At 40.7% G+C, this 58,205-nt stretch overlaps 2 protein-coding genes across 7 annotated transcripts in view; both read right to left on the bottom strand.

Moving 5' to 3' along the window:
- The window catches only part of C12H5orf34 (chromosome 12 C5orf34 homolog), a 33,874-nt gene extending 21,919 nt beyond the window's left edge, over positions 1–11,955 (bottom strand). For both annotated transcript variants that reach the window (XM_059416503.1, XM_059416502.1), the window contains exons 1-5: positions 11,598–11,955; positions 6,478–6,711; positions 6,227–6,316; positions 2,795–3,447; positions 1,014–1,112 (exon numbers count right to left, since the gene is read on the bottom strand). In XM_059416503.1, coding sequence (XP_059272486.1) covers positions 1,014–1,112; positions 2,795–3,447; positions 6,227–6,316; positions 6,478–6,672 — 1,037 coding nt within the window. In that variant the 5' untranslated portion in view covers positions 6,673–6,711; positions 11,598–11,955. The remainder of the gene's footprint in view (positions 1–1,013; positions 1,113–2,794; positions 3,448–6,226; positions 6,317–6,477; positions 6,712–11,597) is intronic.
- Positions 11,956–16,819: 4,864 nt separating this feature from the next.
- Positions 16,820–48,763, bottom strand: PAIP1 (poly(A) binding protein interacting protein 1). Of its 5 annotated transcripts, none has more exons than XM_059417089.1 (11): positions 48,739–48,763; positions 46,903–47,072; positions 38,185–38,370; positions 34,645–34,757; positions 30,326–30,437; positions 28,746–28,871; positions 27,385–27,491; positions 26,411–26,528; positions 25,567–25,621; positions 21,038–21,131; positions 16,820–17,997 (listed from the first exon to the last, which is right to left on the bottom strand). In XM_059417089.1, the coding sequence occupies exons 2-11, from the start codon at positions 46,999–47,001 to the stop codon at positions 17,904–17,906; spliced, it is 1,104 nt and encodes a 367-aa protein (XP_059273072.1). In that variant the 5' UTR covers positions 47,002–47,072; positions 48,739–48,763; the 3' UTR covers positions 16,820–17,903. The 5 variants fall into 5 exon arrangements, with proteins under 5 accessions (XP_059273072.1, XP_059273070.1, XP_059273069.1 ...); XM_059417087.1 differs by lacking the exon at positions 48,739–48,763 and adding an exon at positions 48,418–48,650; XM_059417086.1 differs by lacking the exon at positions 48,739–48,763 and adding an exon at positions 47,906–48,028.
- Positions 48,764–58,205: the final 9,442 nt, after the last annotated feature.

Consider the following 58,205-nt stretch of genomic DNA (forward strand, 5'->3'; position numbering starts at 1 on the left):
TGGTATATATACACAATGGAATACTATGCAGCCATCAAAAGAAATGAAACCTTGCCATTTGCGATGATGTGGATGGAACTAGAGGGTATCATGCTTAGCAAAATAAGTCAATCGGAGAAAGACAACTATCATATGATCTCCCTGATATGAGGAAGTGGAGATGCAACATGGGGGGGTAAGTGGGTAGGAGAAGAATGAATGAAACAAGATGGGACTGGGAGGGAGACAAACCATAAAGTGACTCTTAATCTCACGAAACAAACTGAGGGTTGCTGGGAGGAGGGGGTTTGGGAGACGGGGGTGGGGTTATGACATTGGGGAGGGTATATGCTATGGTGAGTGCTGCGAAGTGTGTAAACCTGGCGATTCACGGACCTGTACCCCTGGGGATGAAAATACATTATATGTTTATAAAAAATTTTTTTAAAAAATTTAAAAAAATCTATTAAAAAAGACAAAAGAATATGTTGTCAGGAGGGAGTGGGCTTTCATCTAAAAAAGAAGAGCCCAAAGAACAAAATTGTGCAGGGCTCTTCTAGCATTATTTATGGTAGTAAAATCCTGAATCTAGCCAATATTAGCATTCTAGTCACCAGAGAGGTATACTTTGTGGTGCGGTAGGAATAATTCAGTGGAATAAAAGCAGACACAGAGGAGCCTCTAATCTTCTCTAATTCCACGCTTAATAGGCAATATTTTGATGTGACTAATTCAGACAACTAGATCCCCTAATGCTGGGAAGTGGTATCCTAACTGACGTGAGTATTTCATTCACCAGCAAAACTAATCCTCTCTGGCTCTGAAGTTGTCACAAAAATCCTGTGAATATGGTTAATGTGAATCAGTCACAGGACCCCTATGTGCACTCATAAAACGACGTTTTGAGACCTATAAAATTTAGGACCAAACAGAAGAATGATGGCCCTGGCCCAAGTGTCCTTTTGTGGGAATCTGTCTGCCTCCCTCCCCTCTGACATCGCTAAAGAGCTCCCACTCCAACACAGGTGCCTTACCGGTAAGTTACACCTTTGCACCAAACCACTTTCACCAGCTCGGGATAGGAATATTCTTCATCCAACTGTCTTTGTGAAAGTGAGTCACAAAAATTCCACCTGTGAAGGACAAAATACAAGCTTGCAATTCTGGTCACTCAACATAATTACCTTTAGAAGTCAACAAAATAGTGCTACTGTAACAAGATGTATTTATTGTTTAACTTGTTAGGTCAAAGAAAAGTAAAAATTAATAATATAAAAGCGTAGGAAGGAAATTGAAAACTTTTCTTACTTTTCCATGTATTGTCTTGAGAATTTTTAACAATCTCCCTATTCAATCTCAGTACAATTTTATAAATTAACAGTTTCACTAACCTCTAAAATTTAGGATTCGAACAACATATATTTACTGCATTATCTATGTCATTCACACTAGGGATATAATACCCAAAAAAGGAGACACAGTCACTGCCCTCAGTGAAGATGCCTATCAAGTAGGGATGTTAAACAGTAGACACAGAACACAAAGAAAGGAGAGTTACTGGATGCGATGGGATTGCAGAAGAACCTAATCCTGTCTGGGGACTTTAAGACAACCACCCGAAGGATAAAAGGCTTCCGCTGAGACCTGCAAATGTGCACAAGTCAGCGAGCTGAGAAAGAGAAAGCAGTGTTCTTGGCTGAAAAAAGAGCAGGTGCAGCGGTGAAACAAAGCTTGGACAGGCATTCTAGAAATTCTAAAAAGTCCAGTTGAGCAAGAGTAGAAAGAGCAAGGGAAGTGATGAGGATTACAGATGTAGGGAGGGATCAGAAAATGGAAGGCCTGTTTATAGACGGGTTTAAAGAAAATGGATTTTAATCTGAGGTTAGTGGCAAGTTATTGAAAACTGTTCATTCAGAAGCCTAAATCTCTTTCAGTGTGTACTTAAAATACTAGATTCCAGTTTTAACTAGATAATCATGATAAGCCTGAAGAATCACTCCCGTTTTGCTTTAAATAACAAATATATCCTAAGAGACAATCTGGATCAAAGCCCAATTCTGCACACGCTAGCTATGTGACTCTGCTAGGGTGACTTAACCTTCCTGTGTCTCAAGTTCCTCTATAAATTGGGGTGATAACAGTACTTACCTCATGCAATTCCTATGCTAGCCCAACAGGTGCAGTGCCAGGGTGCCTGGCACGTAGGCACCTCGTGTCAGCTATTACCATCCCTACTGCACTCCTTAGAGAGGATATTGACCTCTTAGTTGATGGAACATTCACTGCTTTTTTCAAAAATGTTCAATGAATTGATTTATAGTTAGCTCACCAAAGACAGGCGTGGGCTCTGAGACTAGGCATGAAAGAATGAACCCAGGATCACAAACCGTCAGCTCCGGGCTCCAGCCCCCCATGTGATGGGCTCCACAGAGCAGCAGCTGATGTTCCTCTGTGCTCACCACCAGAGCCCTGTGCCATCACCACACTTTCATCATCTTTTCAGTGACGGTGACCTTCACAGAGTCTAAGCTCCCAGAGAAGCAGGGACTGTGTCTTGGTCATCTCCAGTCTGTGTGTCACAGAGGATGCAGTGTACAGTCAGCCTTGCACAAACTCAACGCATGGGCAGACAGTAAGGGACTTACAAAACACATAGGCTAGGGAAATGATTTACTATCGATTATGAGCAAAGTTTTGGACCCCTGAATGAACTTCCCTTATGAATGGCAGCAGATGACTGAGGAAGAAAAATTATCTTTAGTTAAGGACAGGCTCTGACAAGAGCTTGATGACAAAAGAGCCATTCTCCCATTACCTGTGCAGGTGGGGGACAGGACAGCTGAGAAGCAGGGCCCTGGGAAGAACAGAAACCTCTTTTCCTCTTTCCTCTGAAATCTCAGAAGTGAATGTTCTACTCTGGGTGGTGTCTGCCTCACTTCTCGACATACTGCTGATTTTATTATGAAAATGAAGTGCTAAAGACAAAGGATATTTCCATTCCTCTGGACAGGAGGCCACAGGCCAGCGCTGCTTCACCCACGTGTACACACACGTGTGTCGGGTACCAGGCGGAGGTGGCTCCTCCTTCCTGCCTTCAGCTCCGTCTGCACAGCTCTCCTTCTCTAAAGTTTCCTTGGATTTCGTGAGCGGACAATAAAGTTCATTCTCTTTATTCTTCAGTTTCTGTCTTGGTACAGACCTTCCATAGGTACAGATTTTGCCTGCTTTTTCAACTAGCTTGTCCTTTCTGGCTTGATTCTTCTTTTCTGACAATACTATAGACGAATCTGGCTTCTGGCTTACTTTACACAAAAAATGTACTGTAAATTCATGCTGCAATCTGGGCAGGCAAAGGTATGCATGTCCATCCAACGATGCTATCTTCACGCTGCCGCTCTGTGTAAGTATCATGCCATCATCGGTGTCAGGCCTGGGCCACCTCACTTCTGAGAAGTCAACGAAGATAAGCTGAGTGGAGGAGAGAAAGAGAGATGGGGAGTATTTTGTCAACAGTCCAATGTTTCCATGCATTTGATGCTTACATATTGGGCAAGAAATCTCTTGAAGTTGGGTTTGTGTTTTACTACCTAGAGAGAATGAAAAATGGAGAGCCACGTGTCGGTCTATATGCATTTTTCCACAGAATATTTGATATTGTTAAGATTATCTCGCTTAGAGAGATGTAAAATAAACACACACATACATATAAAAAATGAAAGAGAGGAAAAAGAAGAAAATGATCCTGACTATATTTAGTGTTAGACATATTTTTGTTTGAAATGTATGATGATCAATAAACCTTGCTTTGCTGCTCACCAAAAAAATAAAAATAAAAAAAAGATCAGAGATAGATTTTCAGCCCTTCCCAAAAGTCTACCCTGAAAAAGAATGTTAATGAGGGAAGACCAGCACTACAATGTACAAACAACACAATGTACTACATTAAAAGCAATCACAACTTAAATGGTGTAGAACTAGTATAAAAATCATTGACAGAGCAACTCAGATAATAAGGAAACAGAATCAAGCATATATTAAGATGTTACATGTGACAACATAAACTTTTCAAAACAAGGGGGGAAGGGGAGAATGACTTAATGAATTGTACTGGAATTACTGAATAGCATGTGGGAAAAGTTATCTCAAAGGGCTATCAAATAGACTAAGATAACGTGTATAAAGTACCTATCCTAAGTAGCACCTGTCATACCATACCTTAAAATAAATTCTGGGTAGTTTAAAGAGCAATGTTTTTTTAAAAATTGACTTACTAGGGGCGCCTGGGTGGCTCAGTCAGTTGAGCATTGGGTTCTTGGGTTTGGCTCAGGTCACCATCTCATGTGTCATGAGATCGAGCCCTGTGTGGGGCTGTGCACTTAGTACGGAGTCTGCTTGGGGGTTCTCACCTTCTCCCCCTCCCCCATTTGCATGCACCCTCTCTCCCTCTCAAATAAATAAATAAATCTAAAAACAAAAATACCCTGAATTACTCAAAGGTAAACTGATCCTGACCAATAGCAAACAGACTTGTAATTGGTGCCAGTGCCTACAGCATCTCTTCATATAAGATAAAAACAGTAGGTGTCATGTAACAGTCTTTTAATCAATTAATCTTGGCAACAGTTAAACATATCAGCTTCCATTTATATAAAATCTTAAATTCACAAAAACTAGTATCAAGAAAGCCTCTTAAACTTATATGCTATTTATGTGTACAGATGTTCGTACAGTGTTCACTGATGGCAAAGCTGGGTTGTAAGGATGGTCAGTTCAGAAAGTTCACCCTTCAGGGGGCCTGGGTAGCTCAGTGGGTTGAGCCTCTGCCCGGGTCATGGTCTCAGGGTTCTAGGATCGAGCCCCGCAGTGGGCTCTCTGCTCAGCAGGGAGCCTGCTTCCCCCTCTCCCTCTGCCTGCCTCTCTGCCTAATTGTCATCTCTCTCTGTCAAATAAATAAACAATAAAAAATAAATCTTTAAAAAAATAAATAAATGAAAGTTCTCTCTTCGGGGAGCCTGGGTGGCTCAGCTGATTAAGTGTCTGCATTCAGCTTAGGTGATAGTCCAAGGGTCCTGGGATGGAGCCCCACATTGAGCCCCACATCAGGCTTCCTGCTCGGCAGGGAGTCAGTCAGTTTCTCCCTTTCCCTCTGCCTCTCCCCTCACTCATGCTCTGTCTCTCTCTCTCATATAAATGAATGAATCTTAAAAAAAAATTCTCTAGGGGTGCCTGGGTGGCTCAGTGGGTTAAGCCTCTGCCTTTGGCTCAGGTCATGATCCCAGGGTCCTGAGATCCAGCCCCGCATCGGGCTCTCTGCTCAGCAGGGAGCCTGCTTCCGCCTCTCTCTCTGCCTGCATCTCTGCCTACTTATGATCTCTGTCTGTCAAATAAATAAATAAAATCATTTAAAAAAAATTCTCTCTTCTAGAATTAGGTTATCTAATAATCCTACTACAGCAAACTATACAGTTTCAATGAAAAAAGTTACTCAAAAGTTAGTAGTACTAACTTATAGGCTAAGTTACATCTTACAGTTTTTCTCGACTCTTCTGCCATCACGACAACAGTGGAAAGTGATTAAAAGACAGTCTTCAGAGTCAGATACACTGGATTCAAATCCTGACTGCCTTTTAGAAAATGTCCATGAACAAGATTAGGTGAACTCTCTGAGATTTAATTCTCTCACCTGTAAAAAGGGGCTGAATATACCTGTTCTGACTGGCTGGACATCCATTTCGATGATTAGGAACCCATGCCATACTGACTGGTCTTATTAAATATTTTAAATATCATTCCTAGTTCTTGGAACATAGTAAATCCTCAATAAATGATAGCTATAGTATTATTCATAAAAGTTCAAAATAGAATACAAGCAAAAAAAATAAAATGTGTATACCTATAAATTATACATCTCTACTGCACATGAACTGCACATAAACTATTACAAATGGCCACATAATTTCTTACTTTTGAATACCTCTGAGAATCAAAAAGTCATCAATAAAAAAAGTTCTGAGTAGAATCTTTGGCTACAAAGAAAAAGTCAGGAAGATGAACTATGTACCTTCAGAGTCTCAATCAGTATTTAACATACCAGAACATCCTATTCTAGTGAAAAATATAAGCCTACACATTTTATAGCAAGGTGTGTATTCCCAAGTCTCATGAAGAAAAAGATTAAATATGAAACTACCTGTTTCTATTTGCTTGCCCTCAAATATTACTTATTAAAAAAGCTTTAAAAAATTACCTTTTTTCTTTCAGAAGGTATGATGCTTTCAGATAAAAAAGGGCAAACAGCAAAAGAATTTCGAAAATCTAGGGCTCGCTGTAGTTGCTCCTACAAAAAGAAATACAAAACGTAATCTTCAAAAATGTAAAATAACTTGAACATCAATTTAGAGTGACTGTAATCTGGAATACTAACTACTTTCCATATTCCGACCACCTCAACAATATTCTGATATCAGAAAGAGCCGTTTTTGTATCATCTTTACTCACTCTGTAAGTGCTAATAACAAAGTGTGTCCTTTGCCGAATTCTTTCTGGTTGTTCTAAAGGATGTGCTGAAATAGGAGGTGGCTTTTCAAATAAAAATTCGGAGCCACACGGAGAAAGCTGCAGTCTGGAACCATCAACATATTGCACTTGCACTGAATCATCTTCATAAAGTACCATCCGCACTTCAGCTGCCATTACTAGGACTCGGGATAAAACGTCCTTACAAGGTGAAGACTGAAAGAAATAGGAAATAGGGTAGCACAAATAGTTCTTTTAAGGTACAAAAGTTCTATCATAAAAAAATTGGATGCATTTTCCAAAAACATAAGCAAAATGCATTTCCCTTGCGTTTATTTTTGTTGGGGGAAAGGTGATTATTGGGGCACCCAGGTGGCTCAGTTGGTTAGGCATCTGACTCTTGGTTTTGGCTTGGGTCCTGTGTGACATCGAGCCCCACATTGGGCTCTGCACTCAGCCCAGGGTCAGCTTGAAATTCTTGCCCCCCTCCATTTCCTTTCCCTCTGCTCCTACCCCCCAACTCCCTTTTTCTCTAAAATAAAATTTAAGAAGTGATTATTTTACTACATACTTCTAAATGATCTGAAATTAACAACCTGAACAGAAGGCCTTGATTAACCCCTAGGGCTTTACTCCAATGTGGGAAGATAAACTAGAGGGAGAAAAAAGCCCACCAAGTTATAACTACCTTTATAATTTTAATAGCTTTAGTTCTCCTGAGGTTTAACTTTTGTAAATTTTATGCTCAGTAAGTCATTTCATATAGCAAGCAAATTCCCTCTTTGCAATAAGAATATAGCAAATCCTTTGTAATATATGCAAAAGGCAGGCCAAAAGTAACTATTAAGCCTAAGAAAAAAGAACACTGAAAAAGTGTTCCTGGATTTTTGTTCCTAGTCTGAAATTAAAGTAGTAGTTCCATGTCACTACTGAGCAAGCTAATTAACCTTCTAGTGTCTTAGACTTACTTATATTTCAGTGAATTCAATTTTCTCTTCCCTGTCTCTAAAATGACTGTCATCACCTGTGTTTTCCATATAGGTTTGACCGAAAGGGAATTAGAGGTTGGATTCCATTCACACTCCCCCATTTACTAGCTAAAGCTTCAGGCTGTTTGTTTGTTTCCTTATTGTAAAATGGGGCACAGAAACAAGATTATTGCAAGGATCAAACCAGACAACACATATCTCAGTACCAGAATTCCAATGTTTCTTTATAGGAGCCCAATCTTTTTTTAAAAAGATTTTATTCATTTGTCTGTTTGTCAGAGAGAGAGAGAGAGAGAGAGCACAAGCAGGGGGAGTGGCAGGCAAGGGAGAAGCAGGCTCCCCTGCCAAACAAGGAGCCCAATGAGGACCCTACCCCAGCATGCAGGGATCATGACCTGAGTCAATGGCAGATTCTTTTTTTTTAAAAAGATTTTATTTATTTATTTATTTGACAGAGAGAAATCACAAGTAGACGGAGAGGCAGGCAGAGAGAGAGAGAGAGAGAAGCAGGCTCCCTGCTGAGCAGAGAGCCCGATGCGGGACTCGATCCCAGGACCCTGAGATCATGACCTGAGCCGAAGGCAGCGGCTTAACCCACTGAGCCACCCAGGCGCAACTCAATGGCAGATTCTTAACTGACTGAACCACCCAGGCATCCCATGAGCCACCCAGGCATCCTGCAGCTCAGTAAATCTTATGATTCCTTTGTAACACCATCGCCACCTTCTCTGACATTTATCCATCTCCCTTTAGAACACCATCCTTTTTTGTTTTAAAATATATTCATTTATCAGAGAGAGAAAGAGAGAGAGAGAGGAAAAGAGGGAGGGTGGGGAGAGCAGAGGGAGAAAATATTTAAGCAGACTCCCCACTGCTCGTGGAGCCCAACGCCGGGCTCCATCTCAGGACCCTGAGATCATGACCTGACCTGAAACCAAGAGTTGGAAGCTCTACCACCTGAGCCACCCAGGTGCCCTTAGAACATCATCCTTTTAAAGACTTTCCTTTCTAAACACTAACCTATCTTCTTCTAGGACATTATCTCCTATTACTCAGGTGATCAACTTTCACCTGACAGAAAAAAGTAACTTCCCCCAGTATGCTCTTTTTGCCTACCAAAAAACTTGGATATGATATCCACTCATTGTCTACTTTCTCTCCCATTTGTCTTCAGTCCATTGTAATCCAGCTTTCCTCCACCTTTCTACTGAAATTTTTCATTATGGTCACCAAAATCTTCCTACATCCAGTAACTTCAGTTTTCATCCTACTAAATTGATGACTCTGTGACAATGTTTTCTACCTTCCCCTGCACCAAATTCTCTTTTCCTTTGCCTTTTAATTGTCTTAAAAAAGGAGGGAGTGCCATGGTTTCTCCCACTACATCTACCTCTGTCTTTAGTTTAATTTTTTTTTAATTTTAAGTAGACTCCACCCAACCTGGGGCTTGAACTCATGATCCTGAGATTAGGAGTCACAGTCTACCAACTAAGCCAGCCAGGGACCCCTACCTCTGTTTTTAGTGTAATCATTTCCTTTCACCATTCTCTTAAATCAAGGATTTAGGACCTTAGTCTCATTTTGTCTCTTCTTACTATAACCACTCATGTTGCTTTTATGCCCACTCTTGCTTTTTTAAAAAAATCTTACCCCCTTTCAATGTATGTAATCAGGTGCATATGATTATAATCTTTTGTAAAATATGTTGGAATAGAAGTACACATTAAAGCATATGGTTTCTCCGGAGGACATTCACACAATTTTATTAATTTCCCCTCTCTAGAAAACTTCCAAATCCACCTGACTTCTCCTGAACTTCAAGCTGCCTGCTAGACCTCTCTTCATGTCCTTGTGCCAGAGATAAACCAAACTTAATCAATATGACTAAAATGGAACATCATCACTCCCACCAAAGCAGACTTCTAAAGCGTTTCCTAATTTCACTTTCACTATTTTTTTTAAAGATTTTATTTATTTATTTGACAGAAATCACAAGTAGACAGAGAGGCAGGCAGAGAGAGGAGAGGGAAGCAGGTTCCCTGCTGAGCAGAGAGCCCGATGCAGGACTCGATCCCAGGACCCTGAGATCATTACCTGAGCCAAAGGCAGCGGCTTAACCCACTGAGCCACCCAGGCGCCCCTCACTTTCACTATTAAGTCCCTCAAGTCCAGTCTACATACAGTAGCCAGAGGGATCTTTCAAAATTAAAATGAGATCTAGCACATCCTGGCTCACAATCTACCACTTTGCACTTAAAAAAAATTATAACAGCCACACAATCTGGCTTCATCTTCCTCTCCAAATGTCATCTCCAACTGTTATAAAACTGAACTTTTTGATGTTTTCAAAACAAGCTGTTTCCTATCTCAGAACCTTTGCACTGTTCTTACTGCCTAATTCGCCCTTTCCCTGGCTTATCACATGGCTGGATCTTTGTCTTTTAAGCTTAAATATCACTTCCTCAAAGGCCTGACTTGTTCATCTCAATTAAAGTTGTTTCCAACCATCTCCCAATCACTTTTTTTCTTTTAAAGATTTTATTTATTTGTCAGAGAGAAAGAGAAGGAGAGACTGCACAAGCAGTGGGAACAGCAGGCAGAGGGAAAAGCAGGTTGCCCGCGGATCAGGGAGTGGGATGCAGGACTCAAAAACCCTGGGATCATGACCAGAGCCAAAGGCAGAAGCTTAATAGACTGAGCCACCCAGGCATCCCTCCCAGTCCCATTTTAATTCATTTCATCTGTTTTATTCATACCATCTATCACTATCAAAACTGATTCTAGGGACGCCTGGGTGGCTCAGGTGGTTAAGCAGCTGCCTTCGGCTCAGGTCATGATCCCAGCGCCCTGGGATGGAGTCCCATATCGGGCTCCTTGCTCGGCAGGGAGCCTGCTTCTCCCTCTGCCTCTGCCTGCCTCTCTGTCTGCCTGTGCTCACTCGCTCTCTCTCCCTCTATCTCTGACAAATAAATAAATAAAATCTTAAAAAGAAAAAACTGATTCTATTAGTTTCTCCGCTTTTTGTCTTTTTCCACTAGGCTACAAACTCAAATCAGACCAGAGACCTCATCTGTCTTATTCACAGTACTATCACTGGCATTTAAAACAACAGTTAGCTGAGGCGCCTGGGTGGCTCAGTGGGTTGGGCTGCTGCCTTCAGCTCAGGTCATGATCCCAGCATCCTGGGATGGAGCCCCGCATCAGGCTCTCTGCTCAGCAGGGAGCCTGCTTCCCTCTCTCTCACTCTCTGCCTACTTGTGACCTCTCTCTGTCAAATAAATAAAGTAAAAAAAAAATTAAAAAACAGTTAGCAAATAATAAGGGTGCAATAAATATTTATTTAATGATGAAAGATTAAGTAAGTGAATTTCAAAATTCCTGCTCCTCCTGAATTTGCAATTTGAGTTAATGGCATCTCAATGTTAGCAATATTTAACTTTTCACTGTTTTTCTCCACACCCCTATAACATATCTTGCTGATTTGGCAGGTTTCTTTTATGAAACTGGCTCCTTTTCCATTTCAGTCCGTCAACCCTCCCTTCCATTTCTGCAGCTATCTTGCACCTTCTTCAGTTTTTTCCCTCTCCATTTCCAGTACTGCTGTTACAGATAACTTTCCACAATGCAGACCATACCAAGTTCACATCACTTGTTCAGGTGCTTGTTCTTTTCACAAACAATAAATATTCATAGCAATAAATGTATTTATACATAGTAATAAAAGCATACACACACATATACATATAAACTCAGATATCCACTTGCTATTTCAGGAAAAAAAAAAACAGGCTGGAAAACTTGTGTTTTCTGATTGCCAACTGGGAAAAGGTCTCTACCTTTGGCCAAGTTTTTAATTAAAAAAAAAAAAAAAAGGCTACTGAGATAGAATTGTTATTTTGAATAACAAGCAGACACAAGAAACAGCGGAAAATCTAAAGTTCCCGGCATATTATAAGAAAACATAATCCAGCTCCAACTCACAGCCTCATCTCTACCATCTTATCCCTGTTTGTTTTTCACCACCCGGTACATTACGTCTAAGTGTTTAACGATCAAAAAAAAAGCCACAAGTCTGCACTTGCTGTCAACGGCAAGTTAGTGAAAAGGCCTCACCAAAACAACCAACGTCTTGGACTCACACGGCGGTTCTGAGATGAAAAGTCGTGGAAAGGAGGCCAGAGGCCCTTTTGCTTTGCCAAAATGCTTGAAGCCTGCCCACGACTGTTTCTCCAGGGTTGTTTCTTGAATTTGACAAATTATCAACAAGTGATGTTTCTCGATGAGAGAAAACAATCACGGCCGCAAGGGAATAAGGCCACAGAGAGAGTGTGTTGGTCGAGACGTCCGTCCTGTTTGGGTAGCGGGGGAGATGCGGCAGCGGCAACTATGAACCCGTAAAAAACAAAAAACAAAAAACAAAACAAAACACAGGAAAGCAACAGCAGTTCAAATCTTCCCGCAACCCGGGGAAGCGTCCTCCCCCTCCGGAAAAAGACAGGAAGTCCCGCCCCGTCCGCGCCCTCCGCTCCGGCGGCCGGTCCCCGGCGCGCTCCTAGCGAAAGGCGGGACCGGAAGTAGGGAGGCGGGCTTTCCCAGTCCTGAACGTGGTTGCCTCCCGCTTGGTTTTTACTTTCCGTATCGAGTTGGGACCGGTCCCACCAGGTTGTGATTCGTCCTGTAGCGCCGTTCGGCCAAATGCTAACTACATGAGTGGATTTTAGTGGAGTAATGCTTATAAAATAACCCAAACAAGCTGTTAAAAAAAAAACAGACAAACAGAAACTTGGCCAAAGATAGAGTCCTCTTCCTAATTTGGTACGAAGTCTGTACCTGCACTTCTTTTCTAAAATAGCAAGCAGCGTGTCTGCTAAATTGATTATCATCCGATGTTTATGGGGAACCTACTATGTGCTGGGCACCGAGGGTATAAAGCAGGAAATGCGATCTAGGGTCGAGGGGTGGGGGTTGGAGATTATATGGAATGAAAGGAGTAGACACTAATTTGATCACAGAAGTGGCTAACTGCTCCTAAACTAAAATACAGAGGTCTGTGAGACTGTGTAGTGCACAGACCTGAGGCTGAGGAAGTATTTACACTGAAACCCAAAGGGCAAGTAGGTGTTAGCCAAGTACAATGTGGGGAAAGTGTTTCAAGCAGTGGAAGCAGTCTGTGTTAAGACCCTGAGGCCCAAAGGAAAGATCTTGCCCCCTCAAAAGGCTAGTTTGATTTAAGAATGGTTAAAGAGGGCGCCTGGGTGGCTCAGTGGGTTAAGCCTCTGCCTTCAGCTCAGGTCATGATCCCGGGGTCCTGGGATCGAGCCCTGCATCGGGCTCTCTGCTCATCAGAGAGCCTGCTTCCTCCTCTCTCTCTGCCTGCCTCTCTGACTACTTGTGATTTCTCTGTGTGTCAAATAAATAAATAAAATCTTTAAAAACTAAAAAAATTAAAAGAATGGTTAAAGAGGGGGTTTAGGAAAGAGAAGCCTGAATGGGGACTCAGAGATAGGCAAGGGCCAGATTATGGACTTCTGAATTATGGGCTTTGTCTTAAAAAGTGATGGCAGTCTATTACAAGGGCTTCTTAGAATTTTTTACTTAGTTATCATACAGTGCAATATTGGTTCTCGAGTGGAATTAAGTGATTCACCACTTATATACAACACCCAACACTCACCACAGTTGCCCTCTTTAGTACCCATCACCCATCCAGCCCATCCCCCACCCACCTCCCTCCATCAACCCTCAATTTGTTCTCTATCCTTAAAACTATCTTGGGGCTTGTTTCCCTCTCTCCTTTTTTTTCTATTCCCACTTCCCATATGTTCATCTGCTTTCTGTCTTAAATTCACGAGTGAGAGCATGTGGTAATTTCTTTCCCTGACTGCCTTATTTCACTTAGCATAATATACTCTAGCTCCATCCACACTGTTGCAAATGGCAAGATTTTTTTTTTTTTTTTTTTTTGATGGCTGAGTAGCATTGCATTGTCTATACATACTACATCATCTTTATCCATTCATCAGTCAATGGACATTTGGGCTCTCTCCGTAATTTGGGCTTTTTAAGCAAAGGCAGCAGCACCAAGGAATAAGAAGAAATCTAACTCCTTAAATTCATCTGTTTTTGAAAGTCTGATAAGCAAATTGGCCTCAATCTTATGTAAAAGTAAATAAAGCCACCCGTAGATGCCCTGTTTTCATTGATCAGTAACATCAATTTGTATTACATGCATTGACTTAGGTCCTGTCCTGTTCCCCTTTTTCTTCTCTAATGACTAAGAATCTTCTATTTGTTAACTGTCTACTACTAAGGGGTTTTGTGACGCTATCTGTACTTTAGAAGATCCCTGGAATGTCTGAGTGAAGAACGGATTGTATGATGCAAAGAGATGTGGGGAGCCCAGTAATCTTTTGAAAACACAATGGGAGAGATGGCATTTCAGACTCAAGATTAGACAGTGAGGATGGAGAGCACAGCTCCAAGAAATATTTAGATCAAATTCAACAGTCTTGGAGATAACTGAACAGTGTTAAAAACAGGTCCATGAGTCCTGGTTGGAGCGAGGGGACAGAGGGCAGTGCCATCAATAAGACAGACACAAGAAAATTTAGGGAATAGCAGGACTTTAGTTTATTTGAAGATTTTATTTGGTGGAGAGAGACACCAAGAGAGAGGGAACACAAGCAGAGTAAAGGGAAGAGGGAGAAGCAGGCTTCCTGCCAAGCAGGGAGCCTGATGCAGGGATCAATCCCAGGACCCTGGGATCATGACCTGAGTCAAAAGCAAGCACTCCGCCGACTGAGCCACTCAGACGCCCCAGCAGGGCTTCAATTTTAGAAGTCTTCTTAGTTCAAATATATTAACAAAGGTCTAGAAACAGATTAGAAACAAATCTGGAAGTCAACACTGATAGCTGCTAACTGAAGCTTTAGGAGAGGATTAAATAGTCCAAGGATATAGTGACGTAAGAAAATGTTGACTGAGCTTTGAGGAACACCAATACTTACACATTAGTTAAGAGAATCCCACAAAAACTGAGGAACAGCCAGAGAAAAGGCTATTCTATTCCAGATGCCTAGAGGTTTTCAATTTTGGTGCCCCTTGATAGTGTCAAGATACTGCCTAAATTGGGCGCCTGGGTGGCTCAGTGGTGTAAGCCGCTGCCTTCGGCTCAGGTCATGATCTCAGGTCCTGGGATCGAGTCCCGTATCGGGCTCTCTGCTCAGCAGAGAGCCTGCTTCCCCCTCTCTCTCTCTCTGCCTGCCTCTCCATCTACTCGTGATTTCTCTCTGTCAAATAAATAAATAAAATCTTTAAAAAAAAAAAAAAAAGATACTGCCTAAAGAACAAGCTAGAGTCAGGTATCTACTGGATTTAGTGGCATAAATGTCCTTGGCAGCTCTACCATGGGCTGTTGTATATAGGGGCAGCAGAAGCTATAGGTCTGAAGAGCAAAATAGGAAGGAAATGGAAAACGAGTATGGGACATTTAAACAATCTGGCTAGGAAGCAGAACTGCAGAGAAATGTGAGGGCCAGATTTCCCCTGATGAGAGGAATGACATGTTCAACAGCTCATGCAAAAGGCCAATAGAGGGATTTGAAAAAGTACAGACCAAGTTAACAGCAGAGTTCATGAGAGCGTGAGAGGGCATGGGATTCGAGAACAAGTGGAGTAGCTGGCCCTGAACAGGAGGGATACTTCCTGTACAAGAGGTGGGAAAGAATGAATGCAGAAGCATTTGTGTACATTTGCCCGATTTCTTCTGTGAATCATGAGGAACAGAGTGGAGGGTTTGAAATAAGCAAGGTAATAAACACAGTAGCATTATTGGCAGTGCTGGCAGCTTAGGTGGCAATTGTGAATTTACACTAGTACAAACCTACCAGAAACATGATCTCTAGCTGCCTGGTTGAAGCAACAGAGTTGGGTCCACGCACGGTTAGACTAGGTCAGCCTGGACACATGAGCCTCCAGTTTCTTAGACCCTCTCCCAAATTCTCTAACCAAAGCCCAAGTCCTATTACAAGCCCAGCGTTCCCCATGTGCCTATTCTGCTTTAGTGCAAAAGTACTAAAGCCCACCCTGCTCAGGTACATGTATGTTCCTGGTAGTCTTTGGCTGGAAGGGCACAGACAACATAAAGACAAAAGGTTGAGTTAATGACACAAGTGCAAGATTTTGTACAAACAAATATTTGTACTTTACCAGAACATAAGCCTATGACCTGCACTAACACCTGTGTGCCCTTGTTCACTGGAGACTGTACTAGTAATCTTTACAAGAGATTGAGGACACATGTTTCTGTCGAAGATATGGCCAACAAACGCACACAGGTCTAGCTCTTCCTTTCAGGATATACCGTTACAGTTTTAAAACATATCCACATTTCTTGGTGGCCTCTTATCTGATATGGCTTCAGTGACTCAGAACTAAGACTATAATGGAAGTTAATGCTGTAAGCAGCTTCCAAATGCAGCTTCTTCCTGAGTCTTCTACAATGCCCCCTCTTAAAATCCAGCTGCCATGTTTGTGAAAAGTCCAGGTCACATGGGCAGGCCACGTGTCGGTGGGTCTGGCCAAGTGACAACTTCCAGTCCTCTCCGCCCAGCCAGCTGTGCGAGTGAAGAAGCCCCCAGATGATTACAGCTCCCGGCCATTTGACCACCTCCAGTTTCCCCAGCTGAGGCATCAAACATTGCACAATAGAAAAAGCCGTGCCCTGTCCAAAACCCTGAACCACAGAACCCAGGAGCGTTTCAAACGAAACGCTTACTGTTTGAAAACACTAAATCTGGGCGGTTATTTAAACAGCACTAGTAACCGGAACACATGATGATCCTGCTGGTAGCTGCTGAGTACAGCAGTGACCGGTGACAAGGAGCTAGCAGACTAAGCTGGATGGTTATTCACAAAGCAACTGTGAGAAGTTTAAAGCACATTCAGTTATCATGTACTTGGCCCCTGGTCTATTGTACTGCCCCTTCCCTACACCTCTTCCCTCTCACCCCCAAGATTTACAATGAGCACAGTCTTTGGAGAACTTCAGATTAAGGTAATTATCCACCATATTACAGGAGCCATTTTGAAAAAAAAAAATCCTATTACAAGTTCCAAAACTTCCAATTATATATATCATATTCCCTTTTACAATAAGGAATCTGAAGGTTGTTTTATATTTGTTAATTTTTCCAAGTAGACTAATAACTGAATTCTTAACACACACTGAATAGGACATCATCTATCCTAGCAGAGTTTGATTTCAAAACACTTAATTTTCTCACATCAAAGTTCAACAGAAATTCTTTAAAATACCAGGATACCACTCCAAAAACTTAGAGGAAAACAAAACTATTTAAATTTTATTTTCAAAGTCTAATTTTAATCCAGACTGAACAAACAAGAAGAAAAGTGAGAAAACTAACTGTATTAGCAGACACAGATGTACCAAATGTAAAACAGTGGGTTATTAACAGAACTATTTACATGCATATTTACAAGCAATCCTTTTGTACATAAGTTTTACTTTTAGTTAGTTGGAAAAAGGCTTTGACATTAGGTACAAATAATTTTTAAATAGGGTGAATGTGGTACTACTTAAGTATTAGAAAAGTGATCCTCAGGGTGTATCAATTATAAAGCAGGTGAAAACTTGAGTGACAAAGATCTAGTAAAATTCTCTAGTAAAAAAGTCAACGCAACTCATGCTACAAAATAAAAATGAAAGCCATAAATAAAGCAGAATAATGTTCCACGCTTTAGGGTAATGAAGTTGAGGGGTGGGGGCAGGGAGGGAGAGAACAACTCCAATAAATCCGAAGTGAAGAATCCTGGTTGTTTAGTTGGGAGTTTTAAGTCTTTTTTTTTTAAATGATATTTTAAAAGCCCTTGGTATCGAATAACATCTGGATATGTGAATCAGTTGTTAATGGTACAATCTAAGACTTCAGTGCTAAAGATTTCATGACGGTGATTCAGATTTGAAACCCAATTCATTGGGCCAACGTAAAACTAAATGAAAGCTATATACTCATCTAAAAAAGGATGCTACATTTTGCAATAATATGTATTTCCAGGCTAAGACTTTTTCCCCTCAAGAAAAGTAGAATTTAAAGGGTAAGCTTCTAACCAACTACCAAAATTTACTTTCAACATTTTATTTATTTCAAAATCGATTTTATTGCAGCCAAAACAGTGGAATTAACTGTACATAATAAACTATTATATATATATACACATTTTAAGTTATAGGGAATAAAGTTTATTTTGGCAGATAGTGTTAAACAAAATTAAAGTTGCATACATTAGTAACATAACTCAACATCCTTAATTTGGTATAAGTGTGACACATTTTCCTGCGTTCTGCTAAATCACCATAACCTAAACTGCTTTATAAAACTGATGTGTTGAAATTTATCTTTACTGCTTTCGCTTACGCTCTGATTCCAAACAAAACTTTTCATAAGCTTCTTCTATCTCTGGGTCCATCTCATCATCAATATCATCCAAGTATCTATGAAAGAAGTAAAGATGACTCATAAGTTTCATGTTTTTCAATTCAGAAATATCAAAGATGCTAAGCCACACAAAAAAGTATGGTGACATAACTTTCTTAGACTGTTATAGAATGCAAGCACTTTTCAGAATTATATACATGTCAGTCCTCCAACCAAACGCTTAATCTGAGGAGTTACATTTTACACTGGATTCTCAGTGTCTTGTGTTTGAAATTAAGCTTCTGTTATCCTTTTAGACATACGTTAAAAAAAAATATTTAGGTTTATCTCTACACCCCATGTGGGGCTCAAACCCACAGCCCCAATATTTAAGAGTCCCACACTCTTCTGACTGAGCAGTCAGGCATCCAACATACAGGTTAAATTCTTCCCCCACCCATATGTTAAATTCTTAACCTAATCTAAAAGTGATTTCAAAGTCTCAATATATAAATTTGGGGACTCAAGACTGATGGTATGTTAATAATTTCAACTTAATCACACTAGAATTAGAACATAATTTTGGATATGCCATTCGCCTCCAATAATGCAAAGTTTTGTTTTTTTTAAGACTTTACTTGACAGAGAAAACATAAGCAGGGAGAGCAACAGGCAGAGAAAGGGAAGCAGGCTCCCTGCTGAGCAAGGACCCCCCCCCCCCCAACAATGCAGGGCTCTATCTCAGGACCCCGGGATCATGACCTCAGCCTAAGGCAGAGGCTTAACGGACTGAGCCACCCAGGCTCCCCTATTTTCTATCTACTTAATATCAAAAAATGATAGGCGTGCCTGGGTGGCTCAGTCGGTTAATTTTCTGCCTTCGGCTCAGGTAATGATTGGGCCCCATGTCAGGCTGTCTGCTCAGTGGAGAATCTGTTTGTCCTGTCCCTCTACCTGTCACTCCCCCTGCTTGTGCTGTCAAATCAGGAAGGAAGGAATGAAGGAAGGAAGGAAGGAAGATGTATTCCTGAAATGACAATTTAGTCACATTCCATCTATTTGGAATCACTTTCTTAACAAGAAGCTAACTTCAAAATCATCTATCTCAGAATTTTCCCAAATATTAGGAAGTCTAAAATGATGAAAAGCAAAGCTTTCCACAGTTAAATATGGGTAGAAATTTTAAAGAACCCATTAAGGATTAAACATACGTATTCTTACTGAATACCCATAGCCATCTTAAAAGACAGGTATTACTATCATCCCCATTCTTTTTTAAGTAATCTCTACACCCAACATGGGGCTCGAACTTACAACCCTGAGATCAAGAGTCACATGCTCTACTGACTGCACTAGCCAGGTGCCCCTACCATCCCCATTTTAGAGATAAAAGAAAAAAGACTCTGGAAGGAGGTTAACTAAATACTGTTTTTAAGATTTGGGTTAAATATGTGGCACAGCCACAATCTGACTCCAAATCCTACCCCCACCTTTTATTTTTTAAAAGATTTTGTTTATTTGACAGAGAAAGACCCAGTGAGAGAGGAAACACAAGCAGGGGGAGAGGGAGAGGGAGAAGCAGGCTTTCCGTGGAGCAGGGAGCCCAACGGGAGGCTCAATCCCAGGACCCTGGCATCATGACCCGAGCTAAGGGCAGGTGCCTAATGACTGTGCCACCCAGAGGCCCGTCGTTTCCCTTTTTTACACTTTTCCTCTCCAATAACAAAATGTCTATAGAGTCTCCCCCACCCCACAATAATCCCTTCCATCTACATGTATGACAAAACTATCTTGACAATCCTATCAACTGCCGATGGATCTTTTTCTCCTTGTTCCTCCATTTCCAGTACATGTGTTAAAACAGCCACAAGTGTATCAGGGGCAACAGCATGTAATGTTGACCAAGCAGTACCAAGCAGAACTTCAGAGGACAACCTGAAATTCAATGCCAAGAACAGCTTGAACTTCCAGTGGTATACCGGACAGGGCTGAACCTTTTTCTTAATTGGATTTGAGTCCTTACATCCCCATATATTTTTTAAATTAAACTAACATATAAAAACATGATAACATTACAGGATGCCTGGGTGGCTCAGTCGGTTAAGCCTCTGCCTTTGGCTCAGGTCACGATCCCAGGGTCCTGAGATTGAGTCTTGCATCTGTCTCCTTGCTCAGCAGGGAGCCTGCTTCTCTCTGCCTCTGCCTGCCACACTGCCTGCTTGTGCATGCACTCTCTCTCGCTCTGACAATAAATAAATAAAATCTTTAAATTATAATTTAAAAAAATATGTGGTAACATTAGATCTCAAACAGACCTATAAACGTACCTAGATGGGAGAGAGACTAAAAGTGGTTCAACCTACAACACACATGACAGATGAGATGTAAGAAAAATTAAGTCAGATTTAATTTATTCCCTCCTCCACTTAGAAGAAAGAGAACCTAAGTAACTGGTCCAAATTCATATAAAGTGCTAAGAGAGCTGGAGGGCTAAACCTCAAAAGTTCTTGGTTCTTCTATAACTCGGTGTAATGCAATCTGATGGTAAGGGAGTAGTGGAAGTTTCCTTTATTACAAAGAATAGCAGGTAGAGATTGAAAGATGTGAATGGGACTGTAGCTCACACCTTTCCAGCAATCCAAACACTGCTATGTGGTGACCCATGTTCTCTTTAATCTTAATTCATCCTTAAACAGCCAAGAGCTGAGTCTTTTACTATCTGCCAGGATGTGGTTCTAAGTATATATGTATTTTCACTTAGTTCTGAAAAGGACTCAAAAAGGGGTCAACTATTTCTACAGATGGAAGAACAGGCATAGTTTGCCTAAGATCTGACAATACTAGAGCTAAACAGAATCTTTTTTACAAAACTATGCTTGAGTATACCACTATTTTCGTTTTCCCCCTCCAGATATGTATACATTTTCAGAATCATAGTCTGTGTTTTCTAATACAATTTCCTGAAAATTTTTGGCAAGCAAGTACACATACAAACTACTGTAACAGCATCAAATCAAAATGCACATTCTTTGTCTGCCTTTTTCTAATCTAAACTCCATCAACACACTATGGTCATAGAATGACCACAAAGAAAGTTAATAGCTAAAAAGAACTTACGGATCACCAGCCCCTGATAAATCTGTCCCATTTTCTTCATAATCTGGAAAAAAGTCTTCTCTTTCAAGTAACTCTTGGTATTTCTCTTGGTAATCTACAAAAAAAAATTTTTTTAATTGAATGCTGACAAAAGTCATAAAATAGCCAGTTATCCTAAAAATGCTTTTTAATATTAGTTTTAAGTAGATCCAACATTTAAATAGCAGGAAGCTTCCAGCTGCATATTTAATAGCTTTTACAAAACTTATATTTTAATAGGCTTGCTTTTGCCACCTGTGTGCTCTTAAATCTTAATTGTACTATTCTCCTAATTAAATGTTGCAATTCAAGGCCACTGTAGATATACCAGAGCACATGTCACAGCCAACGTGTATGCCGCTGATACTCTCTGCTGCTTTTTTCCATAAAACTAAATTTATATTTATACATATGTGTGTGTATATATATATACACACACATACACCTATCTACCTATTTATGTATCTATCTTGTTGGGAAAGAACATGTTTTTCCATATTCCTATTCTTCCTTCCACAAGGCAGGATTTTAATCAAATAGACTGGCCTCTGGTTCCCCTTACTCTTTCCCACGGAAATAAAGTGAGCTAGGTAGCTACCAGCTAACAGCCACTAGCCCCTGTTTCTCAATCAGATTAGCTAACCTAGCAAAGGTTCTGAGCACAGGGGATTTTCTTTTCTTCCCTCAGAGACAGCTGGAAGGTAGCTACCTGATAAATGTTTCAGCTATATAAACTTTCCCTTGGTTGGATTCTTCCAAGGCAATACGGGTAATTTTATAGCTCTCCATCTGCCAACTGTCTTAGGCAGAGTTACTGAGTATCTTTAAGATTAGCATGTCCGTATGGAGTACTTATCTCTGAATAATAAAACCAATCAGTATGTATTAAAGCTAGTTACCTTAAAATTGGGTTTGCTGTGAACAGCTACCTCAAATTTCAACAATTACACTAGACCATATTTCCCCCAAGATTACCAGTCTCTATAAAGCTAATTCCAGCTTAAAGGATTGATGATATTCTGACATCCAATTTTGGCAATCTGGAGACAATTTTAACTGTAGAACCTTCCTGCAACAAATACTTGAGGTAACAGATTAAGACAAACACTCTTTAAAATGCACAGATGAGTTCAGAAAAAAAGAAAACCCAAGTCCCTTGATGACCAACAAAAAGGGAACTGAAAATCATACATAACTACTCCAGTCAGGAGGCTGTCAGACCACATGCTCTCAGTAATAAAGAGGCTTGGATTGAAAAACCCACAGAAGGTCAGAAAGCAACGTCTTGGGTCCATGGGAAACGGAGATGGAATTCACGTCCATGCGCCCACCTCTCTCTACATGAATCGCGGCCCTTCAAAGGGTAGGTATCTCAAGCAAGAGGTGGACCAGGAAGAAAACAAAATGGAAAACACTCTGGTGGCAAAGAGAGATAGCAAAGAAGTTTGCTTGTCTTTTCTTGGGTTTGAAGTAGGAACAATAGTACTCTGAAGAAACAGGTTCCTCAGAGAATTTGTAATAATGGGCCTACACCTTAAATTTCTACTACCCACATATGACAAATAAAAACTTGTTCCAAGTAGGTTTTACCCCAGTGGCTCCTTGGCAGGGATAGATGTTACCATAACCCAAGCCATAGGAGTTTTTGTGAAGGGAAAAAAAAAAGAAAAAAAAGAAAAGCAGTTAAAACATGAGATTAATCACAAAGGGCCACAATATACATAACTTCAAATGGCTTAGAAAAGTGTAGACACAAAAAGCGATAAAGCAAAGAGAACAGAAGTTAACAAAAGGTATATCTGAGTAATGGGTGGACAGGTATTCTTTGTATAATTTTTTACTTTTGTAACTTCTCTGTAAGTTTGAGATCCCTTCCAAAAAACTTTAAGACCATTAAATATCAGATTGCAATGAAAAAAGATCAAAATAAATTTTATGTGATAATAAAAATAGCAGGGTTAGAATTAAAAGACAGAACAAAAACATGAGACAAAAATAAGCATGTTTAGAAACTTCTATAAACAAGAGTTACAAAAAAGCCTACAAAAAACACAAATAGGTTAAACAAAAGAGACAGACAAAGAACAAAGAACCAAAATGATTCAAGGTAACTTTGAAGAATAAGAAAATTTGTCTCACCAGACACAGAAAGATATAAAGGAAAGTAGTAATTAAGACTGTAGTATTGGTATTAAGACAGACAAAAAGTCCACATGCACAGACACAGGAGTAAGATCAAAGTTTAGAAAGGAGGGACACGGTACACATCAGAGGGACATTACACTGAGAAGAGAGGGTGGATAACTCAATACCAATTGCTGCAATAAGAGAACATGGAATATTTAATTCCCACTATATCACATAAAAATAGCCAGTTGGATTAAAGACCTAAATACAAAAAGCATCAAAGACTTCCAGAAGAAAATAGAATTATGGGGCGCCTGGGTGGCTCAAGTGGGTTAAACCCTTTGCCTTTGGCTCAGGTCATGATCCCAGGGTCCTGGGATTGAGTCCCAAGTTGTGCTCTCTGCTCAGCAGGGAGCCTGCTTCCTCCTCTCTCTCTGCCTGCTTCTCTGCCTTCTTGTGATCTCTGTCAAATAAATAAACAATCTTTAAAAAATAAAAATAAAAAATGATAAGAAGAAAATGGAATTTGATGGTAATACGGAAACATTCTCGGCCAAAGAGAGCAGGAACAAGACAAATACATTTACACGAAAACTTGATGTTTCTACAAGACTAGACAAACATAATGGAAAGACAGCATATACTGGGAGAAGCCCAGAGTCATTTCTGGTCTATGTAAGGAATCACAAACCAGTTAAGAGATGAAATGTGATCCAAGAGAAGTATGGGCAAAGACTACAACTAAGCCAATTCTTAAAAGAAAGAAAACAACTGTCGAGAGAAACATGAAAAGAAATTATCAGTAGGAAAGAAATGAAAATCTACAATTTCGTACAATCTAACTGACAACAATTAGGTCTGGTAATAACCGTTGCCAAGGATGAGAAATAGGAACCCTCCCATTCTGCTGGGGACAGATCATGTGGTATAGTCAGACTGGAAAGCATGTTAGCAACATTTAGTGAAGCAGAAGATGCACATAACTTACAATGTAGCAATTGTACTTCTTCACCCTGAAGAACTTCCCCCACGAGCTCAAGGACTACTTAAAGAGGTCTGTACAGTACTGTCTCTAGTAACGAGTATGAACCATCCAACTACCCTTAAATAGGGACCTATAACCGGTGCTTTCATCTGAGTGCAGTATTATTTGGCATTTAAAATGAACCAAAGCTGTATATACTTCAATGTGAATAAACAGCAAAAACACTGAATAAGAAATAAGTTGCAAAAAATGTGCACAGTAAGATACCATTTAGGTTCCTGCTACTGTGTGATATTACACTGCTTATAGACTCATAGGAAGTAAAAAGACATCACAATGACCACAACATCAGGATGGTAATTACGTCTGAGAGGGAAGCAATGGAAGGACTGGCGGTGGGGGGTCAGGGCTGGGTCATAAGACAAAGTGGTTTACCAGTTATCCGTAAGATTTTATTTCTTTAAAAACACCCAAAGGGTGCATTAATCTGGCAAAATGACATTGGTTTATCCTTTACAGTGAATCAAAGTCAGTTTTTTGTAGTTTATATAACAATTATATACATAAATATATATATATTTTAAGATATTTTTTAAAAATCTCCCCACAGGGAGCCCAACAGGGCTTGATCCCACAACCACGAGATCATGACCCAAACAGAAACCAAGTTGTCATATGCCCAAAAGACTAAGCCACCCAAATGTCCCATGTGATTTTTATATTTTGAGTGTTTCAGAATTTAAAGTTGAAAGTTAAGCAGTACTTCTTTCCACCTTCTTTTAGGAACCGGATAGTCAGTGCCTTCTATCCAGAAGAAGCTAATGGGAAAATTCCAAATGGTTCTAATTTTCATGAAATGAGAAAATTTTCCCTTGCTCATACTATAGTTGCATTTATCACAATTAAAGCAATCTTTATATAAATGGCCCTTTTCTGGAAGGGGAAGTGTGCGGAGATTTAGATTTTAATTAACTTTGACCTACTATTAATGAAACCCTTAATTTTAGTATCTGCAAGTATTAACCCACAGTAATGACTGTTGTACTCTATGTAGTGAGCTAGAACCATCTTCCCCTTCTATCTTAACTACCTGAAAGCTAATTTCATAAAAATGAAATTATCAGAGAAAATATAAAACAAAAATGGTTGTGTTTGAGGGATTCTTCCAACCCACTGACCCACTGTGTGTTTTAAGACACTGTACAGTCAGACTTTCCATTTGCATGGTTCAAAGTGGTTGTCCCTGTAAAGAATATTTTATAGGAGAAAAACATTTACCCTCATCTTAGAACAATGTGCCCACTACAAAAAGCTACAACTCCGCACTGGTGAGGGTATGGTTTTCTGGAATTCACGAGATTACCAAGAAATTGGGGGCAAAGCCTGTGAAACGGCCTACCTGGATCAGCCGCGGTGAAAGGAACACCATCAGAGGTATAAAATGTTGGTTCATTCTAGGATGGATCAAAGTGATACAAATATGTAAGCATTTCAAAACTGATTTTTTAAAGCATATTAATTAATGAGGCCTGGCTAAGGTCACTCATCTGCACTCAATAACGCAGGCACGCACGAGAAACTAGCTTCCTGATAGCCATTTTCATCTCATTGGGAAAGTCTATGATTTTCAGATTTCTATTCTATTTTCTCAAGTTCCTATGGCTATAACCCTGCTGTCTAGTTGGTCCCACTCATGATGAACGGTTTTGCTGTGTGCTGTGATTTAGCATTGTGTCAACTTATTTTTACTTGTGATTCTCCCCTCCCCACCATTTTTTAAGGAATTTCCAATGCTGGGGTCTTAGGAGCATTTCTCCATTGTTGTGTTAGGTTTGGTCATGTCAGGAGCTTCAGGACATTACTGGTATGGGGATCACTTTTATTTTCTTAATTTACTATAAAGTGCAAAGTCAAAGTGTGACATGCAGCTCTTTGGTTATAAATTCCCTGGAAAAACTTCTTTCCACAATCCCACACAACTCTGTTCAAGTCACCGATTTCCCTTTCCAGTCGATGGATCTTTCTCTAATCCACCCTTTCCTTAGAGATTCCATGTTTCTTCCTCTATTTACCTGGCCTCCTGGTTGCCATGTGACCCTAAGCTAATGAAAAGAATTACTGCATTAAATTCTGAGTTTTTGTGTTTTTTTTTTTTTTTTAGAATACCTTTATGTCCTTATCCAGAAGTTTCTGAAATTGGATCCAAGCAATAAATAAAACTTAAAATGCAAATGCTGGCATACCATAAAATAGTTAGGATCATTTTCAGGTGTTGCTTCTCTGTATGTTGAGGTTGCATGAACTCTACCCCAGTTACTTGACCGGAGTTCTACAAGCTTCAAGAGCATTTGTTTCACTTCTCTGCAGAAAGAAGTTGAAAAGGAATTAAGGGTATCCACCAAAGTGTTGTCAGACTCTAGATTACCACAGATTCTTAAAACTATGTTTCATAAATTTAACATGTGCATCTAAGTGCTTTGATTTTTTAGACACTTGCTATACTGACATAACCTTTTTTAAGCAGCCTTGAAAGTTGTTTCATCTAACTCTGACTACATGGTTCTTAAAGGCAGTGGCTATCCTGCATTTTTATGCTTCCAACTGGACTTAAAACAGCACTTTAGGGTGCCTGGGTGGCTCAGTGGGTTAAGCCGCTGCCTTCGGCTCAGGTCATGATCTCGGGGTCCCGGGATCGAGTCCCGCATCGGGCTCTCTGCTCAGCGGGGAGCCTGCTTCCTCCTCTCTCTCTCTCTCTGCCTGCCTTTCGGCCTACTTGTGATCTCTGTCTGTCAAATAAATAAATAAAATATTTTAAAAATAAAATAAAAAAAAACAAAAAAAAAAACAAAAAAAAAAAACAGCACTTTATCCAAGTATTTACTGAACAATTTAAAGTCTGAATCATTTTACTTTCCAATGGACTCCTATCTCACCACAGGAAAATCTTAACCTTTTCAATTTATAAATACAACTGAACAAAAAAGGTCAGGTGAACACAAGCCACAGCTAAAATATTATACCTCTGAAGAAAATATTCTTCTGTAGATATGTAAGATTTCAACTCTTTTATAAGATTATAAGATTTTATAAGATTTGTAAGATTTGTAAGATTTTCAACTCTTTTATAGCATATATAAACTCTTTTTATAGCATATATAACAGACGAAAAACAATCTCGACAGAAAAAGAAACTGAGATCGGCTGGCTAGCTACCCACCTGCTGCAATTAGCATCTAGGACAACATTTTCAATTCTCTGAATGATTTCTTCCATATCAGTCTTTCCTTTCTCCTTCCAGGCATCTTCCAAAACCGACCCTGTCAACTAAAAAAGCAGATAATCAGTAAAATAAGGAATTCAGTAAAGTACGTAAGTTCTATTAGAAAATTATTAGTAGCAATTCAAGCATTCTTTGAATAAAATGAATTTGGTAAGTTAAATATCCCAAATTATTCTCCACCACCTAATAGTCAGGAATCTCTAAAACCCTGTTTTTTCTGATTGAGAGAAACTAAAGCAGAACCTGAATCACAGGTTTTATGTGTCAATGACTATAGGATATATTCTCTATGGAAGTTAGGCTATAATATTTTAATCAACCTTTTACTTTTTGAAATACACAAAAAGTATGGAAGCTCTGAATTTTAAAAAAAATACAAACTTCAGGGGAAAAAGATTTACAGATATAAAACAGTAATTCATAGAAACAACAAAAAAAGGCTAACAAATGTGAAGAAATGCTTAAGTTCACAAATGATCAGGAAACCACAAACCGAGATTTTTGTTTTTACTCATCCGTCACCTATGACAACACAAACCCGGGTTGATCATATCCATCACCGATAAGAATATGGGAAAAGCAGTATACTTACTCACTGTCAGTAGGACAACAACCAAACACATATTGGTTTGGCATTTAGAAGGGAAACTTGACATGACTTCTCTAAATAAACTATACGATGTTCACTGACCCACCAAATGTGTAGGAATTGAACCTACATAAACAACTGCACATACAGAAGTGAAGTTACTGAAGAAAGATAAATCTTTTGGGCTATGCAAAAATCTAAGATCGTTGTTAGATAATAAAAAAGCCACAAAGAGGGTGATTTTATGAGGGCACAAATACATACATGGGAAAGGAAAGAAAAGAAATTTACAGACGAAGGGTGAAGGACTTCCATATTTTTGCTTCTAAATTTACATTTTCATATTTAAAAAATCAGTACAGGGGAGAACGGGTGGCTCAGTTGGTTAAATGTCAAGTCTTGATTTCGGCTTGGGTCATGATCTTAGGGTCATGAGACTGAGGCCCATGTCAGGTTCTGTGCTCAACATGGGGTCTGCGTATCCCTCTCCCTCTGCTGCCCCCCCATCCCACTCGTGCACGCTCTCTCAAAAAAATAAAACCTAAAAATCAGTACATACTGGCTTTCCAATGTTTAAATTCAAGGGCAAAGCAAAGTGTCAATATTTAAAGTAAAAATTTAATCTTGAATTCACTGCATACTATACTTTCCTTTAAATCATAAATGAGGTAGAAAGATTAATTTTAAGAAAAACATACATAAAACCTACCTTCAGTAATTTTACTGCACAAATTAAGTTGTCATCCATAGGATTAGAAAAGAGGGCATTCAGCAACTCCCGAAGACCAACCTGAAGAATATCCGCTCTTGTCACCTGTCCATTTGTTCCCTTGATCTTTTGGGACAGAAGAAAATGAGAAGCAACGATGCCAAAATATTATAACAGATAAATAAATGGTCTGATGTGTTAGCAAAATAAGTGTTTTAAGTTAAATACAAAAATCAGAAATGCTCTGGTATCTTCACGAAATTAGACTTATTTTACATGTATATAAGATCTCTAATACAACCAGTAAACTATAGGTAAAATTTCCCATTTATCACACATAACATATGGTCAGGATAACGTAAGTCACCTTTATAAATTATTGCATCATAAAGCATTCTCAGGCTGATTAAGCTACCACCCTTTTTGGAACATGCAGCATTTTCTTATTTTTTTATACTATTTAAAAATACTGTTCTGCATCAGAATCATCTAAGTAAGGTAACTCTCCAGCCAGAAGAGCCATAGGCTTGGGAGCCATACCTCAACTTTACACTCCCCACAGACATGGCATCATTACATCCACAGAGGAAACACCTGCATTCTTAAAAAGACTCTCCATTTACAGCACATTTTAGATGTTATTTTGGCTTATATAAAAACTGAAAGAGTAATGGATGAAATTTTTTAAAAATTAAGTCCATCCACGGGTACCCGGCTGGCTCAGTTGGCAAAGCATGCGACTCTTGATCTCAGGGTTGGGAGTTTGAGCTCCATGCTGGGAATGGTCCCTACTTTAAAAAAAAAAAAAAAAAAAAAAAAAAAAAAAAAAGGTCCATCTATGGTAAAATGGGATAGTAAATTAGGCACCAGATTGGACAGGGACTTTTTAGATGCACTGACTGAGATGCACATTTGGTGGTGGGTTTCCAGGGTCTTTTGATTAAGTTTTCAAATCAAAGTTAAAGAAGGTATAACCTATCTCTGGGATTAACTAGTCAAAGAAAAAAAATCAAGCAAATTCATTACAAAGTAATATTTAGCACTTACTTGCCTACTAACATATACCCAAATATACCACCAATTTACAAACTTGTTTACTACAGACTTTGAACAAAAGCATTTAATGTAGAAGATTAATTTATAAAACAGGACCAAGAAGAACAATCCTGGGTGAACTAGGGTGGAAAGAACCCTAGATACTCTAGTGCCCGCCCTGCCCTTTCAACTCAAAGCTGTGTTCTGCAGAGTGTGTTGCTTTTGAGCCACCACCTGAAAGTCAACACACGAAATGTGTGAATTCAAACAGGTATAATTATCTGTACTTCAAGAGCTTACACTTGTAAGGAAACCATGGCTTTCCAAAAATACACAGACTTTTAAAAATTCCCAATAACTACTTCCCAGCAGCCTCCCGGCAAACAGGAGAAACAAACATGACGGGACATTCCATTAGAACGCAGGCGCTGCCCTGAGTGGCCAGTGAGGCACCATCTCTTCCTCTCCCTTCACCCGGCCTTATTCCGCCCCACATCAGTTTGTGTTCCCACGCTTCGTCAGGACTTAGAACCATCTCTCCTCACCTCCAGGTTGAGATAGAGCTCTCCCAGGAAAAGGACGAACGCATGGAATCGTTTCCGAGTCACTTCGTCGCCTTTTGCAGCTTGATCTTTAACTTCATATTCGGTCCGACATCTAAGGAAGACACACCTTTTAGAGCCACACACTGCTTTGTTTTCTGAACAAATAGGATGACCAGCTGGCGGGTTCGCTGTCCACAAGCAATACAGAGACAAGCACCATGCACCAATAATGCCCTGACTTTCTGGAGTAAAAAGTGTTCCTGTCTATTGTAGAGACCAGAACATGCATCATCTTTTCATATGAAAATTCCTAGTTTTAAGAAACTAATGGGTTTGTTTTCACCTATTCGTATGGGATCAAGTTTGTAATCTCTTTAAGCAACACAGGTTTTATGAGGTTCACTGCCTACTGGCACTGGAAAGAAAGAAAATGCCTCATCTTTGTTTTATCAGCTTTTTGTCAAGAAAGCACTTTTTTATATATTTCTTTTAAAAGCACTGTTTTTACTCAAATTGTCTCTGTAAATGTTCTACTCTAAGTACATGAACTTTGAAACACATCTTTATATAAATATATAGATAGATGGTCTCCAACTAAGCTGAAAATAAAATGAAGTCGTATTAAGCCTATTATCCTTAATAATTTCCGTTATACAAATCAGAAAAATGGAGGGAAAAGACCCCAACTGAAATTCACATAGAAACAGACGCAATTAGTTTGGTCTTAATATCCCAGAGACCAAAGGAGTCAAATAACTTCGTTTCCCTAGCTTTATTTCCCCCTGACTTGGCCCATCTGCCACCCTATAAAGTATCTAAAACAATCACGGTTAACCTGTCATTGCCTATGTCAGTGAATTACAGAGTCAGCTGTTATTAAAAAGGATTTTTTAAATGTACATTAAATGTTTACCAATTTGGCGTTAAATATTTCTTTTTTGATCAGGTGGCAGAAAAAATTCTAGGAGAGCTATGTGTTTTGTAAAGCCGATTGTTGACAGTTCTGTTAAAGACAAAAAGAGGGGTTTATGAAGACTGAATGGCTTCCATGTATAAGGAATCAGTTGAGGTTGGTTTTGGAAAAAAAACAATACATTTTTTAAGGGAAAAAGAAGTCACTGCTTATCAAGAATTTACCTTGGGTCAATCTGTGAATCAACCATAGACCCAAGATAATTTATCGTGTCTACATGGCCTATAGCTTATAAGCTATATTAAACGATCAACATCTCGTTTGAGTCTTGACTCAAACATCACATGTTTGGTATCACATACCAAATGTGATATGGTAAGACATTTGTTGTTGCCTAAACATTAATTATTCATCAGAAAAAAAAGCTGGGATACACCTATAAATGAAACATTCTGGCTAATAATAGAAAGGACAACTTAATTAATGCCAGTTTAGTTATCCAAGAACCTTACTGGCTACTCTCCTTTTACTTTATTGGTAGCTTTGATGAAATGACCTTTTTGTTTTATAAATGCAATGACTATTAGATTATACATTAAGATATATTCATCCAAAGCAAAAGTAAATCCCTACCCTTGTAGCTCATTGATTATCTAGAGGAGAGGGACCTACACCTCTAAACAAACTGTTTTTAAGTTAACGATTTTTCAATTAGAAAAGCAATACATGCCTATCTCAGAAAGGTTAAAAACAGAAACAAATAAAAAACAAAGTCGTAAAACCCAGAGATAACTGCTATAAAGGTAACTTTTCAAAATACACAAATATTTTTAAAGTTAATAGAATTATACCTTGCTTTTTACTTGCTAAAGGCCTAGCACTTCCATTAGTATCTTTGCCAGTATTACAATATTATGGAAGCACAGATGGGGTAGTCAGAAGAGACCTGGAAGAGTGGAGTTCAATCACTTGATAAACTTTAAAAAAATCCAAGGCTCCACCTCAGTCCATCTACATCAGAATTCCAAAGAATGAGGACCGGGTCTTAGAGCCCTATTTTAAGTCCCTGGGGTGACTTTAAGGCATAGCCAGGGGTGAGTAATCCAAGGGAAAAGCAGCTAGCCTTTCTGCCATGCTACCTCCCAGAAGTGCTCATTTCATGCCTTTCCAGAAGCTATTCATCAAGATAAGGCTAAATAGCTTTTTAGAACTTTGTCATTTATATTTTCCCCAAGTTTTACCTACTTAAAGCCATTCCAAATATTTCTGCTAAAATACTGATCTTGGGATGCCTGGGTGGCTCAGTAGGTTAAGCATCTACCTTCAGCTCAGGTCATGATACTAGGATCCTGGGACTGAGTTCCCCAGTGGGCTCTCTGCTCAGCAGGGAGCCTCCTTCTCCCTCTGCCTACTGCTCCCCCTGCTTGTGAGCTCTCTCTCATGCCCTCACTCTCTCTAGCAAATAAATAAAATCTTAAAACAAAAACAAAAACTGGTGCCTGGGTGGCTTAATCAGTTAAGTGTCTGCCTTCTGCTCAGGTCATGGTCTCAGGGTCCTGGGACTGAGCCCCATATCTGGCTCCCTGCTCAGCATGGGAGTCTGATTCATCCTCTCCCTCCCTCTGCTCATGTGCTCTCTCTCTCTCTTGCTCTCTAATAAATTTTTTAAAAATATTTAAAAAAAAAATTAAAAAATTAAAAACTGATTTTTTTAAGGATGCTTGGGTAGCTCAGTTGGTTAAGCATCTGTCTTTGGCTCAGGTCACAATCCCCGAGTCCTTGGATTGGGCTCTGGGCTGGGCTCCCTGCTCAGAGGGGAGCCTGCTTTTCTGTCCCTCCTTCTGCTTGTGCTTTCTCTCTCCCTCTCCCTTCCTCTCTCCCACGAATAAAATCTTGAAACAAAAACAAAATTAAATGGTCTTTTCCTTACTCATTTCTAAAAGGTCCCTCTGTTCATATTAGCATTCACTGCCATGTGTTATACATTTATAAATTTTATAAATTTATAAATTTCCCTATTTTTTACTTCATATAAATTTATGACCCTTCCCAATATTATAATCCATACGTAATTAGGTTTAATCTCTTGTTTCGGACTTGTGGATATCATGTCTTGCTTAAAAGGGCTTTACCAACTTATGATTTAATTGTCAATACTGTCAATTTTTTAGTATTTAGTGTTGCACTTTTAAGGTTTTTTATAGATTTGAAATATATTTTGGAGTAAAGAAACAAGAACCCATCTTTGTTTTCTCCCCCAACAAATGGCTAGCCAGTGGTGTCAGCAGCACAATTTACCCTTTACACACATATGTGAAGTATCTCTATCAAAAGCTTAATTTTGAAGTGTCTCTGGAGTCTATTGTTGGGATCTTTAGTCTGTTCTAGTCCAGTTTAACCACATGATGGAATACTTTGCAACCACTGAAAGTATCTTTAAAGAACTAATGGACCAACTATCAAACTCAAAGGCAACCTTGTTATTGAATAAAATGACTCCCATAAGAAGACTAGTTTCCCTAAATAAGCTTATGAATTCAAGGTCATGTCAAAAATATCTAATACCAAAAAGATCAATGAAATTTCACATACTGAGTCTAAAGTTCACTGGAGAAAAGAAGCATGCAAGAATAGCAAAGGAGATTCTACCCAAGAGATGTGGGAAGGCGACCAACCATACTAGGTATTAAAAAATTGGGAGCTTTTTAGTAGTATAATAAAATAGGAATAGAACAAGTGGTGCACAGAATATAATTAAACTCTAGACTCAAAACCCAATACAGGGATGTAGTGTAATAAAGGCAGCAGCTCAACTCAATAAGGAAATGGATCATTTTAAAAAGTGGTATGGGAAAAACTAGTTCAACCTGTGGCAATAAACTAGAACCCACTCAAACCCAAAGTACAGATGTACTAAGAAATATGTAAGAGGTCATTTTTAAGATCTTGGGAAATGAAAGGACTTCTAAGCGCAAAACTAAAGGCACAGGGGCACCTGAGTGGCTCAGTTGGTTAGTGTCTGCCTTTGGCTCAGGTCATGATCTCAGGGTCCTGAGATCAAGCCCCACATCAGGCTCCCTGCTCAGCAGGGAGTCTATTTCTCTCTCTCCCTCTGCCACCCCCTCTGCTTGAGCTCTCTCTCAAATGAATAAATAAAAATCTTTAAAAAACAAAAAACAAAACCAAGACATCTAAAACCCAAAGGCAGAGATTGTAGGAAAAAAAATAATAAAGACTGATATGGGGGACTATAATTTTTAATAGTATATACAATATTAGAATACAAATAATGGTCCTCCCTACCTTCCCCTACAACCTTCTATTATGTACAGTCTTCAGAAAAAAGGAATGGTTGAATTCTAGTAGGTCTAAAACTTTCCCCTTAATTTCATATATTCACACTGACCTTTGAAGCAGCAACTGTCGAAAGTTGCCGCTCTGTGGGCTAATTGTCAGATGATGGGACAGGTAATTACACAGGCGAGCTCCCATGTAAGAGAAATTTAGGATAGACGTGGCCTTTCAAAAAGAAAAAAAAAAAAACCTTTTTAGGACACAAATACGTTGTTCTTAATGCAAATAAGAGCAACATTCTAAAGGAGAAAACATTTCCACCCCTAAAACTGACCACACCGTAAAAATGTACAAGTCTTTAGTTGTTAGGTAATAAGGAAATTAACTCTCCCTCCCAACTTTACACGAAGAACAAGAAGAAAATATTTAAGTTCTCCCCATCATTTACCTGAGGTCACCAGAAAGCAAACAGACAAAACCTCTTTATACTAATCAATTTTTGCATAAGGTACATGTACCCAATTGCACAGTACTAATTACGAGTAAGAGTATTTGCCAAACGATTGTTCTGTGGTGTTTTTCAGGCATAGGCTGGCACAGACTTTGGCATCACTCAACCTCCCTGGGCTTCCGTCTGATTCCTAAAAGAGGTGAGAAATGGTACCTGGTACAAAAGATTAACATTTACGAATACTCCAAACAAACTTGGGATAGAGAGGAAATAAGTTAAGCTATTCCAAAAACTAAGACTGTGAAAAAAACACTACATATCAAAGACAGTGGGATATAGCCAAAACAGTACTCAGGAAGCTTTAACTTTAATTGTAAAGAACATAGTTCACCACCTAATATTAGATAGCACATTAAAAGGTTAAGGGACCTGACCAAGGTTACAAAGATAGTAGCTAACCGTAGTTTAGATGTAATAAACGTTTTTGACCCTTTTGCTGGGTCTACTTACTAGCTGCAGTAACCCAAGCCAAGCTCCTTAACCTCTGTTAAAATATGTATAAAATAAGGGATAAGAGTAGTATCTTCAATCATGGAGGATTAAACGAGTTAATTACATGTCAAGTGTTCAACATTACCTAGCATGTAGTAAGTACTTCCTAATTATTAGGTCTTTTATTTCTAATTATTTCCTTGATTGCAAAGACAATAGACTGGTTTCTCCTGAGATCATTCATAGATGTGTATCTGGTACCACAGAAGACTTGAAATTCAAAAATCATCCTTTTCCCATTATGGGCATCGCCCATTTTCCTTTAGTTTTAAAATTATCACATACAACTTAAAGACGTGAAGTTTCACATGGCTTGTTATTAAAATTTCCTACTTCCCCACTACACCTCAACCACTCCTATAGACAACCATTTTCAATTCTTTCAGTTGAAAAGGCTTCAACCTTTGTATATCCACGCTCTGTGATTTCAGTTTGGGCATTATTTCTTATAGTTCCCCAAGATGGACAAGGAATATCCAGCTTTTATCTTGCATTCCCCCACTCCTCTCCACTATTTCCTAATCTTACCACCTACCAACATGGTCATACCATGATTTGATTAGTTTCAGGTGGACCATGTAATATACAGATTCCACCTTTCTTGAAAAACTTTGTTTTCCCTAGACTTAAATTTTCTCTACTTTGTTCTTTATTTACAGCTCATTGATTTACCCCTAAACTCACAAGTTCCCAAGTTTCTTCTTAGAACATTGGAACACAGCAATTACGTTCATCTTGTCAGGGAATCTTGCCTGGAGCCTTCTGCCTAACTCCAGTGAAGCCCACTCCAGCTACTGTCCATGGAGATCCCATAAAATTCTTGTTGTTGTTGTTTTGTTTTTATTTATTTTTATTTGTTTTGTGGTTTCTGGATCTTCATCCATGACTTAATTTCCTTTTTGGTGGAGTACTTCCCTTCAGTAACTTCCCAAGAAGGGTTATAATAAAACTTCAAACTGGATACTCGGTACAAAAAGATGTAGAGAATCTAGTTTTTTTATTTTGTTTTAAGATTTTAAAGCTATCCTTTTAGTCTTATTCCATCCTTGTCCTAGAGTCTTTCAGAGATTCTGCACTAAGTCACGGTGGTTTTCAACTTTCCGCACTGGCCTGGAATTCAAATTTTTGAGATCTGCCTTTCTAGTTTCCAAAACTGGTACTTCCGTCTCCTTTCCTCATCTCAGCCCCTATAGGCTTCTGGTTTCTTAAAATCCCCTTCTTTGTAGCGGTATTTGGGGAGGAATCAAAGTTGAATATGTATGTTTAATCTGCCATTTTTATAATAGGTCTTCTTTTGTTGGTTGCTACGAATAATTCCCCCAATGAAATTTAAGAACTTTTGGTGAATCTGTGTGTCACGGACACAGAACACTGACAAACAGAGAGTAGTAGCTGAAGAACTGGCTTTGAGATAATCACAGAAACTGCAGTTTGTTACGTTACAGCCCTGAAGAACTAGAACCAGGCAGAAAAGTTGAAACTGAATAGAAGAGAAATTAGAAAAGCATTAACAATTTCTCCCATTTTCTTCTCATATTTCTTTGCAATCCATTTAAGGGCCCAAAGTAGGCATCAGGACAAATGGAACAATTCTATACTCCTAAAATCTCAAGCATGTTGAGAAACCCGAGAGTTGGCCAGGTCATACTGAGGGGTCCAGGAACTATCCAGAACAAGTCATAAAGGTAGTCAAATGAAACATTAACTGGGATGAAAATTACCTGCCATCATAATCACCCTTCAATATATTCCAAATTCAAGTTGCTCTTTCAGTGATGTCTTAAATAGTGTATTTTATCTCCTACTGTTTTTGGTCAGTTTCAAACAGTGCCCTTAAATTTGTCTTCAAAAATCCAGCTCTGGGGCACCTGGGTGGCTCAGTGGGTTACAGCCTCTGCCTTCAGCTCAGGTCATGATCCCAGGCTCTCTGCTCAGCGGGAAGCCTGTTTCCCTTCCTCTCTCTCTGTCTCTGCCTGCCTCTCTGCGTACTTGTGATCTCTGTCAGATAAATAAATAAAATCTTAAAAAAAAAAATCCAGCTCTGACTATTGTTCCTCCTGAAAATAGCATTAGTGTGTAACAGACCAATATGCTAGCATCACACAAAATTTAGGTTTGAACAATCTAGACTGACATTGGATGTATGGGATTAAGATGGAAATCAATGGAAATTTAAAATAAACATAAGCATAAATGTTAAAACTCATTTTATGGTCTGGCTTTTTTTTGGAGTGACTTCTTTATGAAGGAAGAAAGTTCTCCCATGATTTCCTTTTTTTCCTCCCATACTCCAAAAGTGCTTATATAATTTAATACCTAGGAGAACAAAATTGCACTCTGCTTGTGTATTGTTAATTTCAGATCCTATAAAAACAGGAGATAGGAAAAAAGTATGATACTTACCTAGCCTTTCTCATAAATGCCCAATATTCCTTTCAACTGCCGGTACAGAGCCTTGAATCTCCAGTCTGGCTCTAGATCTGGATCACCAAGCTACAGTAATCTCATATAACAGAGACTTGAAAGCTCCCATGAACCATAAAGAGTTAAAGAGCATGGAGGCCTATGCACGTGAAGGTGAAGGAGCAACGAGCACCCCTGGGCTTTAAGGAAGTATGTGAGGATGGCCTGTGCCATCAGTCAACCTACCTGTTGATAGATGAGTTCTACAAGTTCTTGCAAAGCATCATCTGTTGTAACCCAGCCATTCAAGGTCTCTGCAAACTGTTCAATTTCAGTTTCAAAACTGCCAGGCTGCTCTGTAAGATGATTCAAAAAATCCTGAACATATTCTGACAGAGTAGGATAATCCTCACAACCATCTTCATAGGATTCCTATAGATGAAAAGTTTTTAAAAAAAAATGTTTTAATCCATGCAACTGGCTATAAAATGAACCTGAGACAGCTTTAAAGTGAGAAGTCTCTAGCACCAACAATCCTTCACATGATAAAATGTTATTTTCCTCAATAAAATTAAGCACACTGAATCATTCATCCTCACCCAATGGCCAAAATGTTACATTATAGCAGAAGGACTCCATCTAACTGGGTAGGAAGTTGTCTTCTCATTCTGGCAGATTTACAAGACAACTCAGAAAATGTAAACCAATATTTCACTATAATACCATTATCAAAATTACAAGTAAGAGAGGATCCATGTGCCTGAATTATGCCCACAGTGTTTGCTGAGCAGAATAGGTAAACAGACAGATTAAATGTCTGAGCTCAAAACTCAATCCAAATTAAATGACTCAACTCTAGGGGAGCCTGGCTAGCTCAGCTGGCAGAGAAAGGAACCCCTCATCTCAGGTTTGAGCCCTAAACTGGCTACAGAGATTATTTAAAAATAAATTCAAACTTTTAAAAATGACTCTAAAATAAGTTAATATTGATGAAATTCAAATTTATTCATCATAAACATTACAGCTGTGTAAAGGAGGATTAAGTGAGTTAATGAATAAACGTCTCTAGACCAGTGACTAGCACACAAGGCATTAGGTAAGCAAATTTCTACGTTGCTGGGGAAAATACTAAAACGTATTCCAGTGCCATAACTGTATTCTCATACCTAAGGATTATACCTAAGAGCATCCAAAAGAGCAGAATGATAAAAAGCTATGCTTCTTGGTATGTAAGATGATACTCCAATTAACAAGCTAATCGCCACCAATTGCACGTCTACTATGTGACAATTTAAGAACTTTGCAGGGCTGTCTCAATCCCAAAAACCTTTGAAACATTACTGTTCCCTGTGCACAGATGGAAGAAATGAGCACAGAGCAGTTACGTCACGTTGGTTACCCATTCAAAACCGTTTGCTGAGTGCATACTAAGTGCCAAATACTGTTCTAGGTGCTGGGGGTATGGTCTTGGCAAAAATCAAGGAGACAAAATCCTCCTCCAGTGGAGCCGATCTTCCATTACACAAGACATGATTCAGACGTTAGGATATACCATGGAAAAAAAGGGGGGGGGGGGCTGAAACTAATTTAACACTGTATGTTAACTATACTGGAATTAAAATTTTAAAAAATAAGAACAGAGGGACACCTGGGTGACTTAGTCGTTTAAGTGCCTGCCTTCGGCTCAGGCCATGATCCAAGGGTCCTGGGATCGAGCCATGATCCAAGGGTCCTGGGATCGAGGCCCACACTGTGCTCTCTGCTCAGCAGCAGAGAGCTGCTCTGCTTCTCCTTCAGTGATCTCTTGCACTTTCTCTCATAAGTAAATGAAATCTTTAAACAATTAACAAAAAATGGGAAGAATTCTGAAGAGTTATATAATCTGAGAAAAAAGAAAAAAGTAAAACCAAAAAACCCAGCCATACAAATATCTGAGAACAGAGTTTCTATGTTGTAGGGTCCAGAAACCTCATAGGCCCCAAGAAGATAGGTGCTTACCTGACACCTTTGAGAAAGAAAAGCCAGAAGAGGGAAACTGAAGATGGGGCGATAGCTAACAAGATCAATGAGGCAGATGGGGAAATCGTGTAGGTTCTTAGGGAATACAGGGAAACTGGCTTGAAAGCCAGTGGAAAAACCACTGAGCAAAGGCATAGCAGCTAGGATATGAACAAGAAAGGACATGTACCAACTTAATTTGTGCAGTCACACACCTGGTTAGAAGAACAGCACGAACAAATCCTGTACTTCTAACCTCTATGCTATACTCCAAGTAACTGACAAAGGCTTATAACCCAACTATATGTATGAGAATATTCATTGCCAAAACTTCATCTAACAATCTATCAACAAAGAAAGGGTTAAACAGACCACCTTCTACCCACATAAGGGATCCTACAGGCACCTAACAAGATATGACAATACAGAAATCACCAATATGTTAAACGAAAAGAACACAGAACCATTGTTTTCGTACAGTTTAATTTTAACAGATTAACAGACCATGAAAAGCTCTGGAAAAATAGACAAGGGATAACAGTAGTTAGCTCTGGAATAAATAAATGCTCCTATTATGAATACTGACCATTTTTTTAAATAAAATTGTGAAACCTGTTCATCATTATAAATGCATACATTAAATATACTTTAATATTAGCCACATACATATGTGAGTTTTACAATTAAAAACAAGTTTTTGAGGGGCGCCTGGGTGGCTCAGTAAGTTAGGCCTCTGCCTTCGGCTCAGGTCATGATCTCCGGGTCCTGGGATCGAGTCCCACGTCGGGCTCTTTGCTTAGCGGGGCTTAGCGGGCTCTTGGCTTAGCTAAGCTCTTTGCTTAGCTTCCTCTTCCCTCTCTGCCTGCCTCTGCCTACTTGTGATCTGTCAAATAAATAAAATCTTTAAAAAAAAAAAAGATTAAAAAAACAACAACACATTTATGATATATAGTTTTATAGACTCATAGTGTCTCTATTAATGATAGAGAAAAGCAGGAACCATATAGGTCCCAACTGAAGGTATTAATTTCTGGTTTGTATCGAATGTCATTCACTATGGCAAAAATTCAGTCTTTTCAGTTAAGGACCAACTCTCTTCTAAGAAAATTTGAAGTCCAGGGATGCCTAGGTGGCTCAGCTGGTTAAGAATCAGACTTGATTTTGGCTCAGCTCATGATCTCAGGGTTGTGAGACAGAATCCTGTGTTGGACTCCCTGCTCAGTGGGGAATCCACTGTAAATTCCATTCCCTCTGCCCTTCCCCCCACTCACACGTGCACATGAGTGCACATTCTCTAAAATAAATCCTTTAAAAGAAAAAAAGTCTGAAGTCTGAAAGTAAAAAAGGATAGAGCTGCTCTGATTGTAAGCATTACAGAGGATTGACTGATCAAGGGGAGGGTGTCTGGTTAGCTTCGTCAGTGGAACAGGTGACTCAATCTCAGGTCACGAGTTCAAGCCCAACGCTGGGTGTACCGCTTACCAAAAATAAACAACTACAGGGAATTGATCGGAACCTGATTTTTTAAAAGATTTTATTATTTATTTATTTGACAGACAGAGATCACAAGTAGGCAGAGAGGCAGGCATAGAGAGGGGGGAAGCAGGCTCCCCACTGAGCAGAGAGTCCACTGCAGGGCTTGATCCCAGGACAGTGAGATCATGACTTGAGCGGAAGGCAGAGGCTTAACCCACTGAGCCACCCAGGTGCCCCATCAGAACCTGTTGTTTTAAGCACAAAAGGAAGCACAGCACATTGTGGGCAGAAGAGGAGGACTCTAATGTGTTTATTTCTCTAGTACCAGATTTTTCAAATACAAATTTTGTCAGTCTTCAAAGTGGAGTTAGATGGCTTGCAAGCTGAGGAATAAAGTTTTATGTATTTTTCTTAGAATTCTGACATTAGGAGGGACATCTTTTCACAGAAGATGCTCTGAAAGCACTGCTAGAGATAGAACCCGAATCCGAAGCAGCAAGAATAAAAGGAAACTGATCACTTAGATGGTGGAATAATCAAGAAGGCGACTTCAGTTAACTGGGTTGAAGGGGGCAAGAGTGTGAAAGATAAGAGTCAACACACCATTTTTAGCCTGAGCAGCTAGTTAGAATATAAAAAAATAAGACATTTGCACAAGATAAACTCTTTTTAATATTTAAGTTTCAATGGGAGAGCTTCATGAACTAGTCAAAACAAATGGAAACACAGCCAGGAGTTCAGAGGGAGAATTAGATTTCAGGTATCAGTAGACAGGGAGGCAGTGGTCAGATTCTAGGTGATAGGATCACCAAGGCAGGTAATAAAATGGAATAAAAAGAGAACTCCAAGGACCACAGTCTGAACAAAGAAGGAATTACCTGCAAAGGTTGGAAAGATGAAATACCTCCACAGTGCCCTAAGCAAAAAGTAAAAAAGTAGTCATAGAAGCAAATGCTACAGAATAATACCACAGGTGAAAACTGAAAGAACAACGGTGGCATCCCAGGAATGAAAGCCTATGCACAGAGAGGAAAAAATTAAAATTAGTATCTTAACCATTCAGTTCGTATAAAGAGAAACTTCTAAAAGACTGAAATGGTACCCTTGGCGCCTAGCACCAGACCTGACACACTGAGACTTGTTAAACTGCAAAGACCATACTGTGGTCAAAGTCTACTGGGATGAGGGTGTAGAGCACAGATTTTCAGACCCAAAGAGCACCAGGAAAGGTCACAAAAGGAAGTACCAATTCAATTAGGGGGATCAGTCAGCAGAGGTTTGAACAGTGAGAAATAAATACTAAGACTGATCACTTTTACATCTTGGAGAACATCACTACTGAAAGGCCGAAGACAAACAGGCAGTAACTTGAGGGGAGTGTTCTTACAAAAATGCTGGGAGTGTGTGTGTGTGTGTGTGTGTGTGTAGTAGGGGGATTTCAGTCTCTTAATAAATGCCATTTTTTAAAAAGGTTTTATTTATTCATTTGACAGAGAGAGAGAGAACACAAGCAGGGGGAGCAACAGAGGGAGAAGCAGGCTCCCTGTGAAGCAGGGAGCCCAATGCCGGGCTCAATCCCAGGACCCTGGGATCATGACCAGGGCTAAAGGTAGACGCTTAACCGACTGAGCTACCCAACTGCCCCTTAATAAATGCTTTATGAACTTCTATGTAGAATTTTTGGTTCTAGTAATTGACCTGTGATTAAATATTCAAGATGTAATGGTTTATCATCAGAGAAGCAGCAATAGGCAGGACAGACAGATACAGCAACTCCCTGGTAAGAAGGCACGGAAAGCAAGAAATTCTAGCAGTTGGATTAGAGGAAGGACTCTAAGATAAAAGCATTCAGAATTTTGGAAGGTTTAAGAAAGCACAACAAAAGACTATCATAAAGCCTTTTTAGAAAGAACCATGAATTCTTGGGGTGCCTGGGTGGTGCAGTGAGTTAAGCAGCCAATTCTTGGTTTCAGCTCAAGTCATCAACTCTCAGTGGTGAGCTCGAGCACTGCGGTGAGCTCTGCCCTCAGTGCAGATTCTGCTTCGGAATTTCTTGCCCTCTCCCTTGACCCTCTACCCTGTACTTGCCCTCTCAATCTTTAAAAAAAAAAAAAGCACGAATTCTTTAGAACAGATCCAGCTCAAAGATAACCAGATTTTCTTGCATATAAAAGCAGACCCAAGGCATTTTTTTTAATGTATTTTTTTTTTAAGATTTTATTTATTTGACAGAGAGAGATCACAAGTAGGCAGAGAGGCAGGCAGAGAGAGAGGAAGGGAAGCAAGCTCCCTGCTGAGCAGAGAGCCCAACGCGGGACTCGATCCCAGGACCCCGAGATCATGATCTGAGCCGAAGGCAGCGGCTCAACACACTGAGCCACCCAGGCACCCCTAAAAATGTATTTTTAACACATTTAATGTATTAAATGTAGGTATTTTTTTAAAAAATACCTATTTTTTTTTTAAAGATTTTATTTATTTATCAGAGAGAGAGAGGGAGAGAGCAAGCACTGGCAGACAGAATGGCAGGCAGAGGCAGAGAAGCAGGCTCCCTGCCCAGCAAGGAGCCCAATGCGGGACTCGATCCCAGGACGCTGGGATCATGACCTGAGCCAAAGGCAGCTGCTTAACCAACTGAGCGGCCCAGGCGTCCCGACCCAAGGCATTTTTGTCTGTTTTGTTCACTGCTGTATCTGCAGTGCTTGACTAATGGTAAATAACTACCTGTTGAACAAGTGAGTGAATTATGGCTACTACAAGGAAAAGTCTCCGTCACAACAAGACCTTATCCTAAGAGTCAAGGAAAAACAAGGATACTGCTAGTCTGTGAGCAAGTGGACAGAGAAAAATACTTAGCACTGACAGAGGTAAAAGGGTAAATGATTAAGACTAGAGAATGCACTAGAGCAGGGGGAACAAGCTTGAATGATTAGAGAATCAAGGTGGATTACAAACAAATGAGACAAGTCAGTGAGCAATTAGAGCTCATACATTCCATCTAAGGGGGCTGCCTCCATTCAGCTCCAGACCACTTTTGTTCTATCAGAGTAACAGCCCAGGGGCGCCTGGGTGGCTTGGTCGGGTAAGCAATGATTTGATTTCAGCTCAGGTCACGATCTCAGGGTGGGGAGATGGAGACCTGCCTCAGGCTCCATGCTCACCTCAGAGTCAGCTTGAGAAGCGCTCTTCCTCTTCCTGTGTCCCTCCCCCCCCCTCAGGCTCCCATTCTTTCTCAGTAAGTTAAAAAAAAAAAAAAAATAGTACAACCACATATTGGGATTTCAAGAGAAACCAGAAAATGAGATCGGCAACATCTAATTAAAGTGTTGTTAACTTATTAAAAGGAGCTCCCCCAACACTCCCCAAAAAGAAACCCACCAGGGCCAAAGTAGATACACTATAGGCCACACATGAGCCATGGGCTCCCAGTCTGCTCTGTGCTTTGCCAGACTGAACACAGAAGCAGCTCATCTAGTAGAGGGTATCAAGGAAAGCCTAACAGAGGACAATGGCTCAAAGTTAAGTGAACGTGGCTCAGTACACTGCTCTGTAGCCCAGGAGTCACTTGAAATATGCAGAACTATGTAAACTAGTTGGTACAGAACTCTGAAAAAAAATTGCATCCCTCCTATCATAGAATGGCCCAAGTGAACAGGGAGACAAACAGAAAAGTTTTGTGGCTATTTGAAAGTAAGTACTCTTTACTGGTTTTTCAACTACTCACAGCTCTCTAATCATTCCTTTCCTGGGCCAAATACAACTTTTTGGCAAGAACCCAAGTTGTTGTCACTTCTACTTTACATGAATGACAGCCCCTTTCACCCCAAATCAACTGCTCTTCCTGCTTGCCTGTATTTTACCCTTCCCAACCCCAAAGCTTTCTCCTGGGCAGTCTAAGATGCATGGAGTTTCTGAAACCGGAAACACAGCCCTCCCATACCTTTCCTACCAAAAAATGGAAGGAAAGCACTGCCCTTCCCACCTCCACCAAGAAGTAACAAAACAGGTGTACCACCCTTAGTTAACATGTAAATACAAATTAAAACCAGAAGTAGGTACTACACCCCCACCAAACCTTAACAAAATCCCAAATGCTGACAAGGAAGCAGAACAACTGAAAATCACACACTACTCAGTGTACACTGAAACAGTCTCTTTGGAAAACTATTTGGCACTATTAAAGCTGGTTACCAGGGTGCGCTGACTTCAAGCCCCACATTAGCTGCAGAGATTTAAAAGAAAAATCTAGGGGCGCGGGGGAGGAGAAGAAGAGTTGGCTTACCCTATGTCCTTTGAATTTCACTCCTAGGAATGTACCCAACAGAAATGAGGGCAAACATCCACCGACACATGGACAGACCAGTACCCCTATTCACAAGAGCCCCAAAAGGGAAACTACTCAACCGTTTATCAAGAGACAAAGAAGGAGGAGAAAAAGACAAATGGGACTATGGTATATTCACACAATGGAATGCTAGGAGAATAAGTCACCTTCAACTATGAGCTACAACATGGATTAGATGTTGAATAAAAGCGTGAAAAAGATACTCTGTAAGACTCCAATTATACAAACTTTGAAAACAGGCAAAACTTGTTAGGTCAGGATAGTAATTAACCTAGGAGAGTAGTAATGATTAGAAGGGGTTGGAAGGAGTTTGGGGGATGTAGATGATGTTCCTTTTCTTGATTTGGATGCTGGCTGCCTGAGTGTTCACTTCGTGAAACTTTGAGTTAACCTTTATGTACATTCTTCTGTATTAAATGTCAATAAAACTAAGAAGTCAGGAAACATAAGACTTCTGCTAAAGTATCGTCATTTCTTTAACCCTCTTATGATTCCTGCCTCACTTACATACCATTGATTGCTATGTGTTTACCCAGGACATACCCCTTTCTATGGATCCCAATTGGGCTTTGTATCTTCTCCCACTCTGCCTACTTGTGATCTCTGTCAAATGAATAGATAGGATCTTTAAAAAAAAAAAAAAAAAAAAAGAACCAGCAAACTGGTTTTAACAGAGCCAGGATGTGTAACATTAAAAAGCCCACCTCAAGTTAGTCTGCAGCAAAACCATGTTGTAGTTTACCCTAAAACTACCAATGAATATTCAGCTATCTTGCTAAAATCAAATTTAAAATCAGCTTTGCTAGGCTCTTATTCTATAGATGATGGTCCATTAAGTCTGAACACAAATCTTAGTTTTATGTGCCGACAATGCCCTTAACTATATCCTGTATTAGCCTGGAAGTATTCTACATTGGGAATACAACTGTGAGAAGAGATAAGGTCTACTCCGAATTTACATTCTGATACTTAGACCATGGTAAATGCAAAATATACTCCTGAATTAGTTTTGTTTCTTCAGGAGTTCAAAGATTCACAACATTTTTGTGTAGTAGAAAGCACAGCATACCGATTAATGAAATACAGTAATAGCCACATTATCCCAGTAATATTAACTCAGAACTGCAGTAAAAAGGCCTACTTACTGTATAATTAGAAGAATAACCTGATGGGTAAAATTCAGGAGCATTCGCAGACAGCTTAGACATTAATACAGGAGCTACAACCACCTGGGGTTTAGCCATTGCTGACTCCAAGTTCTGCTGCGGGATATTATCCTGTGAACTAGGTGGAGCTCTCAGGGGCCTCGTTTGTTCTGAGAAAGGAAAAACGAGGTGTTAGACGCATTCATTCCTTTGTAGAGCAACTTACTATCTACTGGAAAACCAAATGAGAAGGGCTGGGTTTTAAGGGTTAAACAAGAACGGTCACGAATTTTAAGGTTATCGCCAGGATGTATACAGAGAGCCTGCAAAAAGAACAATAGACTTGCTTTAGCTCATCTATGGCCGTACCTGCCTCCTGAATGAATGCTTGAGGGCTTTCTTTTCGTTTCTTCTTTTTTAACGAGTCGGGGTTGTTAAAAGAAGGGGTTGCTCGCCTAAGGTCTCCCGTTCCAGGGCTGGGAGGGGGAGGCGATTTTTACTTCCTCCCCGGACGGCAGAACTCGGAGACCGCGCACGGGGCCCCTCCCCCAGCCGGGGCGCACAAAGGATTCCTGCGGCCACCTTCCAAACCCCCTTCCGGGCCCGTTCCCACCCCGTTAACAACCGGGCCCTTCGGGGAATGCTTTCGGGGAACCGGGGGGGGAGGGGGGAGGCGGAAACAGCGCGCCGAGGTCGGCGCGCGCGGAGGGCCGTGGGGAAGCGTTGGCCCAGGAGGACGGGATCCCCTAGAGCAGCTCCGTACCTGGGAGCGCCCCGGGCCGGGGAGGCCTCTGGGGGCCGGCGGGGACCTCGCACTGGGCCCCTGGCGGCGGGGCCGTCCTGGGCTGGCGCAGCGGCGGCGGCTGCAGGAAGCCCGGGGCTTTGGACTGCGGCGGCGGCTGGTGCCGCGACCGCTCCGCAGGCCCCGCTCCGTTCGGGAAACCGCCGCCCTCAGGCCCGCCCCCTCCGCGGCCCAGGCCCCGGCTCCGGCCCCGACCAGCACCTGGGGCCCGATCGAAACCGTCCGACATGCTCCTCCTCCTCCTCCGCCTCCGCCGCCGCCGCCGCCGGGGGCCGCTGCCGCTGCGCTCGGGAGAGGACGCGGGGGGAGGCGCCGCGGGCCGGCTCTCGCCGCCGCGCTCACTCGGCCCTCATGGAGGAGGAGGACGGCGGGCCTCTGCTCGGCTCCTCGGCGCTTCGGGCGGAGCGGACGGCAGCTGGAGCGCCCGCCCCCCGCGGCTGCCCTCGGCTTTTCGATTCTCCCCAAAACCCGGCTCCCCCGCCTTTCAGCGCGGCGGGGGCGAAGGCGGGTCACAGCGGCCCCCCGCGGCCCGGAGGCCCCGGGCGCGCCCGCCGCGTCTGCTCCGGTTCGCGGCCGGCTGGGAGCCGCGGCCCAGCAGGCCGCCCGGCGAGCGGCGTCCCGGCCTCCAGACAGCCCTGTTAGCCGCGGGGGCCCGGCGGGAAGGGGAGCATCTCGTCCCCGCCGCCCGGCCGAGGCCAGAGAGGGGCGCTTACCCCAGGCGGGCCCGACCTACGCGGTGGTTCTCAGGAGAGAAGTGCGAGACTGACGGTTGATGCCAGGAAAATAAAAATACGGGGGGAGGGGGCGTGGAGGCAGCGCCAGGGTTCGCGGACGCGCAGCTCCGTGGGCGCGCAGGTGTGCTCAATGACCCGGCGCCGGGCCGCCGGAGGACTGGTCGGGAAGGAGGGCCCCGGGACAACCCCTGCCACCTGCCCGGCTGGCCGCGGCGAAGGGAAGCAGGAACACGCTCAAAATGCACTCCCTCCCCCGCCCCTTTCAATTCAGGGCAGGTTAGTTATCCTGGTAGGCTTTACCTAAGGTGCCCAGGCTTCAGTCTTCTCCCTTTTCTCTTCCCGTCCAGAAACGTTCAGGAAATGCACTACCTTTCAATGAAATTCCCCTCTTTTTCGTCGACTGCTAGATCTGTCCAATAAAAATATAGTGCGAGCACAAATGCAAGCCACTTTATGTAATTACAAATTTTCTAGAAGCCACATTAACGAGTGAAAAAACAGGTGAAATTATTTTTAATCTATTTTACTTACCCCAATTTATACAAAATGGTAGCATTTCGACATATAACTAGTACAAAAATATTAATGAACTGTTTTCCCTTTTTTGGTACTGATCAAAATCCACTGTGTATTCTACACTTCAGTATGTCCCCGTTGGAATTAGGAACATTTCAAGGGCTCGGTAGGCACATGTGGCTAGTGGCTACCGCATTGCACAACAAAGTTCTAGGCGTTATTTATCTGTAAATTATTGTCTTTGTCAGGACTGGCAGTGATGAAGCCAAGAGAAGGATGAATATATGTAGTGAGAAGAAGAAAAAATTTCTTTACGGTTATATGGACGCATCCTCACAAACTTCAACTGTGGCCCTTTATATTAAGCTGGGTTTAATGTTTTCAATCTTGTCATCTTGAGAATCATTTCCATAGGAACAAAACTCTTGTTAACCGTTTTCTCTTCATGCTAATAAGAAAAAAATAACATCTTTACCTAAATGAGTGAGAAGATTGACTTTAATGAGGGCAATCATAAATAAATGATTCATGCTGTTGATTGTTGACAACAATAATGAAGGCAGGGAAGGAAGCCAAAAAAAGTGTGGTTCCTTGGTGTAGAGAAAGAATGTGGGCCGAAGCTTGGTTTAGATCCCGGTCTTGAACCACCCCCCTTTTTTTAAAATTTATTTTTTCAGTGTTCCAAGATTCATTGAGGTCTTGACCTTAATGCCTTTGTGATCCTGGGTAAGCTAGGGATTTGGCATCTCTGAGCCTCATTTCCCTTATCTTTAAAATAATGAGTATGTTGTAGCCCTCAGCATATATTACAAAGACAAGATTACAGTGTAAAAATTAGATGAGGTGATATTCATCACATTAAAATCCATTCTTTTGGGGGGCACCTGAGTGGCTCAGTCAGTTGAGCATCTGTCTTTGGCTCTCGGTCATGATACCAGGGTCCTGGGATCCAGCTCCACATGGGGCTCCCTGCTCAGCAGGGAGTCTGCTTCTCCCTCTATATCTGCCCCTCTCCCCCTAGTGTGCTCACGCTCTCTCTCAAATAAATAAAATCTTAAAAAATCCATTCTTTTATGTAGTAATCAGTCACTTCTTACCAGGGCTTTTCAATAGGAAAGACAAAATGTATACTGAGACACAGAGTGAGCTTTCCTGATGTTCCACTGAACCAGATGTCCTTCTCTTATCTCAGGCTTTTGTTTGCATTCATCACCCTTTTGTTTTCCTTAGAACTTTGATGATGACTAACACTTTTTTTATTTGAGAGTAACTCTACTCAGCATCCACAGTAACATCAGGATATCTTTATAGCCACCTTTTGTTAGATAAGGTGGTTAATTGCGATGTTATCCTTCTCCCAATTTACTGTATGTAACTTTAGCCCTATTCTTATGAGATGGGAAAGGTGGCCTTAGAGATAACATAGACAGATTTAGCTTCATTATAATAACACTAGCTAATATTTAGTATCCACCAGCCACTGTTTCAAGAGCATTATTTTATCATTTTATTTAACCCTCACATCCTGTGAGACATGCATTCCAATTATCCTCATTTTACAGAAAAGGGGTCAAGATACTGCAAGGACTGTATCCATCCGGGGAATGTTACAGGGCTAAATGGAGGTGGTAGGTAATGTAAAAACCCCAAGAGGCCAGGGACACCTGTCTGGTTCAGTTGGTAGAGCATGCAAATCCTTTTTTTTTTTTTTTTTTTTTTTTAAAGAGAGGGAAAGGAAAGGTGTGGGGAGGGAAAGAGAGAATCTTAAGCAGGCTGTAGACCTTATTAGAGCATGCAACTCTTGATCTTGCACTAGTGAATTGGAGTCCCACACTCGGGAGAAAGAGTCCTTTAAAAAAATGCCAGGTCACACACACACACAAACGTAAGTACCATATAGGACTCTCCAGAGAGAATCATCAAAAAAGCTCCTTCTCTACATTTATGACTTTCTTATTGATTTATGAGGGCTATGAGGGTAGAACTAAATTTGGAGAGTTGGAAAATGTGTTACAATATAGGAAAAGAACCGGCTATAAACTATGGAAAGGATTTGTTTCTTTAAACTGGGTTTGAAAGATGTTTCGCAGGAGGACTTACCCAAGCTGTCTAATCTTAGATGCTTCCCTTATGATAGTTGTACTTTGGAAAAACTGTGTCTTGGTACTTAGCAAGTACAATCTAGCATGCTAGATTGTTAATATTTGGTCTATTCCTTATTTGGTCTAGTCTCTATCTTCTTCATTAAACTACTTCTGAAGTCAGAGGACACTTTTTTTTTTTTTTTAAGTAACCTGTACACCTATTGTGGACCTTGAACTCACAACCCTGATATCAAGAGTTGCATGCTCCATTGACTGAGCCTGCCAGGCACCCCAACCAGAGGACATCTTTTCATCTCTAAACCCTTATATCTTAGCTGAGTACTTGGTACACAATAGGCTTTTAATCGTAATAGGAATCACATGCAATACTTCTTTTCCTTGGGTCACTAGTATAGTGATGATAAAAAAAGGGGGGGGCGCCTGTGTGGCTCAGTGGGTTAAGCCTCTGCCTTTGGCTCAGATCATGATCTCCAGGTCCTGGGATGGAGCCCTGCATCCCTGCTTAGTGGGGAGCCTGCTTCCCCCCTCACCCGCCTCCCCGCACTCCCCCCCCCCCCCACTTCTCTGTCTACTTGTGATCTCTGTCAAATAAATAAATAAGATCTTTTTTTAAAAAGGCTGGTTTTCTTTTATAGTTTTTGAAAGATTTAAATTAAATATTTTTTTAAAAAGAAGATTGGTGGGGCGCCTGGGTGGCTCAGTGAGTTTAAAGCCTCTCTCTTTGGCTCAGGTCATGATCTCAGGGTCCTGGGATGGAGCCCCACATTGGGCTCTCTGCTCAGCGGGGAACCTGCTTCCCTTCTCTCTCTCTGCCTGCCTCTCTGACTACTTGTGATCTCTGTCTGTCAAATAAATAAATCAATTCTTAAAAAAAAAAAAAGAAGATTGGTTTTCATAAACAAAGCGGAACTTAATGGCTTCAAGGTCATCATTGGACAATATAGGAGTAGACAGTGCAGCCTTTCAAATCCAGCTAATAGGAGAAAGTTTTCATAAATATAGGGGAGAAAATATTTGCAAGCCATATGTTGACAAAAGATTTATATCTAGAGGTGCCTGGGTGGCTTGGTTGGTTGGGCGTCTACCTTCAGCTCAGGTCATGACCTCAGGGTCCTGGGATACAACCTCAGCAGGGAGCCTACCTCTCCCTCTGCCCCTCCCCCCACCCGCACTGATGCTCTCTCTCTCAAATAAATAAATAAAGTCTTCAAAAAAAAAAAAAGACTTGTATCTAGAATATATGAAGAACTCTCAAAACCCAGCTGTGAAAGAATAATCCAGTTAAGAAATGGGCAAAATACATGAATAGATATTTCACTGATGAGAATATACAGATGGGAAAAATGTTCAGCTTCATTGGGTATCAGGTAAATGAAAATTAAAACCTCAATGAGATTTCATTGCCTACTTATCACAATGGTTAAAGTAGAAAATACTGACAGCACCAAATGCTTGCAAGAATGTAGAGAAACTAGACACTCAGTCACTCATACTTTACTGGTGGGAATATAAAATTGGTATAATCATTCTTGAAACTAGTTTCTGACAGTTTCCTTAAAAATCATACATATAACTATTATACAACCCAGAAATTGCACTCCAGGATATTTGTGATAGTTAACTTTATGTGTCAATTTGACTGGCCCATGGGATGTCCAGATATCTGGTTGAACATTTTTTTCTGGGAATGTGCATAAGGGCGCTCCTGAAAGATTAGCATTCAAACCAGTAGACTTGAGTAAACAAGATGGTTCTCCCCAATGTGTCATTTTATCCATTGAGGGCCTAAAGAGAGCAAAAGGAGAAGGAAGGGAGAATTCCATCTCCCTGTCTGATTGCTTGGGCTAGGACACTGGTCTTTTGGCCTTGGACTGAAACTTACACCATTGGTGCTCTTGTTTCCAGGCCTTCAGACATGGACTGGAACTATACCACTAGCTTCCCTAGATCCCCAGCTTGCAAACAGAAATCATGGGTCGTTTCAGCCCTCACGATCATGTGAGACAAATTTGAGGATTGGTTTTGAGTATTACAGTGTCATGGAATTTGCCTGCGAGTAGGTTTCCTTTCTATTTTCCTTTTAGAATGGGAATGTTTGTCTTATGCTTGTCCCACCATTATGTTTTGGAAACACATAACTTAACTGGTTTCATAGCTTCACAGCTGGAAAGGAATTTTGCCTCAGGATGAATGATAACTTGAATCTCATCCATATCTGATTCAATCTTATTTATTTATTTATTTATTTATTTATTTAATATTTAGTAGGTTCTACACCCCGTATGGAACCCAATGTGGGGCTCGAACTCATGACCATGAGATCAAGACGTAAGCTGAGATCAAGAGTTGGATGTTCAACAAGTTGAGTCACCCAGAGGCCCCTAGATAATATTTAGATGAAATTTTAGACTTTAGTTTTTAGACATGGTGCTGGAATGAATTAAAATTTTGGGGGCTCTTAGGATGGAATGACTGTATTTTGCATGTCAGAATTTTTTTTTAAGATTTTATTTATTTATTTGACAGACAGAGATCACAAGTAAGCAGAGAGGCAGGCAGAGAGAGAGGGGAAGCAGGCTCCCCACTGAGCAGAGAGCCTGATGCAGGGCTCGATCCCAGAACCCTGGGATCATGACCTGAGCGGAAAGCAGAGGCTTTAACTCACTGAGCCACCCAGGCACCCCCAGAATTTTTTAAGAAGGGCAGAATGCTATGAATGTGTGTCTCCTCCAAATTCATATGTGAAAACTGTAATTCCCATTATGATGATATTTGGAGGTAATTAGGTTTAGACGAGGTCATGATGAAAGAACCTTCTCTTTGGTCCTCTTGCACTTATAAGAAAAGGAAGAGACCGGAGACCTCTGTCTTTGTACCATGTGAAAACACAGCAAAAAGATGGTCATCTGCAAACCAGGAAGAGGGTTCTCACCAAAACCTGGCCATACTGGCACTTGATTTTGGACTTCCCAGCCTCTAAAACTGTGAGAAATAAATTTGTTCTTTAATCCACCCAGTCTGTGGTATTTTGTTAAAGCAGCTCAAACTAAGCATTTTTCCCAAAGAAATGAAGATTTATGTTCACACAAAACCCTGTACCCAAATTTTAATCACAGCTTCATTCATACTATCCCCAAACTGGAAACAACCTACATGTTCTTTAATGGATGAATGGTTAAACTGTGGTGCATAGAATACTACTCAGCAAGAAGAAGGACAACTCCTGAGGCACATAACTTTGACAGTTCTCGCAGGAATTATACTGAGTGGGGGAAAGAACCAGTCTCAAACAGTTATTATGTGATTCCATTTATACAACCTTGAAATGACAAAATTATAAAGATAGAAAATAGCTTAGTGGTTGCCAGGGATTAAGGAGGGGCTGCGGTTCAGAAGGAAGTAGTGTGGCTACTAAAAGGGTAGATATTATGAGGAATCTTTGTAATGGAATTATTTTGTTCTTGACTATGGTGGGGGTCATGTGACCAAATTGCATAGAACAAAATACATGTATGTGTGCAGACACATGCACAAATGAGTGCATGTAGAACTGAGGTAGGCATTCTGTCAATTTCCTGAATATGATATTGTATTGTATTTATGGAAAATTATGTAAGATACTACCATGGGAGGAAGCGGGGTAAAAAGTAAATAAGATCTCTCCATATTCTTTCTTTCTTTTTTTTTTTTTTAGGTTTATTTATTTGAGAGAGAGAGTGAATACAAGTGGGTGGGGCAGAGGGAGAGGGTGAGAGATTTGTAAGCAGACTCTGTACAGACCCCAATGTGAGGGGCGCCTGGGTGGCTCAGTGGGTTAAAGCCTCTGCCTTCGGCTCAGGTCATGATTCCAGGGTCCTGGGATCGAGCCCCACATTGGGCTCTCTGCTCAGTGGGGAGCCTGCTTCCTCCTCTCTGTCTCTCTACCTGCCTCTCTGCCTACTTGTGATCTGTCTATCAAATAAATAAATAAAAATCTTTAAAAAAAACCAAAACCAAAAAAAAAAACAGACCCCAATGTAAGTCTCCATCTCGAACCCTGATCTGAAACCAAGAGCGGGATACTTAACCAACCACACCAGCCATGTGGCCTTCTCCATATTATTTCTCAAAACTGTTTGTAAATCTGAATTATCTCTAAATAAAAAGTTTTAAAAACTGAACACATATGGGGCATCTGGGTGGCTCAGTGGGTTAAGCCTCTGCCTTCAGCTCAGGTCATGATCTCAGGGTCCTGGGATCGAGCCCCGCATCAGGCTCTCTGCTCAGCAGGGAGCCTGCTTCCTTACCCTCTCTCTGCCTGCCTCTCTGCCTACTTGTGATCTCTGTCTATCAAACGAATAAATAAAATCTTAAAAAAAAAAAAACTGAACACATATAAATAAACCTTGTTCCACCTGTTAGTTTGTTTTTTTAAAGATTTTATTTATTTATTTGACAGAGAGAGACAGTGAGAGAGGGAACATAAGCAGGGGGAGTGGAAGAGGGAGAACCAGGGTTCCCGCTGAGCAGGGACCCCGATGTGGGACTCCATCCCAGGACTCTGGGATCATGACCCAACTGAAGACAAATGCTTAATGACTGAGTCACCCAGGTGCCCCAACCTTGTTCCACCTCATCCCATCACTTCCTACACTTTCCTAGCTAGTTCAGTTCACTCCTCCCCATCCAAATTATCATTGCAATGTATATATCATAAATTAGTGGGGGGATATTAAGAGAGAGAAATATTAGCTGACATGTTTGTTGTATTAGTTGACATCTTGAGTCTCTTTTGTGTAAATTATCTTCCACTCCTAGTCCACTCCTATATGAAATTTAGTCCCAGCCAGTCAGGACTTGACTCCCATCGGGATCAAGGCTCCAGTCTATCTTTGAGTCTGAGATAGCAAGGAATGCTGCTTAGGATTTCCCCAACATCTGGTATGCTTACTTGTTTAATGTTGATCTCTTAGCTGAACTAGAATTCCATGAGGACAGAAATTCATTCACTCACTTATTCATTCATCCAGTAAAAAAATTTTTTTTTCTTTAAGTAGGCTTCATGCCTAATGGGGGGCCCAACACAGGGCTGGAGCTCACGACCCTGAAATCAAGACCTGAGCTAAGATCAAGAGTTAGATGCTTAACTGACTGAGCCACCCAGGAGCCCCTCACTCAGTAAATATTTATTGCATGTCTGCTCTGTGCTGGACACTGTTCTAGAGCTGAGGATAAGGAGGGGTGTGAGATTAGTAGCTGCGAGGTGTCTGAGACTAGAAGCGGGAAGACCTGTGATGGTTGTAGCAGAAATTCCAGAGGGGATGATGATGGTGATTAAGTTAGTAATAGCGGGGCTGGAGAGAAGGGCCAAATTCAAGAAATGTTTCTGAAAAGCTGACAGATGTATGCAAGGCTTACTAAGAAGCCAGAAATAGGGATGACTCCCAGGATTCTGGCTTTGATCCTTCAGTTTCCAAAAGAGGGCATACCAGAGGGTGGCAGGTTCAGTGAAAAAGGAGACACTCACTAGCTCCATTTCGGACATTTCATTTGGCACCTGGTGCATCCAAGTGGAATTGTTCAGGGGATAGGTAAATTATGGAGTTAGGGGTCAGAGGAATGTTGCCTAGCATTAGATATCTGAGAGCTGAAGCCATAGAGGAAATAAGATAACTCAGGGAAAGTGAACAGAGGCAGAAGAGGAAAGAGAAGCACACATTTAATGGCTATTATATGAAGAAGAGGGATCTGCGTATTCTGTTTACATAGGGCTAAACCTGAGAGAAGCCTCGAGAACAGAATGTAAAAAGGAGAGGGCCCTGGGGCACCTGAGTGGCTCAGTCAGTGAAGTGTCTGCCTTTGGCTCTGGTCATGATCTCAGACTCCCGGTCTGCTTCTCTCTGCCCCTGCCTCTCCTCACTACTCATTCTCTCTCTCTCTCTGTGTGTCTCTCAAATAAATGATTAATATCTTTTAAAAAAAAAAAAAAAAGGTGGAGGGGATGGCCCAAGAGTGTCATACGTTACAGAGAAGCCAAATAAAAGGATTCTGAAGGAGTCCTAAGTAGGATTCTGTAAGAAGGCCCCTTCTCTGAGCCTGAGCCCTCTATTCACCTCGGCAGGTCCATCCTGCCTATAGCTACTGACCCGCTGGACAGAACTGCCTCTGGGAACCAAGGCCCCCTTCGTCCTGTGATCTTCCAATTATCTATCTAAATTTGCTTTTTGAGAAGAACAATAACAACAATAATAGTTAATATTTAGCACTTAGTGCATTCTAAGTAAAAACACTTTACATGAGTTATCTCATTTTAATTACCTCATTTCATCTTTCAAACAACGCTGTGAGGCAGGTACTATCACTTTCCTCGTGTTGTAGATGAAAACACTGAGACTGAGAGAGCTTAATTAACTTGCCTAAGATCACAGAAATAATGAGCAACCCAGTTCTGTGAAGTGCGGAGTCCACAAGCTGAAACAATTCTACACTTTATCTCCAGAATAAGTGGGTCATAGAGATGCAAATATCCTATTCTATTTGAATTCTATTTCTCACCATAAATTAATAAATAGGCATTCTCACGAAATTTGCAAATGGAATAATATAGATTTGCGAGTGATTTGGCTACAAGCCGTTGTCAGTATTAGGAAGCATTGACAGCTCTAAATCTGCCAGTGATATAAATGAGAGAGATATGTGAAGTTTGTAAGGCAAGGATATTACAGATGTTCTGTCACCGTTATATTTGCTTTTTTATTTTAAAGATGGGAGAAAGATGATTTGTTAGCTAAGGACAGTGAGGGGAGAAAGGAAAACATCAGGAGGAAGGAGGGGACTGAGGGAACAAAGGACAAGAGGAAGAGGCCCCAAGAAATTAAAAATAGAGCTTTCCTATGACCCTGCAATTGCACTCCTGGGTATTTACCCCAAAGATACAGATGTCGTGAAAAGAAGGGCCATCTGTACCCCAATGCTCATAGCAGCAATGGCCACGGTCGCCAAACTATGGAAAGAACCAAGATGCCCTTCAATGGATGAATGGATAAGGAAGATGTGGTCCATGTACACTATGGAGTATTATGCCTCCATCAGAAAGGACGAATACCCAACTTTTGTAGCAACATGGACGGGACTGGAAGAGATTATGCTGAGTGAAATAAGTCAAAC

Source organism: Mustela nigripes, chromosome 12 (assembly GCF_022355385.1).
Source record: "Mustela nigripes isolate SB6536 chromosome 12, MUSNIG.SB6536, whole genome shotgun sequence".
NCBI classification, from domain to species: domain Eukaryota; kingdom Metazoa; phylum Chordata; class Mammalia; order Carnivora; family Mustelidae; genus Mustela; species Mustela nigripes.

What these genes read in the sequence shown, in the direction of transcription:
- PAIP1 (XM_059417085.1), bottom strand. Translation starts at nt 47,933, where the DNA reads ATGTCGGACGGTTTCGATCGGGCCCCAGGTGCTGGTCGGGGCCGGAGC. An exon ending in GTTATTCTTCTAATTATACA is followed by an intron (nt 38,371 to 46,902) that starts GTAAGTAGGCCT and finishes TTTCATCTATAG; the next exon opens with GAATCCTATGAAGATGGTTG. An exon ending in TTATCAGGGGCTGGTGATCC is followed by an intron (nt 17,998 to 21,037) that starts GTAAGTTCTTTT and finishes CTTCTTTCATAG; the next exon opens with ATACTTGGATGATATTGATG.